The sequence below is a fragment of the Salvelinus fontinalis genome, chromosome 9 (genome assembly GCF_029448725.1).
Source record: "Salvelinus fontinalis isolate EN_2023a chromosome 9, ASM2944872v1, whole genome shotgun sequence".
NCBI lineage: Eukaryota > Metazoa > Chordata > Actinopteri > Salmoniformes > Salmonidae > Salvelinus > Salvelinus fontinalis.
The window spans coordinates 61624651-61696739 of NC_074673.1; the positions used below are offsets into that span (position 1 = coordinate 61624651).

Below are 72089 nucleotides of genomic sequence, written 5' to 3' on the forward strand. Positions count from 1 at the left end.
ATAGCTTTGACAACTCAGCAAAGCACCCCCACACCATCACACCTCCTTCTCCGTGCTTCATGGTGGAAACTACACATGCGGAGATCATCCCTTCACCTACTCTGCATCTCACAACGACACGGAGGTTGGAACCAAAAATCTCACATTTGCACTCATCAGACCAAAGGACAGATTTCCACCATGTCCATTGCTCATGTTTCTTGGCCCAAGCAAGTATCTTCTTCTTATTGGTGACCTTTAGTAGTGGTTTCTTTGCAGCAATTCAACCATGAAGACCTGAATCACGCAGTCTCTTCTGAACAGTTGATGTAGATACTGTATGTGTCTGTTACCTGAACTCTGTGAAGTATTTATTTGGGATGGTAACTCTAACGAATTTATCCCTTGCAGCAGAGGTAACTCTGGGTCTTCCTTTCCTGTGGCGGTCCTCATGAGAGCCAGTTTCATCATAGCGCTTGATTGTCTTTGCGACAGCACTTGAAGAATCTTTCAAAGTTCTTGAAATGTTCCGTATTGACTTAACGTAATGATGGACTGTTGTTTCTCTTTGCTTATTTGAGCTGTTCTTGTCATAATTTGGATTAGTCTTTTACCAAATAGGGCTATCTTCTGAATACCACCCCTACATTGTCACAACACAACTGATTGGCTCAAACACATTAAGAAGGAAAGAAATTAGACAAATTAACTTTTAAGAAGGCACACCTGTTAATTGAAATGCATTCCAGGTGACTACCTCATGAAGCTGGTTGAGAGAATGCCAAGAGTGTGAAAAGCTGTCATCAAGGCAAACGGTAGCTATTTGAAGACAACTTTTTTGGTTACTACATGATTCCATATGTGTTTTTTCATAGTTTTGATGTCTTCACTGTTATTCCACAAGGTAGAAAATAGGAAAAATAAAGAATAACCCTGGAATGAGTCGGTGTTCTAAAACTTTTGACCCGTACTGTATGTACACACACTACATGTTAATGTTTTTTAAATGTCTGTAAATTGTAAAGTCTTTTGTTTGCAATGTATTTTTTGTTATGTGTCGACCCCAGTAAGAGTAGCTGTCGCCATTGGCGTCTGCTAATGTGGATCCTAATGAATCAAATCAAGATATTCAAACTGTTAAGTGGGTAGTGCATCTTATTACAGATTTCAAGCCAGACCTCCTCAAGTTCCTTACCTAAATCGTTTTCTCACATCCTTTGAAGAGGGATAAAAGTGGATTCACATTGTCTTAATGTCAGGTACATCTTAGCAAATCATTCCTTTGATAGGTATAGATGTGTTTATTAAATCTTCAACTTCTGATAACTGAGATCTCAGCATTTCAGATTGAAGATATCTAAAACAAATCTGTACCAGGGATGTTGTATTCAGTACTGTCACGCCCTGACCTTAGAGATCCTTTTTATGTCTCTATTTTGGTTTGGTCAGGGCTTGAGTTGGGGTGGGCATTCTATGTTTTGTGTTTCTATGATTTTCTATTTCTATGTTTTCTTTTTCTTTGTGTTTGGCCTGGTGTGGTTCTCAATCAGAGGCAGCTGTCTATCGTTGTCTCTGATTGAGAACCATACTTAAGTAGCTATTTTTTTCCACCTGTGTTTGTGGGAAGTTGACTTTGTTTAGGGCACTTAGCCTTTGAGCTTCACGGTTTGTTTGTAGTGTTTATTGTTTTGTTTGGCGTCTTGTTTAATCAAGGAACATGTACGCTCACCACGCTGCACCTTGGTCCTCTTATTTAAACAGCAGTGACAAGTACGGATTTTGATAAATTACTTAATTGTATTCGATCCACTATGGAACAGGTCAGCAAACCTCCTAAGACCCAGCAAGCACCATCTATAGAGGTCGTCATTGGGCAGGTCAGGATTACAAGAGATAGGTACAAGTAAAGAATACATGTTTGAAATACCTAAGTGCTTTCTACATTTTGCCCATGTCATTAATGTGTTGTACATACTAAAAGGTCTTATTGTAATCACATATGTTGACACAGATTCAAAAACATAAGATTCTTTAGAGGAAAAAGGTGGCTAAATTGAGCTTCAATCTCAACCCATAGTGAGTCCTGTCTGTCCAACACAGCAAATTACGAGTTTGTGCTGACCAATAATAAAATTGGAAATTGAGCAGACCCCCCATATATATTCTTGTTTGACAAGAGTAGAAAACTGAATTCTCGTTTTTTCTACACCATATAAACCTTGCTACATTTTTTTAAAGGCTAGTGTCTACTTAATTGACAATGCCTGAAAAGCCGGTGTTTGTTATATATATTGGCACGGGTGTTGTTAGGCCCGAGATAAAGTTAATATATTCAACAAACACCGGCTTCGAGGGCATTATCATTTTTGTACAACGGGTTACCAACATATTCAAATAATGAGTGACAAATTTTCATTACAAACTATCATGACACTAGGCGAGACCCAGATGCAGACACAGGAGGCAGAAGGTTGGAGTCTTACAATGTTTATTAATCCAAAAAGAGTAGGCAAGAGAATGGTCGTGAACAGGCAAAAAGGTCAAAACCAGATCAGAGTCCAGGAGGTACAAAGTGGCAGACAGGCTCGTGGTCAAGGCAGGCAGAATGGTCAGGCAGGCGGGTACAGAGTCCAGAAACAGGCAAGGGTCAAAACCGCGAGGACTAGAAAAAGGGGAATAGCAAAAAGCAGGACAAACTGGCACAGAGAGACAGGAAACACAGGGATAAATACACTGGGTAAAATCAGCGACACCTGGAGGGGGTGGAGACAATCACAAGGACAGGTGAAACAGATCAGGGCGTGAAAACAAACATTGTTTTGATGAATTTATTCGTAGTATTTCATCCTTCCATAAGATATAGTCCTGACACAAATCTAGGGATGCTAGAGACGCGACCAAGTCGTTCGTTATTTTGTTCTGTATCTATATTTACATTTACATTTAAGTCATTTAGCAGACGCTCTTATCCAGAGCGACTTACAAATTGGTGCATTCACCTTATGATATCCAGTGGAACAACCACTTTACAATAGTGCATCTAAATCTTTTAAGGGGGGGGGGGGGGTTAGAAGGATTACTTTATCCTATCCTAGGTATTCCTTAAAGAGGTGGGGTTTCAGGTGTCTCCGGAAGGTGGTGATTGACTCCGCTGACCTGGCGTCGTGAGGGAGTTTGTTCCACCATTGGGGTGCCAGAGCAGCGAACAGTTTTGACTGGGCTGAGCGGGAACTGTACTTCCTCAGAGGTAGGGAGGCGAGCAGGCCAGAAGTGGATGAACGCAGTGCCCTTGTTTGGGTGTAGGGCCTGATCAGAGCCTGAAGGTACGGAGGTGCCGTTCCCCTCACAGCTCCGTAGGCAAGCACCATGGTCTTGTAGCGGATGCGAGCTTCAACTGGAAGCCAGTGGAGAGAGCGGAGGAGCGGGGTGATGTGAGAGAACTTGGGAAAGTTGAACACCAGACGGGCTGCGGCGTTCTGGATGAGTTGTAGGGGTTTAATGGCACAGGCAGGGAGCCCAGCCAACAACGAGTTGCAGTAATCCAGACGGGAGATGACAAGTGCCTGGATTAGGACCTGCGCCGCTTCCTGCGTGAGGCAGGGTCGTACTCTGCGAATGTTGTAGAGCATGAACCTACAGGAACGGGTCACCGCCTTGATGTTAGTTGAGAACGACAGGGTGTTGTCCAGGATCACGCCAAGGTTCTTAGCACTCTGGGAGGAGGACACAATGGAGTTGTCAACCGTGATGGCGAGATCATGGAACGGGCAGTCCTTCCCCGGGAGGAAGAGCAGCTCCGTCTTGCCGAGGTTCAGCTTGAGGTGGTGATCCGTCATCCACACTGATATGTCTGCCAGACATGCAGAGATGCGATTCACCACCTGGTTATCAGAGGGGGGAAAGGAGAAGATTAATTGTGTGTCGTCTGCATAGCAATGATAGGAGAGACCATGTGAGGATATGACAGAGCCAAGTGACTTGGTGTATAGCGAGAATAGGAGAGGGCCTAGAACAGAGCCCTGGGGGACACCAGTGGTGAGAGCACGTGGTGCGGAGACAGATTCTCGCCACGCCACCTGGTAGGAGCGACCTGTCAGGTAGGACGCAATCCAAGCGTGGGCCGCGCCGGAGATGCCCAGCTCGGAGAGGGTGGAGAGGAGGATCTGATGGTTCACAGTATCAAAGGCAGCCGATAGGTCTAGAAGGATGAGAGCAGAGGAGAGAGAGTTAGCTTTAGCAGTGCGGAGCGCCTCCGTGACACAGAGAAGAGCAGTCTCAGTTGAATAACTAGTCTTGAAACCTGACTGATTTGGATCAAGAAGGTCATTCTGAGAGAGATAGCAGGAGAGCTGGCCAAGGACGGCACAATCAAGAGTTTTGGAGAGAAAAGAAAGAAGGGATACTGGTCTGTAGTTGTTGACATCAGAGGGATCGAGTGTAGGTTTTTTCAGAAGGGGTGCAACTCTCGCTCTCTTGAAGACGGAAGGGACGTAGCCAGCGGTCAAGGATGAGTTGATGAGCGAGGTGAGGTAAGGGAGAAGGTCTCCGGAAATGGTCTGGAGAAGAGAGGAGGGGATAGGGTCAAGCGGGCAGGTTGTTGGGCGGCCGGCCGTCACAAGACGCGAGATTTCATCTGGAGAGAGAGGGGAGAAAGAGGTCAAAGCACAGGGTAGGGCAGTGTGAGCAGAACCAGCGGTGTCGTTTGACTTAGCAAACGAGGATCGGATGTCGTCGACCTTCTTTTCAAAAGGGTTGACGAAGTCATCAGCAGAGAGGGAGGAGGGGGGAGGAGGGGGAGGAGGATTCAGGAGGGAGGAGAAGGTGGCAAAGAGCTTCCTAGGGTTAGAGGCAGATGCTTGGAATTTAGAGTGGTAGAAATTGGCTTTAGCAGCAGAGACAGAAGAGGAGAATGTAGAGAGGAGGGAGTGAAAGGATGCCAGGTCCGCAGGGAGGCGAGTTTTCCTCCATTTCCGCTCGGCTGCCCGGAGCCCTGTTCTGTGAGCTCGCAATGAGTCGTCGAGCCACGGAGCAGGAGGGGAGGACCGAGCCGGCCTGGAGGATAGGGGACATAGAGAGTCAAAGGATGCAGAAAGGAAGGAGAGGAGGGTTGAGGAGGCAGAATCAGGAGATAGGTTGGAGAAGGTTTGAGCAGAGGGAAGAGATGATAGGATGGAAGAGGAGAGAGTAGCGGGGGAGAGAGAGCGAAGGTTGGGACGGCGCGATACCATCCGAGTAGGGGCAGTGTGGGAAGTGTTGGATGAGAGCGAGAGGGAAAAGGATACAAGGTAGTGGTCGGAGACTTGGAGGGGAGTTGCAATGAGATTAGTGGAAGAACAGCATCTAGTAAAGACGAGGTCAAGCGTATTGCCTGCCTTGTGAGTAGGGGGGGAAGGTGAGAGGGTGAGGTCAAAAGAGGAGAGGAGTGGAAAGAAGGAGGCAGAGAGGAATGAGTCAAAGGTAGACGTGGGGAGGTTAAAGTCACCCAGAACTGTGAGAGGTGAGCCATCCTCAGGAAAGGAACTTATCAGGGCGTCAAGCTCATTGATGAACTCTCCAAGGGAACCTGGAGGGCGATAAATGATAAGGATGTTAAGCTTGAAAGGGCTGGTAACTGTGACAGCATGGAATTCAAAGGAGGCTATAGACAGATGGGTCAGGGGAGAAAGAGAGAATGTCCACTTGGGAGAGATGAGGATCCCAGTGCCACCATCCCGCTGACCAGAAGCTCTCGGGGTGTGCGAGAACACGTGGGCAGACGAGGAGAGAGCAGTAGGAGTAGCAGTGTTATCAGTGGTAATCCATGTTTCCGTCAGTGCCAAGAAGTCGAGGGACTGGAGGGAAGCATAGGCTAAGATGAACTCTGCCTTGTTGGCCGCAGATCGGCAGTTCCAGAGGCTGCCTGAGACCTGGAACTCCACGTGGGTCGTGCGCGCTGGGACCACCAGGTTAGAGTAGCAGCGGCCACGCGGTGTGAAGCGTTTGTATGGTCTGTGCAGAGAGGAGAGAACAGGGATAGACAGACACATAGTTGACAGACTACAGAAGAGGCTACGCTAATGCAAAGGAGATTGGAATGACAAGTGGACTACACGTCTCGAATGTTCAGAAAGTTAAGCTTACGTTGCAAAAAATCTTATTGACTAAAATGATATAGTACTGCTGGCTGGTGAAATAGGCTAGCTAGCAGTGGCTGCGTTGTTGACTTTGTTTGAAAGTGTAGCTGGCTAGGTAACCTCTAACTGGCTAGGTAACCTCGACAATTACTCTAGACTACACAATTATCTTGGATACAAAGACGGCTATGTAGCCAGCTAAGATCAAACAAATCAAACTGTTGTACTGTAATGAAATGAAATGTAATACTACCTGTGGAGCAAAGCGGAATGCAACTACTCACTCCAACCCGGAAGTGCGTATCGTAGAGGGAGAGGCAATAGAAGTGTTGTTTCTTGTATTATTCTCTTTTGTGTCTTTAGAGGACTGCTTCACCTTAATGTCCCTTTTCCCCCCTTTCCCTTTTCTTCTGTCCTTATTTTGTCCCACTTTGTCCCTTCTTTGTCCCTTCTTCTCTTCTGCCAACTAGACACTCCTTGTTAGCTAGCTAGCTTCTTCCAGGAATGTCCCTAGCAACTGCCTAGCAACAGGTAAACAACTTAGCTAGCTAAGAAAACGGTATAATTTTATGAAAAAATTGTTACTTTTTCAAAAGCCTTTCTTCTTTGTTTGCTGCTTGTTTGGTCTCCTATTCAGTTTGCAGTTTTCTTTTGATTTTTTTCGATGTACTTTACTCTAAAAAAACATTTAAATTTCAATATTTGTAGGAGCTCATCTTTTCAGCTGCTGCTGCTTAATTTGGAACACACACAGATATATCAAATCAAATGTATTTATATTGCCCTTCTTACATCAGCTGATATCTCAAAGTGCTGTACAGACAGGGCGAGCGACACAACCGAGTCGTTTGTTCTAAATGTTCCATTGCCATACTGACTGGCAACGTTCTCATCCCTTGCTTGCTTGCTAACTACGGCTAATTTACAGTCACTTCAAAACTGCTGCCAGAATAATAGCAAAGTAGCTTCATTTGCATTTGTTTAAGCTGTTTTCCAGTTAAGATTTATTTGAATACATCCATAGCAATGAGCTTATGATGTGTGACTTTGCCTGGCAGGAAAAAAATTGGTCTCGTCTCTCAATCAAGAAAACATACTCCTGACTCGTTTATTCCACCTTTCCGCTTTAGAGTGACACCAAATTACTTGATCCGCTCACACAATTTATTCAAACCATTCTTGGTTTATTGATAAATTCTCAACTTAAAATGTAAGATGCTTCCGTGTTTAAATCCCCTGATTTTTCATTCTTCAGCTTTTGAACTGTTATTGGATCATTCACAGACATGAAATACAACTACTCCCTATTTTCTTATTTCACTGTGGTGTGTAGGTAGGTTATTGAGAAATTAATGAATATGTCCCCAACAAGTGCCCCATGAACCCTGTGATGTGTGTCGTTGATGAAGGAATTTGTTTCCTATATGTTCATTAACCAATTTAATTATACAAAGCAAACACTCTGTCCTTTTCTAAGAATATGTAAGATCCTTATTTGCATAAAATAGACATAGACCCGTGTCCAAATTAATCAATAGTGTTTATTCTCGAGAGATCTCTGACGTGCATATACAAAACTGTTATTTTTATCCCTTCTATTACTAACGCACATACATACACACTAATCTGGATTATCTCCTGAAGCCTTTTACCACAGTTTATTACCACTTAGCTGACAGTTCCAGCAAAATTACCTCCAGCAGGCCACAAATGTGCATGTGTCTGCTCATACGGTCAGAAACAGACTCCATGAGGGTGGTATGAGGGCCCGACGTCCACAGGTGGGGGTTGTGCTTACAGCCCAACACCGTGCAGGACGTTTGGCATTTGCCAGAGAACACCAAGATTGTTGGTGTTCACCAAGACCTCTTGGTGAACACCAAGAGGTCATTTTGCAGGGCTCTGGCAGTGCACCTCCTTGCACAAAGGCGGAGGTAGCAGTCCTGCTTCTGGGTTGTTGCCCTCCTACGGCCTCCTCCACGTCTCCTGATGTACTGGCCTGTCTCCTGGTAGCGCCTCCATGCTCTGGACACTACGCTGACAGACACAGCAAACCTTCTTGCCACAGCTCGCATTGATGTGCCATCCTGGATGAGCTGCACTACCTGAGCCACTTGTGTGGGTTGTAGACTCCGTCTCATGCTACCACTAGAGTGAAAGCACCGCCAGCATTCAAAAGTGACCAAAACACCAGCCAGGAAGCATAGGAACTGAGAAGTGGTCTGTGGTCACCACCTGCAGAACCACTCCTTTATTGGGGGTGTCTTGCTAATTGCCTATAATTTCCACCTTTTGTCTATTCCATTTGCACAACAGCATGTGAAATTTATTGTCAATCAGTGTTGTTTCCTAAGTGGACAGTTTGATTTCACAGAAGTGTGATTGACTTGGAGTTACATTGTGTTGTTTAAGTGTTCCCTTTATTTTTTTGAGCAGTGTATATCGATCTGCCCAGGAACTACAGTTGAAAACTAGCCAGAAGTTGAAATCTGGCACATTTACAGAAATGTTGATTGATTTGCATTCCCAGAAAACCGGGAACAGTCCCAGAACATTAGTTGTGACATTAGGAAAATGTTTTTGATAACAAAACATTGTTGTTTTTCAGAAAATGTTTCAATTAAATATATTTGGGAATATTCTCCTAAAATTCACTCAAATGTTGTGATAACCACCACAGATGTTGTCATTGGGTTTCCAGGTAATGTTATAACACCAGTAATGCTTTTAGAACATACTGCCACTACAAAACGTGAGAGCAACGTTCTGGGAACGTTCTTGCAACATCAGGCAAACAGATTTTGTGTTATGAGAACTATTTTCTGGGAACTTTCACAGAACCAATTTTGGTTTGCTGGGTTGTCCCTGTCAAATTAATAAATAAAATGAATATATTGTATATAATATACCATTCATGCTCTTGTTTATAACACTGCAAACTCTGCTCAGAGATGTTTACATCACATTTATTTACTGTATCTAGAGGTACTGTACTGTATCTTGAGAATCTGTGCAGACAGGTCACATAACTTTGACTTTCAACTTCAGCTACAAATACAGATACACTATACACGCATGTGCGCATGCACACGCAGACACAAAAAATAATTTTTTCAAATAATTATTAAACAAATTCACAGAAAACTTTATTTATTTTTGGTTCACCCAGACTGGCAATAGAATGGTCAAAAACATGACATATTTATCAGTTAATTTTCTAAATCATGTTACATGAATGAATCACAAAATCTGTAGAACTTGTTTCACTGACGTGGTCATTCCAGTTGATCCATTTTATCTTACTGGGGGAACATGACACCTGTATGCCGCTTAACACACTGGAATGTGTTTCTGATAGAAAGAGAGAAGGAGGGAAACGTGAGAGCCCGAGATGGATGTGTCGGGACAGTGGGAGAGAGTGAGAGGGAGGGAGAGGCAGAGAGAGAGAGAGAGGAGGAACGGAGAGATGTGGGAAAGACAAAAAAAGAGAGTAAGAGGAACTCAGATAATACAGACGTGCAAAGAATGAAAGAGAAAGAAAGAGGGAAAAAAGTATCCAAAATATTTGCTACATATGAATCCTTTTGCAATACGTTTCATAACAAAGAAACGTCTGAACATTCTCAAAGTGATTTTCTAAATTACCTGAAAGGAAAACCCTGAAGCCCTGAACTAGCCCCAATGTCATAGTGCTGATAATAACACAGTAGTAACATTTACAGAACCTAACACAAATGTTGTGTGAAAACAAAGACTGACTGCACAGGTCTGCTGGTATGGTAGCGTTGTAAAATGTTTGTTTTTCTCCCATGATGACAATGGATAAACTAAGGTGTTGTGCTTTAAATGATTGCTAAGGTACAGTGCAAAATACTTGATATACAGTACCAGTCAAACGTTTGGACACACCTACTCATTCAAGGGTTTTTCTTTTACTATTTTCTACATTGTAGAATAATAGTGAAGACATCAAAACTATGAAATAACACATATGGAATCATGTAGTAACCAAAAAAGTGTTAATCAAATCAAAATATATTTTTGATTCTTCAAAGTAGCCACCCTTTGCCTTGATGACAGCTTCGCACACTCTTAGCATTCTCTCAACCAGCTTCACCTGAAATGCTTTTCCAACAGTCTTGAAGGAGATCCAACACATGCTGAGCACTTGTTGGCTGCTTTTCCTTCACTCTGCGGTCCAACTCATCCCAAACCATCTCAATTGTTTTGAGGTCGGGTGATTGTGGAGGCCAGGTCATCTGATGCAGCACTCGATCTCTCTCCTTCTTGGTCAAATAGCCCTTACAAAGCCTGTAGGTGTGTTGGGTCATTGTTGTGTTGAAAAACAAATGATAGTCCCACTAAGCGCAAACCAGATGGGATGGCGTATTGCTGAAGAATGTTGTGGTAGCCATGCTGGTTATGTGTGCCTTGACTTCTATATAAATCACAGACAGTGTCACCAGCAAAGCACCCCCACACCATCTCACCTCCTCCTCCATGCTTCACGGTGGGAAGCACACATGCAGTGATAATCTGTTCACCTGCTCTGCGTCTCACAAAAACATGGCGGTTGGAACCAAAAATCTGAAATTTGGACTCATCAGACCAAAGGACAGATTTCCATCGGTCTAATGTCCATTGCTCGTGTTTCTTGGCGCAAGCAAGTCTATTCTTCTTACTTAGGTACTACATGATTCCATGTGTGTTATTTAATAGTTTTGATGTCTTCGCTAATATTACACAATGTAGAAAATAGTAAAAATACTGGAAAACCCTGGAATGAGTAGGTGTGTCCAATCTTTTGGGTGGTACTGTACATATGGTAAATATAATAATTGTCTTTTGAATGGATACACTACCAATCTATTGGCTATTTTATATAGTGACTTCAGAAAGTGTTCATACCCCTAGTCTTATTCCACATTTTGTTGAGTTTCAGCCTGAATTCAAAATGGATTCAATATTTTTTTCTCTCACCCATCTACACACAATACCCGATAATGACAAAGGGAAAACATGTTTTTAGAAATGTTTGCAAATTTATTGAAAAAGAAAAACAGAAATATCTAATTTACATAAGTATTCACACCACTTAGTCAATACATGTTAGAATCACCTGTGGCAGTGATTACAACTCTATCTTTCTAGTTAAGTCTCTAAGAGCTCTGCACTCCTCGATTGTAAAATATTTGCACAAATTATTCAAGCTCTGTCAAGTTGGTTGATGATCATTGCTACATAGCCATTTTCAAGTCGATTTAAGTCAAAAATATAACTAGGCCACTCTGGAACATTCAATGTCGTCTTGGTAAGCAACTCAAGTATATATTTCACCTTGTGTTTTAGGTTATTGTCCTGCTGAAAGCTGAATTCATCTCCCAGTGTCTGGAGGAAAGCAGACCGAAACAGGTTTTCCTCTAGGATTTTGACTGTTCTTTTTAATCATGAAAAACTCCCCAGTCCTAATGATTACAAGTATACCCATAACATGATACCGCCACCCCTATCCATGAAAATATGGAGTGGTACTCAGTAATGTGTTGTATTGAATTTGCCCCAAACATAACGCTTTGTATTCATGACAAAAAGTTAATTGCGTTGCCACATTTTTTGCAGAATTACTTTAGTGCCTTGTTGCAAACAAGATGCATCTTTTGGAATATTTATATTCTGTACAGGCTTCCTTCTTTTTACTCTGTCAATTAGGTTAGTATTGTGTAGTAACTACAATGTTGTTGACGCATCCTCCATTTTCTCCTATCACAGCCATTAAACTCTGTAACTGTTTTAAAATCACCATTGGCCTAATGCGGAAATCCCGGAGCGGTTTCTATCCTCTCCGGCAACTGAGTTAGGAAGGGAGCCTGTATCTTTGTAGTGGCTGGGTGTATTGATACATGGGTGGCAGGTAGCCTAGTGGTTAGAGTGTTGGACTAACAACTGGAAGGTTGTAAGATCAAATCACACAAGCTGACAAGGTTAAAAAAATAAAATCTGTCATTCTGAACCTGATCAAGTCAGTTTACCCATTGTTCCTGGGCTGTCATTGAAAATAAGAATTTGCTCTTAACTGACTTGCCTTGTTAAATAAAGGTTAAAAAATACACCATCTGAAGTGTAATTAATAACTTCACCATGCTCAAATGAATATTCAATATCTGCTTTTTGTATTTTTTAATCAATCTACCAATAGGTGCCCTTATTTGCGAGACATTGGAAAACCTCCCTGGTCTTTGTGGTTGAAATTCACTGCTCGACTGAGGGACCTTACAGATAATTGTATGTGTGGGGTACAGAGATGAGGTAGTCATTCAAAAATAATGTTAAATATTAGTATTGCACAAAGAGTCCATGCAACTAATGTGACTTGTTAAGACATTTTTTACTCCTGAACACATTTGGGCTTGCCATAACAAAAGGGTTATTCATTTGTAAAAATTTCTAAAAACATAATTCCACTTTGACATTATGGGGTATTGTGTGTAGGCCAGTGACACAAAATCTAAATGTAATCAATTTAAAATTTAGGCTGTAACACAACAAAATGTGGAAAAGGTCAAGGGTTGTGAAAACTTTCTAAAGGCACTTTAACAAATTAAATTAACTAGTTTTAACTGTATTTGGAAAGTCCTCTGTCCATCAAGTTCCATACAAATTCCCTATTGTTGATAAACATAAAATATAAAGTGAAATGTAGATGTATATTTACCTGTGATTTACCATGACATGTGATGTCAAATCTATGTATATCTACCAGTCATATGATATTATGCAGTATAACTGAGTTATTGTGATGGACGAAGAGTATAACTGAAAAACCTTTCAAAATCAGTTAACTCATTTTATAAAGTTTTAGACTCACATGTTGTACACACTGACAGACACATATATTCATGCACGCGTGCGCGCACACACAGTCACAGCAAACATACAGACTTGTACACACAGTCACACACACACAGAATAAATATACAGAGACGTTTAATATACACACACACATTTCTTGTCTAGCCTCTACTGGTCCTATACAGAAACTTGCTGGTCTTATTGCCTCTGTCGTTTTGTGTGTGTTTGTGCATGTGTTCCCAGGCTCTGACAGACAAGCTACACACACACACACACACAGCAACTGGGTTCGAGTTGGGTCTGTTCAGGGGTGTTTCTGTGGCTTTTCCATAGGGCTGAGAGGGAGGATGAGAGCATGGGATCAGTGGGTTGTTAACAGTGCCACTGAGAAACATGGTCCCTCTGTCTGTCTGTCTGCAGAAGCCTGGTTGGTCCTCCATCCTCTATGGGCCGCCACTGTAGGAGTAGTCTGCCTTGTTGTGCATCACCAGCTTGTTGTCCACAAAGTAGAAACTGTCGGACTGTGTCTTGTACGGGTGCAGGATCATCTCTCGCACTGCAGGGAGCGACAGAGACACAACACATTATATATATTCGTTTTTTTTCAATTGCTAACAAGCATCGGTCAACACTGAAGCCACTTTTTTCAAAACTCTTCACACAGTCTGCATTACCAACATGCATCTTGGCCAAACAGTTAATCTCACCTCTAAAACTCACTCAAACCAACAAAACACTTCATACTGTACATGTCTCAAAATAAGCTCCTTCGACCATAACACTGGCAACAATTCTGACTCAGAAAGCATACATTGTCACTCATAACACACTGACCTACAAAACACTAACAACAGGGAGCAATACATAAATGATTAACTTTTCTCTTTGAAGTGTGAATGATTTTTTTCACATAAATCAGTATTTCATTATAGAATAAGAATAACACCTTTTCCCTTTATTATCTGTACTAAAGTACAGTACCGTTCAAAAGTTTGGGATTACCTAGAAATGTCCTTGTTTTTGAAAGAAAAGTAAATGTTTTCCCATTAAAATAACATCAAATTGATCAGAAATACAGTGTAGACATTGTTAATGTTGTAAATGACTATTGTAGCTGGAAACAGCAGATTTGTGTATGGAATATCTACATAGGCGTACAGAGGCCCATTATCAGCAACCATCACTCCTGTGTTCACTGGTCTGATGGACCAACAACATTATTGGGTTTTTAATTACCAAACAGATAAAAATCACCACATAACAACACTGTGGCTGAGTCCGAATACTCATACTAGCGTACTACATACTTAAACTGCATAATTTGTACTCATCGTTGCATACTATATCGCATATACTGTTCAATAAAAAGCATGCAGCATACCATGCCCACAATGGACTAGCGGATCCTGACTGGCTGAGAAGGTGGGGCGGGGCCGAGTGAGGGTGTTTTTTTTTAAATTCAACAGACATACATCTCATTAACCAGCCTGGATTATAGCTAATATCCAATTAGATTTTCTCTCTAAACTCTGAATAGAATAGGAATAGAGTTATACAGTGCCTTCAGAAAGTATTCACACCCCTTTACTTTTTCCATGTTTTGTTGTGTTACAGCCTGAATTTAACATGTATTCAAGTTAGATCGTGTTCCAATGGCCTACACACAGTACCCCTCAATGTCCAAGTGGAATTATGTTATTAGACATGTTTCCAAAATAATAAAAAATGAAAAGCTGAAATGTCTTGTGTCAATAAGTATTCAACCCTTTTGTTTTGGAAACCCTAAATAAGTTCAGGAAGAAAACTGTGCTTAAGAAGTAACGTAATAAGTTGCATGGACTCACTGTGTGCAATAATAGAGTTTAACATGATTTTTTGAATGACTACCTCATCTCTGTACCCCAAACATACAATTATCTATAAGGTCCCTCAGTCGAGCAGTGAATTTAAAACACAGATTCAACCACAAAGACCAAGGAGGTTTTACAATGTCTCACAAAGATGGGCACCTATTGGCAGATTGGTTAAACATATATATAAAACAGACATTGAATATCCCTTTGAACATGTGAAGTTATTCATTACACTATGGATGGTGTATCAATACACCCAGTCACTACAAAGACACAGGCATCCTTCCTAATCCAGTTGCCGGAGAGGAAGGCGAGATGGCGTAGCAGTCAGACGTCTTTGTCCTCGTCTTGTCCCGTGTACATATCTTTTACATCCTCGCATATCTTTCTTATATTTTTCCTAAACCTCAACTTCAATATACTCTCCTGCAACCCGCCTCACCCAATGTGGTATGGATCTGCTACTTTCTAGTATTTTTCTTTACTTTCGAACCAGAATCCCCCAACAGAAGCTAGCCAGCTAACTAGTTACTAGCTAGTAGTCAACTAACCACTGCTAGCGGTCATCAGCTAACCTCTAGCTCGGAAATTTCTCGCCAGTTTCCACAAAGCAATTCAAACCAGAGCATACCGGACTTATTTTCTCTCCATATCCCCGGATTCCTACCGCAAGCTCTGAACCTTTTCACCTGGATCATCGCAGCTAGCTAGCTGCAATCCGAGTTGCTAACATCTCTGTCCCGCAGCAAGCACCAATTAGCCTGGAGCTAGCCCATGCTCATCTCCCAGCTAGCTGAAGAGGTCCATCAGCCACTCCTTGGGCTACAATACCTTTTTTGCCAATTGGCCTGGACCCCTTTTACTACACGAAGCCCTGCTAATCCATCACGACTGGACTACTGACGTAATCTGCCCGAGGGTTCTTTTTGCAACAGGCCCCTCCTTAACGACTTCCCCTGAATGCCCATCTGCTAGCCGCGGCCCGCTAGCTGTCTATAACATATCGGACTGTTAGCTGTATTGGTCTATCGGACAATTTCTTGGGCCACTATGCCTATTTTGCCAATTGGACTGGGCACCTTAACTACACGGAACCCTACTAATCCATCACGGTTGGTCTGCCGACGGAACTGCACGAGGAGGCTACAACAGACTTCTTCCGTTGCGACGTACCTCTAAGGCCCTTCTGCTAGCTTGCTAGCCTTGGCCCGCTAGCTGTCTGATTCGCCGTGTCTCCAGCCAGCTTAACTGCTCACTGGACCCCTATGATCACTCGGCTCCATATGCTTCTCCCTAAGGTCAATATTCCTTGTTCATTGCTGTTCTGGTTAGTGATTATTGTCTTTTTTCACTGTAGAGCCTCTAGCCCTGCTCATTATACCTTATTCAACCTTTCAGTTCCACCACCCACACATGCGATGACATCACCTGGTTCCAATGATGTTTCTAGAGACAATATCTCTCTCATCGTCACTCTATGCCTAGGTTTACCTCCACTGTATTCACATCCTACCATACCTTTGTCTGGACATTATACCTTGAATCTATTCTATCGCGCCCAGAAACCTGCTCCTTTTGCTCTCTGTTCCGAACATACTAGATCACCAGTTCTTATAGCCTTTAGCAGTACCCTTATCCTACTCCTCCTTAGTTCCTCTGGTGATGTAGAGGTTAATCCAGGCCTAGCCGCGCCTAGCTTTGGTGACTTCTGTAACTGTAAAAGCTTTGGTTTCATGCATGTTAACATTAGAAGCCTCCTCCCCAAGTTTGTTTTATTCACTGCCTTAGCACACTCTGCCAACCCGGATGCCCTAGCCGTGTCTGAATCCTGGTTTAGGAAGACCACCAAAAACCCAGAAATTTCCATCCCTAACTATAACCTTTTCCGACAAGATATAACTGCCAAAGGGGCGGAGTGGTAATCTACTGCAGAGATAGCCTGCAGAGTTCTGTCATAGTATCCAGGTCTGTGCCCAAACAATTCGAGCTTCTACTTTTAAAAATACACCTTTCCAGAAACAAGTCTCTCACCGTTGCCGCTTGCTATAGACCACCCTCTGCCCCCAGCTGTGCCTTGGACACCATATGTGAATTGATTGCCCCCCATCTATCTTCAGAGCTCGTGCTGCTAGGTGACCTAAACTGGGACATGCTTAAAACTTCTTGCGACTATAGGGGGTGCTGTTTCAAATTAGCATAATTGTCTCTACAGATGAAACGGCTTCCTACTCAATTCTTGATCGTACAATATGCATATTATTGTTATCATTGGATAGAAAACACTATCTAGTTTCTATAGCCGTTTGAATTATGTCTCTGAGTGGAACAGAACTCTTTCTACAGCGAAATCCATGACAGGTTTTGCGAAGGTCTGAGAGCGAAGCTCTGATCTCAGTTCAGTTTAAAGGGGTGTGTATATCCTATGGAACGACACGAACTGCACCCGCCTTCCTCTGGATGTCAGTAACCAATGAGAAGTGGAATGGGCTTCCTACGTAGCTGTCAGAGGTTATAAAAGACCAAGGAGTGAGGTACGCCTTCTTTTCGACGTTGAACTTTACGCAGAGAGAGACCTAGGGATGCCATTTTCGAACGCTAAGTAATGAACTTTAGATATATCAGTCTGTAATTTAATTTGATATAGGTGTTAGAAACATCATAACGAAGCTATTTGAAACCGAGTTATATCAGATTATGCGAGTATATTGCTATTTTTCGGAATTTCCTCAGTATTGCGTAATGAGGATTTGGACACGTTAGCTAATGTTAGCAATTGTTAGCTATAGTTAGCTGCTATATCAGAAGTTGAATGCAACATTTTACAACCAAGCAACGATTCTTTTGGACAAAAGTACCACTTGGCCAAGATTCCGATGGAAGCTCGTCGAAAAGTAAGAGCTATTTATGATGTTATTCCATTTTTATATGGAAAAATGTAAACTCAATAACAGTAAATAGTGACGCCGTTATTGCGGCACTAGTCTGTCTGTAACGCACACTGTATGTCTAGTAACGTTAATTTTAAAAATCTAACTTAGCGGTTGCATTAATAACTAATGCATCTTTCATTTCATGGCCAACCTGTATTTTTTTAGTCAAGTTTATGAATAGTTTTCGATAAAAATAGTTGTATTATCATGATGCTGCCGGGCAGATTGCTTGAGTAGTTGGACAGTATTTCCATTGTGTAAGCACGATTTGTGCCGCTAAATATGCACATTTTCGATCAAACTCTATATGGATTGTGTAATATGATGTTCTAGGAGTGTCATCGGAAGAATTCTGAGAAGGTTAGTGAAAAAATGAATATATTTTGGCAATGTTGACGTTATCGCTCTCTTTGGCTAGAATCTATGCTGGGGTAATGTTTGAACATGTGGTATGCTAATATAACGATTTATTGTGTTTTCGCTGTAAGACACTTAGAAAATCTGAAATATTGTCTGTATTCACAGGATCTGTGTCTTTCGATCAGTGTATGCTGTGTATTTTTACGAAATGTTTGATGATTAGTAATTAGGTAATACACGTTGCTCTATTTATTTATTCTAGTCCATTTGTGACGGTGGGTGCAATTGTAAACTATGAAATCTACCTGAAATATGCACATTTTTCTAACAAAACCTATCCTATACCATAAATATGTTATCAGACTGTCATCTGATTAGGTTTTTTCTTGGTTAGTGGCTATCAATATCTTAGTTTAGCCGAATTGGTGATAGCACCTGATGGAGTAAGAAACTGATGGAGTTAGAAAAGTGATGTCTTTTGCTAACGTGGTTAGCTAATAGATTTACATATTTTGTCTTCCCTGTAAAACATTTTGAAATGGTGGCTTTATTCACAGGATCTGTATCTTTTTAACACCCCGGCCATCCTACAATCTAAGCTTGATGCCCTCAATCTCAAACAAATTATCAATGAACCTACCAGGTACAACACCAAATCTGTAAACACGGGCACCCTCATAGATATCATCCTAACCAACTTGCCCTCCAAATACACCTCTGCTGTCTTCAACCAAGATCTCAGCGATCACTGCCTCATTGTCTGCATCCGTAATGAGTCTGCGGTCAAACGACCACACCTCATCACTGTCAAACACTCCCTAAAACACTTCAGTGAGCAGGCCTTTCTAATCGACCTGGCCCGGGTATCGTGGAAGGATATTGACCTCATCCCGTCAGCAGAGGATGCCTGGTTATTCTTTAAAAGTGCCTTCCTCGCCATCTTAAATAAGCATGCCCCATTAAAAAAAAAGCATGCCCCATTTAAAAAAAAAACCAAACTCTTAAGCCTTAGCCCCACCCATCTCTTTAAGGCCATGTGCTGAACAGAGTAGGATGATGCAGTAAAAAAAATAAGATTTCAAGACTAAAAGTGGCGAAAGCAGTAGCCTACAATAAGCAAAAACTCCAGGTAAAAATACACTTTATCTAGTCCTTGGCCTATATCATAATCTGACTTTGGTGCAAGTCATGTTGTTCTTCACATTACTGTCTCTGGTAAACACACACTATATCAAATCTAAGTTTAATGTCACAGGATACAGAAGGTAGAAACGGTACACTGAAATTATTATCTGAATAGTAGCAATATAAAAATAGAAAGTGTCTAGATGACCATATTTGATCCCGTTTTAAATTACGTTCAGCTTATAAAGGCTTCATAATGCGTTCATAAGTACGACATGTGATACAAAACATCTATAACTGTATGTCATGCTTTAGGAAGGGTTCATAAATGTGGCATAACTGTGTGACATAATCACCAACGTCAAATGTGACATACCTCACTTATGTCAAATATGATATAAGCAAATGTCCTTAATAAAAGGGTGACATGTTGTGCTGAAGGATGGCACACGCTCTAAAGTGAAGTCATGCTAGTCACATTACACCTAATCTCATTCTCAGACACCTTTGGTCATTCATAACACATACAAGCTTAATGATACATACACAAATGTTTTAACACTTAGAGAATTATCACTATCAGCTAAAACAAATATACATGAAAGACATGTTTAAACCATACATTTCCTTTTATAAATGTTTTTATATTTATTTTACAATACATTTAGTTTCAAGAAGTCCAGCAATGCAATTCCATTGAACATTACACAGGGGTGTTAAAAGTGTAGCTTGTCCCTGAGCTGGCGGACTAATCATTCTTGCCTCTCTGCCTGCTGGAGGTAGTGCATGTTGATTCCAACCTTAACATTAACAAATAAAGTTGGCAGGTCTTTTAGGAAATGCCTTTGTCACACCATCTGTGCTGCACCAGAAATACTCCAAATGGGGAGATGAGAAACTCCATTCGATTCTTATTATTATATTCCTCTTTTATTTACAAATCTCATGACATGACTATGAGAAGTGGCTGTATCTAGAGGGATTTTTATTTCGCTGAGCCTGCTAGCTAGCAATTGCTGTGATGTCACAGAAATAATATGAAATAATGATTGAGGTAACTATGTAATCTAACAACACTTAAACCACTAGAGTTGATTAACACACTGTCAATCTAAGTAACTTAACAAAAATCACCATCAATATCTGTTATCAATATGTTAGTTTAACCTCTCTAGGATCGTTCGGGACGTGAGCGTCCCACCACGCCAACAGCCAGTGAAATTGCAGGGCGCCAAATTCAAACAACAGAAATCTCATAATTAAAATTCCTCAAACATACAAGTATTATACACCATTTTAAAGATAAACTTCTCGTTAATCCAACCACAGTGTCCGATTTCAAAAAGGCTTTACGGCTAAAGCACACCATGCAATTATGTTAGGACAGCGCATAGTCACAGAAAGAATACAGCCATTTTCCAACCAAAGAGAGGTGTCACAAAAAGCAGAAATAGAGATAAAATGAATCACTTTTACGATCTTCATCAGATGACACTCCCAAGACTCCATGTTATACAATACATGTATGTTTTGTTCGATAAAGTTCATATTTATATCCAAAAACCTCAGTTTACATTGGCGCCATGTTCAGAAATGCCTCCAAAACATCCGGAGAAATTGCAGAGAGCCACATCAAATAACAGAAATACTCATCATAAACTTTGATAAAAGATACATGTGTTTAACATAGAATTAAAGATAAACTTGTTCTTAATGCAACCGCTGTGTCAGATTTCAAAAAAGCTTTACGGCGAAAGCATATTATTCAATAATCTGAGTACAGTGTTCAGCCACCAAAGCAAGCAATACAGTTACCCGCCAAGTTGTGGAGTCAACAAAAGTCAGAAATAGCATTATAAATCTTCACTTACCTTTGCTGATCTTCGTCGGAATGCAGTCCCAGGACTCCTACTTCCACAAGAAATGTTATTTTTGTTCGATAAAGTCCATATATGTCCAAATACCTCCGTTTTGTTTGCGCGTTTAGTTCACTATTCCAAAGGCACAATGTGCGAGCGCACAATCCAGACGAAAGGTCAAAAGAGTTCCATTACAGTTCGTAGAAACATGTCAAACGATGTTTACAATCAATCCTTAGGGTCTTTTTTTAATCATAAATCTTCAATAATATTCCAACCGGACAATAGCGTATTCATTACAGAGTAAAAAGAAGGAACGGCACGCGCGCGTGACTGCGCCGTAAACAACTCATTGGCCTCAGCCTAGTCCACTTGTTAAAACAGCTCTTATTCGACCCCCTTCCACAATAGAAGCCTCAAACAACTTTCTAAAGACTGTTGACATCTGCTGGAAGCCTTGGGAAGTGCAATCTGGCCCCAAAGACACAACATATTGGATAGGCAATCACTTAAATGAAACTACAAACCTCAGATTTCCCACTTCCTGGTTGGATTTGTCTCATCTTTTTGCCTGCCATATGAGTTCTGTTATACTCACAGACATTACTTTAACAGTTTTGGAAACTTTCGAGTGTTTTCTATCCAAATCGACTACTTATATGCATATCATAGCTTCTGGGCCTGAGTAACAGGCAGTTTACTCTGGGCACCTTATTCATCCAAGCTACTCAATACTGCCCCCCTTTCCCAAAGAAGTTTAAGCTAGAGATATCCATTTTTTTGCTAGTGTCGCACTTCTGCATCTGTGGTGAAAGGTGGCGGAGCTAGACCGGTTTTGTCAGACCATGAGACATCCCGAAAATCTGTCTGCTCACGTAAACATCTGTAGCGTTCGAACAGTTTCACCTACTATTATGACTCTCACGAACCCAAGGGGAGACTCTCACAAACACAATGGTGTTCACCGTTTTGCTCTTTCAGGAGACTCGTCTGAAGTCGGAACCGTCAATGTGCCAACTTCTGTTTGGCAGCGTCCGAACCATTTGGCCTACAAACTAATGGGACCCCACTGTGAAAAGGGGAGACTCTAATGAACACGATGGTGTTCTCATCTAAAGGTTACCGGTACTGGTTAAAAACAATGAATTCTTTCTCTTTTTTTTTTACATCTCCTACATTTCGGACAGACACTTCAAAACGTGTTTCTTATGATGTATTTTTTGACTGTCCTTTTTTGCCATTTATGAATGTGTTATTCAATGCGTTTCTAAGGGTGTTAGTATTAAAGGCCAAAATCAATATTTTATAAAATAATTTTTCTATATATCCTAAGATCCTAACATTCCAAAATCAAATAGCTAAATAATCCATAGTATGGCCATCTTAAAACAATTCCATATGTCAGTTTAGCACCTCCCCCCAACATATTCGACTCAAGAAAATTAACAACTACAAAAAAATTATATTACAATAAATAAAAGTGACCATTTGATTTGCAAACTCATCAGATGTGCGCTTTACTGCGCTACAGAAACAGCTAACCAAACAACAGCGCAGGGCATGCACATTAAATTAAGGGCAAGTACACTCAAAAACGTACGTTTCTTAGATTTTCCCCAGACATCAAAAGTTATCCCCTGATGTGGTTTATGCATTTTTGTGAACACAGACACACTTGTCTAAATTGATGGGGCATGTGAAAGAAATGCTTTAACCACCCCCCAGCCACTTAGCTAAGTGGATGGGTCACTATTTTTTATACATGTACAATCGTGCCCAAAAGTTTTGAGAATGACACAAATATTAATTTTCACAATGTCTGCTGCCTCAGTTTGTATGATGTCAATTTGCATATACTCCAGAATGTTATGAAGAGTGATCAGATGAATTGCAGTTAATTGCAAAGTCCCTCTTTGCCATGGAAATGAACTGAATCCCCCAAAAACACTGCATTTCAGCCCTGCCACAAAAGGACCAGCTGACATCATGTCAGTGATTCTCTCGTTAACACAGGTGTGAGTGTTGACGAGGACAAGGCTGGAGATCACTCTGTCATGCTGATTGAGTTCAAATAACAGACTGGAAGCTTAAAAAGGAGGGTGGTGCTTGGAATCATTGTTCTTCCTCTGTCAACCATGGTTACCTGCAAGGAAACACATACCGTCATCATTGCTTTGCACAAAAAGGGCTTCACAGGCAAGGATATTGCTGCCAGTAAGATTGCACCTAAATCAACCATTCATCGGATCATCAAGAACTTCAAGGAGAGCGGTTCAATTGTTGTGAAGAAGGCTTCAGGGCGCCCAAGAAAGTACAGCAAGCGCCAGGACCGTCTCCTAAAGTTGATTCAGCTGCGGGATCGGGGCACCACCAGTACAGAGCTTGCTCAGGAATGGCAGCAGGCAGGTGTGAGTGCATCTGCACGCACAGTGAGGTGAAGACTTTTGGAGGATGGCCTGGCAGCAAAGAAGCCACTTCTCTCCAGGAAAAACATCAGGGACAGACTGATATTCTGCAAAAGGTACAGGGGTTGGACTGCTGAGGACTGGGGTAAAGTAATTGTCTCTGATGAATCCCCTTTCCGATTGTTTGGGGCACCCAGAAAAAAGCTTGTAAAAAGCTTGTCCGGAGACGACAATGTGAGCGCTACCATCAGTCCTGTGTCATGACAACAGTAAAGAATACTGAAACCATTCATGTGTGGGGTTGCTGGGGTTGCTTCTCAGCCAAGGGAGTGGGTTCACTCACAATTTTGCCTAAGAACACAGCTATGAATAAAGAATGGTACCAACACATCCTCCGAGAGCAACTTCTCCCAACCATCCAGGAACAGTTTGGTGATGAACAATGCCTTTTCCAGCATGATGGAGCACCTTGCCATAAGGCAAAAGTGATAACCAAGTGGCTCGGGGAACAAAACATCGATATTTTGGGTCCATGGCCAGGAAACTCCCCAGACCTTAATCCCATTGAGAAGTTGTGGTCAATCCTCAAGAGGCGGGTGGACAAACAAAAACCCACAAATTCTGACAAACTCCAAGCATTGATTATTCTAGAATGTGCTTCCATCAGTCAGGATGTTGCCCAGAAGTTAATTGACAGCATGCAAAGGCAGATTGCATAGGTCTTGAAAAAGAAGGGTCAACACTGCAAATATTGACTCTTTGCATCAACTTCATGTAATTGTCAATTAAAGCCTTTGACACTTATGAAATGATTGTAATTATACTTCATTATTCCATAGTAACATCTGACAAAAATATCTAAAGACACTGAAGCAGCAAACTTTGTGATAATTAATATTTGTGTCATTCTCAAAACTTTTGGTCACAACTGTACACCTGGCTAACTTTTAAAACAATTAACCATAATCCTCATACAGTAGCAATAGCCAGCAGCATACCACTCTGCATATCACTGCTGGCTTGCTTCTGAAGTTAATCAGGGTTGGTCCTGGTCAGTCCCTGGATGGGAGACCAGATGCTGCTGAGGGCCAGCAGGAGGCACTCTTTCCTCTGGTTGAAAAAATATCCAAATGCCCTGTGTAGGGTGCTGTCTTTCGGATGGGACGTTAAACAGGTGTCCTGACTCTCTGAGGTCATTAAATATCCCATGGCACTTCTAGTAAGAGTAGGGGTGTTAACCCCGGTGTCCTGGCTAAATTCCTGATCTGGCTCACAAAACATCACGATCACCTAATAATCCCCAGTTTACGATTGGCTCATTCACCCCCCTCCTCTCTCCTGTAACTATTCCCCAGGTCGTGGCTGTGAATGTGTTCTCAGTCAACTTACCTGGTAAAATAATGGATAAATAAATAGAAACTAATTGTCATAGCTATACACCATGCATGATGTAGTATGAATCTGCAGGTAGCTAAAGCTATCCAACTAGGTTCAATGCTAGCTAACAGTATGCTTTAACTTGCAATGAAAACAACTTTCTGACAAAATGAGAAACTTCTAATATCTGAAAATGCAGCTGGACTCTTACCCGTATACATGGATGAATGCTTCGCGGCAGACTGCAACCCCTTTCTTTAAATAAGACGTCCTCTGTCATTTCCGTTTTGTTTGTACAGCTTGCTTGGCCCGTTGTGTCAAGTCACTCTGGTTCACATTGACCATGTGCAATGCCATAAGAATCATCAGATCTTTCTCCCTCTCTGTCATGGATGGTTGCCCTTAGTTTGAAGATGTAATCCGGAGACTACACAGCCTTCTGTGTTCTATTTTCGACTCCCTCTGCATTTGCAATCAAACGTCTGAATTTTAACACCCCTGAGTCAATACTTTGTAGAAGCACCTTTGGCAGTGATTACAGTCTTTCTGGGTACATTTCTAAGAGCTTTCCACACCTGGATTGTGCAACATTTTCCCATTATTATTTAAACAATTCTTCAAGCTCTGTCAAATCGGTTGTTGATCATTGCTAGAAAGGTCTTGCTATAGATTTTCAAGTAGATTTAAGTCAAAACTGTAACACGGCCACTCAGGAGCGTTCACTGTCTTCTTAGTAAGCAACTCCAGTGTAGATTTGGCCTTGTTTTAGGTTATTGTCCAGCTGAACGGTGAATTCATCTCCCAGTGTGGTGAAAAGCAGACTAAACCAGGTTTCCTCTTGGATTATTTTTATCTTGAAAAACATTACATACCCATTATAACATGATGCAGTCACCACTATGCTTGAAAATATGGAGAGTGATACTCAGTAATGTGTTGTATTGGATCACAGCCAAGTCACCATTGACATCATGGTGAAAACCCTGAGCGGTTTCCTTCCTCTCCGGCAACTTAGTTAGGAAGGACACCAATATCTTTGTAGTGACTGGGTATATTGAAAAACCATCTAAAGTGTAATTAATAACTTCAATGTCAGATTTTTTAATTTTTACCCATCTACCAATAGGTGCCCTTATTTGTGAGGCATTGGGAAACCTCCCTGGTCTTTGTGCTTGAACCTGTGCTTAAAATTCACTGCTTGACTGAGGGACCTTACAGATAATTGTATGTGTGGGGTACATAGATGAGGTAGTCATTCAAAAATCATGTTAAACACTATTTTTGCACATAGAGGGAGTCCATGAAACTTATTACGTGACTTGTTATGCACAGTTTTACTCCTGGACTTATTTAGGCTTTCCATAACAAAGAGCTTGAATACTTACTTACTGACTCAAGACATTTCAGCCTTTCATTTGTAATTCATTTGTAAAAATGTTTAAACTACTTTGACATTATGGGGTATTGTGTGTAAACACTGACCAAAACAATCTTCATTTAATCTATTTGAAGCTCTGACGAAGGCCAAGAAAACCAGAAACACTTTTCAATGAGAAAACAGAAATCCACTTTGGGTAAAAAAAAAATATATAGACTTCTGTTTTCAAGTAGGCTACGATGCAATACTTGTTGTCACGTCTGCTCCCGCTCCCCCCCCCCCCCCCCCTGGCGCTTGAGGGCGCCAGAATGCCTTGCATCACTCACTCCTGCCATCCATCACGTACACCTGCCTTTCCTCGTCACGCGCATCAGCGTTATTGGACTCACCTGGAGTCTCTTATCACCTGTTCATTTCCTCCCCTATATGTGTCAGTTCCCCAGCTCTGTTCCCCGCTTCTGCATTGATTGTTTTCTGTTTGCTAACGCTGTTTATGTCTCGTTCCATGTCCGTTATTTATTAAATGTTACTCCCCGTACCTGCTTCGTCTCTCCAGCGTCATCATTGTGACACTTGTGATCATGTTAAGGAGAACAAAACTACTTAGTCTACATTTGAACACCCGTGCAGAAGCTTTGCTATTTGGCCTCTTCCCAATTATGTAGCCTAGTTTTGTTGTTTGGCTACTTGAAGAGAACTATGTCCTATCACTCGCAGCCCACCTCTTCCAGTGTATTGTGGGAAAGTGTGCATCGAATTCTACTAGACGAGATCCAAAATCAGCATGACATCCTGGCGTTTTTGAAAATGTACATACTATAACTATACTTCTATTTTCGCATTACTGAGAATGCGTCATGTGCAATTGCATTGTTTCCTGCTATTCATTGATTTCGGTAGCACATCCTCATATCTAATTGATCAGCTGTTGTCAAAGCCGAAATGAATGACATCCAGGTTTTGGAAACGTTGCATACTATTAAACATAATTTTTTCGTATACTCAAATGGCCTACTATTTAGGACGCAAGTATGGGTGTTCGGACACAGCTACTGTCTGTCAGCACATTTCCCAGGCCTCTCTTTGTGTGTGTGTGTGTGTGTGTGTGTGTGTGTGTGTGTGTGTGTGTGTGTGTGTGTGTACTCACTGACATCCTCAGACAGAGGGGGGAACTCATAGATGTGTTCGCAAGTGTTCTTGCTACTGGGCATACAGAAGCCAAACTCAAAGTCAAAGCTTTTGAGCAGCTTCTCTCTGAAGTAGTGCCTCTCAATCATCCGGAAGTTCTCTATGGGCATGTCTCCTACGGTGAACTCAACACTGAGAGAGGGGAAGGATGGTGAGATAAAGGCAGAAAGAGAGAGGGGGGGGGAAGAGGCAATTTCCTTGGGATTAAAATGCGTCTCTCTTTGTAGGTTAGAGTTAGACTTATGTGTAAATTGAAGGTTAGGTTTAGACTTATGTGTAAATTTGGGGTTAGGGTTACAGACTTTTGTGTAGATTGGGGGGATAGGGTTAGACTTCTGTGTAAAATGGGGATTAGGGTTACAGACGTCCTTGTGAGTTAATGGGTTAGACTTACGTGGCGCCAACTTGTCTTAGCCGGAGGAAGGCAGGGGTGAACTGGTAGCGGACAAACCTCCCGGCATTTCGATCAGTGAAGCTTGTATCTCCTGCTTTATCAACAGACAGACAGACAGACAGACAGGCAGACAGGCAGACAGGCAGACAGACAGACAGACAGACAGACAGACAGAGACAGACAGACAGACAGGAGATAACACTCAAAGGCAACACTCGTCATAATAGGCCAATCAGACCCCTGTGTGTGTGTGTGTGTGTCTCACCTGTATGAGGAGGTTTGGTGATTTCGAACAGCACTGTGCCTGTCTCCATGTCTCTGATCTTGAACCTGGTGAAGTCAATGCTGTACACATTCTCACCTGGCCCACATAAGTAGTCTGATAGAGGGAGAGAGAGGGGGTGTTGAGGGAGGGAAAAGGAGAGAAAGAGAGGATGTTAATATACACACAATTATATACTATTTATTTTTTTCTATATAGAAGAAAGGAAGTCTTCGTCTACTGATCCTCTGTTTCTGTAAAGTCTTTAAATAAATGGTTGCCAATGCTGAGTGCATAACAATAACCCTGAGGATCACACATACAGTGTAAATAGGTTAGGTTACTAGGAATACACAGGCAGGAGATTACCAAAGCAATATTCTATCTTTATTTCCATCTTATTTAAACAGGGACATCCTATTGAGACCAAGGCTTCTTTTACAAGGCAGCCCGGCACACAATCATATAAATTCACAATATCAAAGTAAAGAAAAACAATATTTACAAGAAATGTAAGAAAAGTAACTTACAAAATCCAATCATGAAAAACAAACACATTCCTCAACCAGCCGTCTGAACTGCCCCTAGTGGCACCAAAACAATCAACTTTAGAGAGTTCTGGAGATCATTCCACAAGTAAGGGGCAAAACAACGAAACCTAACTCTGTGGAGACCGAAGGGATCTCCAAAGTTAGCCATGCCTGTGATCGCGTCTGGTGACTCAAATGGCAGTCATTCAATAATGAGGTAAGGATTTTAGAAACAAAAGAGAGCAGCGCATTGATCTGTGAGTTTTAAGAGAGGTCCAGCCTACACTTTCTGATACAGAATTCAGTGATGTGTACGGAACCTATCACCCGCAATAAAGGATAGTGCATTATGATAAACTGTGTCCAATGGCTTAAATACAGTGACAGCTGCATTCATATAGATGATATCGCCATAATCTGAAGCCGGAATGAATGTCGACTGAATTATTTGTTTTCTGCTATTTTACGAAAGGCATGTCCTATTCCTATAAACGAGGCCCATTTTAATTCGTTAACCTATTCCAAATAGGTTAACCTATTCATCAATATGCTTTCTGAAAGATAGCTTTTCATCAATCCAGATAGCCAGATATTTACCCTGAGTCCACAAAAAATTAACAACACCTTTCTAATATTGAGTTGCGCATTGGTTCCCCTCAAATTAGGGACTGATTTAGACCTGGGACACCAAGTGTGTGCAATTAATTATGAGATAGAAAAGAAAACCAGCCGTCTCTGGATCTCGTATGGTAAGAGTTGAGTACCCATGATGACATGCTGTGTTCAAAACAACTGGGAAGTCGGAACTTGTAAATCTCCGACTTCCGACTTCAGTGTGTTCAAGACAACTCAGAACTGGAAAAAGTTGTTTTAACCGGTCATCCAACTCGGGAATTCCAGGTGGGGAACTCGAGCCTATTTCTAGAGCTCTGACTTTCTGACCTGATTATCTCTGACTTTATGATTTGATCTATTTCTTTCCCCCAGTTGTCCCAGAGTTCCCAGTTGTCTTGAAAGCACAATTATTCGGAATTTCTATGGACAAAGGAGCAAGATTATTCGTATTCGTCAAATGGTAGCTAAGTATCGATTATCATGTCACCAGAATAAGATTTCCTTTATTGGAAAGGACCATCAAGCTCATCACATTGGACTTTCACCATACTGTGAAGTTCATCATTACTTATTTCATCTGTAGCCTAATAAACTGCATGCTTTCCCGATGAGTCGTAGTGGGAGGAGCACACAACAATATTTGCGCATAAAAGAGTTTCCACTGACATTTCTCGCATAATTAATTTTACCGACACAAAAGGATCCCACCATGTATTTTGTTTTGTCGACATTCGTACAGGTTTTCTGTTTCCATCAGGCCTGTCATATTTTGTTTCCGACATGTAATATACTTGCATAAAAAGGTTGGATGGAAACCTGGTTAGCGATAATAAAAAGTACGGGGCCCAAACTCGACCCTTGGTGGACACCTTTGGGAATATCTTGCAAACGTGATTTAACACCATCAGAAGAACCACATTGTGTCCTGTCTGTCAGCTAGTTTTAAAACAAATTGCAGGCTGCAAATCAGACAGTCTACGAATTAAAGGCTCAGTGCAGTCAAAAAATGTGATTTTCCTGTGTTTTATATACATTTTCAAACTATGAGGTTGATAATACTGTGAAAGGGATGATAATTCCCTTTTAGTGTAAGAGCTGTTTGAATGGAGTTTTGGTCACACCAGGCAGTAAATGAATTAATAGACCAACAAGAAGCATCTCTGCCAAAAACAGCTAGTTTTCAGTTTTCCCACCTCTAACCCCACCACTCACAGACCGTTCTAGCCACATTCTTGCTTGAGAAATAGTTTTTTGCTAAAAAGCTATTTTGATTTTTCACAATTTTAATTGAAAACAGTCAATCAGTAAGGTACTTAAATGAGAATTCCTCGATTTGTATTAATCAGTATTTTTGATGTACATGGCATGTTATAGAAGGTTAGACAGTTTTCTTACAATCTCACTTGTTTTTGAGAAACTTACCCCACCAGCAATTGACCTCCTTAGCCTCCTTCTGGAGTTCCAGGCCATCCAAAAAACATAAATAAAGGCTCCAAAAACACCCAAATACGTCCTTTTACAAACAACAAAGTTCTCAGTATCGTGACCCAGGACTTCAGATCTTGGACACATGAAATTGTGTCATACCGAACGTTATAATCCATTTAGTTGAACTTAAGTGATCATTTGTAAATAAGGGGTATGCTACCGGCACAGGTACTAGGTAGCTAGCTAGCTAGTAACGTTGTCATTCACTCACTTACAAGATCAGCCAGGCAATGACAAGGGGACTGAAGTCATTTTTGATGAATATTGTGGAAATTGGTTCACCGATATGTAATCCCAACATCGGACAATGCAATGATAAAACCTAGCTAGTCCGATAACTTTTCACAGACTTCCTTTGGATGACCCAGATTTACTGAAGGTTTGGCTAGTTGTTCTGCAAAGATGCATAAACACTCCCATCCACAGACTTTGTGTGTTGGATCTATGGGTTTGTAGTGAGCATTTCGCCGTTGACGACTTCTGATAATGACAACAAGAAAAATCCTTGGTAAAAAAAACATATTTGAAGAAAACAGCTACACCAACTGTTGAAGAATGTCCCGTGCCTGTCTAGGACCAGCAGAAATTCTAATTGAGCTAAGAGATTTGTTATAAAGTTAGCTAGCTACCTACCTAGCTAGCTAATAAAGTAACATCACTGATGAAAAGGGGGACCACTGAGTCTGTGTGGTTTAGCTTATGTTAGCTAAAAGTTTGCTTGCTACATAGCCAGCCTCGCAAGTGTGTGTTTTGGGATAGTGTAGCTAGCTATTTTCAGGTTGTTTTGTGCTTCGCTATTGTTATATAATTTTGCCAAACATGTAATTTGCTAACGTTAGGTGACCTAGGGCGCCTTCACATATTCCCTGTATGATTTGGATCCTGTAGCTTTTATTTGGTTACCCTGATCGGCTTTCGTTCTATTACAACAATTTATTTTAAATACAAAATGTTACATTTTTGGGACTGTGAAAAGTGCTTTATAAATTATATACAGTTATTAAGTAATGAGTCATTAGTCCATGTCCTTAGTAGAGTGACCTTCAAATGTCATATTTTACACTTGTTCTGTGTATTAACTCGACCCAAATGTGACCGGCTCAAATCAGTCTTATGTAGCAAAGTTTGAAATTGTGTTTTTTACATTGGATAAAAGTAGAGACTCAGAGCTACAAAATTGTATCATACAATACAGTTGAGGAACAATGGGAAAGTAATTTAGCTTTGAAAGCTGATAAACTTGTAAACTCACCTTTGAGAATGAATATTATTTTTTTCACCTTTAGTTAACCAGGTAGGCCAGTTGAGAATAAGTTTCGAATCCCACAGCTTTAACTTCCTGACTGATGTCTTGAGATGTTGCTTCAATATAGCCACAGAATTGTCCTGCCTCATGATGCCATCTATTTTGTGAAGTGCACCAGTCCCTCCTGCAGCAAAGCACCCCCACAACATGATGCTGCCACCCCCGTGCTTCACGGTTGGGATAGTGTTCTTCGGCTTGCAAGCGTACCCCTTTTTCCTCCAAACATAACGATGGTCATCATGGCCAAACAGTTCTATTTTTGTTTCATCAGACCAGAGGACATTTCTCCAAAAAGTACAATCTTTGTCCTCATGTGCAGTTGCAAACCGTAGTCTGGCTTTTTTATGGCGGTTTTAGAGCAGTGGCTTCTTCCTCGCTGAGCGGCCTTTCAGGTTATGTCGATATAGAACTCCTTTTCCTGTGGATACAGATACTTTTGTACCTGTTTCCTCCAGCATCTTCACAAGGTCCATTGCTGTTGTTCGGATTTGCACTTCTCGCACCAAAGTACATTCATCTCTGGGAGACAGAAAGCATCTCCTTCCTGAGCGGTATGACAGCTGCGTGGTCCCATGGTGTTTATACTTGCGTACTATTGTTTGTACAGATGAACGTGGTACCTTCAGGTGTTTGGAAATTGCTCCCAAGGATGAACCAGACTTGTGGAGGTCTACAATATTTTTCTGAGGTCTTGGCTGATTTCTTTCGATTTTCCCATGATGTCAAGCAAAGAGGCTCTGAGTTTGAAGGTAGGCCTTGAAATACATCCACACCTCTAATTTTTATTTTATTTAGCTAGGCAAGTCAGTTAAGAACAAATTCTTATTTTCATTGACGGAACAGTGGGTTAACTGCATTGTTCAGGGGCAGAAAAGTGGATTTTTACCTTGTGAGCTCGGGGATTTGATCTTGCAACCTTTCGGTTCCTTGTCCAACGCTTTAACTACTAGGCTACCTCCCACAATTGACTCAAAAGATGTCAATTAGCCTATCAGTAGATTCTAATGCCATGACATCATTATCTGGAATTTTACAAGCGTCACGCCCTGACCATAAAGAGCCCTTGGATTGTCCATAGTGGTTTAAGTCAGGGTGTGACTAGGGGGGTGTTCTAGAATGTGTATTTCTATGTTGGTGGTTTTGTATGGTTCCCAATTAGAGTCAGCTGGTAATCGTTGCCTCTAATTGGGGATCATATTTAGGAAGCCCTATCGCCCACCTGCTTTGTGGGATATTGTTTGTGTTAGTGTGTTTGGGCATGATAATGTCACGGTCTTTTTAAGTTGTGTTATTTTGTTTCTAGTTTCACTTTGTAGTAAACTGATGTGGAACTCAATGCACGATGTGCCTTGGTCCGCTCATTTTGAAGTTCGTGACAACAAGTTGTTTAAAGGCACAGTCAACTTAGTGTATGTAAACTTCTGACCCACTGGACTTGTGATACAGTGAAATAATCTGTCTAAACAATAGTTGGAAAAATTACTTGTCTCATGCACAAAGTAGATGTCCTAACCGACTTGACAAAACTACAGTTCGTTAATGAGAAATTTGCTCTGGCAGTGCTCCTCCTGCTCAAAGGCGGAGGTAGCAGTCCTGCTGCTGGGTTGTTGCCCTCCTACGGCCTCCTCCACGTCTCTGATGTACTGGCCTGTCTCCTGGTAGCGCCTCCATGCTCTGGACACTACGCTGACAGACACAGCAAACCTTCTTGCCACAGCTCGCATTGATGTTCCATCCTGGATGAGCTGCACTACCTGAGCCACTTGTGTGGGTTGTAGACTCCGTCTCATGCTACCACTGGAGTGAGAGCACTGCCAGAATTCAAAAGTGACCAAAACATCAGCCAGGAAGCATAGGAACTGAGAAGTGGTCTGTGGTCACCACCTGCAAAATCACTCCTTTTTTGGGGGTGTCTTGCTAATTGCCTATAATTTCCACCTTTTGTCTATTCCATTTGCACAACAGCATGTGAAATTTATTGTCAATCAGTGTTGCTTCCTAAGTGGACAGTTTGATTTCACAGAAGTGTGATTGACTTGGAGTTACATTGTGTTGTTTAAGTGTTCCCTTTATTTTTTTGAGCAGTGTATATCACAGACAATGTCACCAGCAAAGCACCCTCACACCATCACACCTCCTCCTCCATGCTTCACGGTGGGAACCACACATGCGGAGATCATCTGTTCACCTATTCTGCACAGCGATTGGAACCACAAATCTTAAATTTGGACTTATCAGACCAAAAAGCAGATTTCCACCGGTCTAATGTCCATTACTCACGTCTCTTGGCCCAAGCAAGTCTCTAATTCTCATTGGTGTCCTTTAGTTGTGGTTTCTTTACAGCAATTCTACGATGAAGGCCTGATTCACACAGTCTCCTCTGAACAGTTGATGTTGAGATCTGTCTGTTACTTGAACTCTTTGATGTGCAATCTGAGGTGCAGATAAATGCTGATTTCTGAGGCTGGTAACTCTAATGAACTTCCTTTCCTGTGGCGGTCTTCATGAGAGCCAGTTTCATCATAGCACTTGATGATTTTTGTGACTGAACTTGAAGAAACTTTCAAAGTTCTTGACATTTTCCGGATTGACGGACCTTCATGTCTTAAAGTAATGATGGACTGTCATTTCTCTTTGCTTATTTGAGCTGTTCATGCCATAATATGTGGCCCATTTCAAGAAACTAGGCGTGTGTCAGGAGTGCCGTTTCAACGTAAACTTTCTTTTAAATCAAAATGCGTTAATTGGCAGAAATGCCTTCTCGAACATGTGATCTTCATGTGCCTTAATAACAAACTTGTATGTCATCTGTAAATATTAATAAAATTGTTAAATTACGAGCCTAGTTGGTTTAGCCACAGAAAAAGACAGGAACCTTTCTGCTAGCCATGATTGTCTGAGATAATGAGTGGGCTGGACTTGCTGAGAGAGGAGTTTGGATTTGCCTACTATATTGCACGGTTCTGTCTATTTGAGCTGGTCAGTTTGTGTAGGATATCCTGTCTAACACTTATTTTGTGTTAATGTATCGTGTAGTAAAACTGCATAAGTGTTGCTCTCCACTTTCTGGAGGACCTAGTTTTGAAATCAGTGGAATTCGAGTATGATAGCTAAGGAGATAGCGAAAACACCTGTCTCCGGATTACATCTTCAAACTAAGTGAAACCATGGCATCCGTGACAGGAGACGTGTCCATCCATGATGAATAAAGGTAAGATAGTCTAGCTAGCTCCATTTTCAGACATTACACATTTCTAATTTTGAAAGTGGTTTCATTTCAAGTTAAAGTGTACTGTTAGCTAGCGAACATTAGCTGGCTGGCTCACTAGCTAACGTTACGTGTATGATCTTATTACTCGTATCTCAGAGCCATTTGCATTGCTAGTTATAGCCTAATGTTAGCTAGCTAATATTGAACCTGGTAGGTTAGCTACCTGCAGATACAAGCAGGGTAGTAACGTCATGAGTTGAGATTATGGTTCATTGTTTACCTAGCTAGCTAGCTAAATGTCTTAACAAAAGACTCCACTGTGCAAGTAACCATTTCGGGTTGGTTCGTAAATTCAGTCTGGCCATCTACTCCGATTTCAGAGCACTCTCATCTGAGTGTGCCAAAGCTCAGAATAACGGATGAATTTATGAACACTAAACACCCATGGCCGGTGTCAGTAAACGTCGGCAAAAAAGCGCAATAAATTGTTGTAAGCAGCACAGTTAGTCACCAAAGCTCTGGATAACATGAAAACAGCCTAACCATCTCTGCTAGGGCGAGTAAAATGGTTAGAGTTTGGGTGGGGGCTAAAGTCTAAGAGGGTGTGAACGATGCGGAATGACAAAGAAGAGCTCTCCAGTAGGTACCAAAACATTCTATTTTGGCCTCAAAAGTGAGGTTACAAGTTTATCAACTTTCAAAGCAGAATTACTTTCCCATTGTTCCTCAAATGCAGTGTATGATATATCATTTTGTTGCTCTGTGTCTGTTATCCAATGTAAATAACACAATTTCGAATTTTGCTACATAAGACGGAATCAAGGCATTCGGTCACATATGGACTTGGTCTTTTACCAAATAGGCCTATCTTCTGTATACCACCCGTAACTTGTCACAACACAAGTGATTGGCTCAAACACATTAATAAATAAATAAATTCCACAATTTAACAAGGCACACTTGTTAGTTGAAATGTATTCCAGGTGACTACCTCATGATGCTGGTTGAGAGAATGCCAAGAGTGTGCAAAGTTGTCATCAAGGCAAAGGGTGGCTACTTTGAAGAATCTCAAATAAACCTGTCAACTGTGGGACCTTATATAGACAGGTGTGTGCCTTTCCAAATCATGTCCAATCAATTCAATTTACCACAGATGGACTCCAATAAAGTTGTAGAAACATCTCAAGGATGATCACTGGAAACAGGATGTACCCGAGTTCAATTTTGTGTGTCATAGCAAATGGTTTGAACATATGTAAATAACGTATTTCTGAAAATGTAAAAAAAAAAAGGTTTTTACTTTGTCATTTCAGGGTATTGTTTTTAGATTGCTGAGGATTTATTTTTATTTAATACATTTTTTAATAAGACTAATGTAACATAATGTGGAAAAAGTCAAGGGGTCTGAATACTTTCCGAATGCACTGTAAATGAGATATTTCTGTATTTCATTTTCAATACATTTGCAAACATTTCCAAAAACATGGGTATTTGTGTGTAAAAGAAAATCAAGCTGTAACAAGAAAATGTGGCATAAGTCAAGGGGTATGAATAATTACTGAAGGCAGTGTAAACCAGCTACTGTACATTAAATATCTACCCTGAATCTATAGTGTACAACCTCTCACTCAACGTCAACAAAACAAAGGAGTTGATTGTGAACTTCAGGAAACAGCAGAGGGAGCACCCCCCTATACACATCGAAGGGACAGTAGTGGAGAGGGTGGAAAGTTTTAAGTTCCTCGGCGTACACATCACAGACAAACTGAAATGGTCCACCGACACAAACAGTGTGGTGAAGAAGGTGCAACAGCGCCTCTTCAACCTCAGGAGGCTGAAGAAATATGGCTTGTCACCCAAAACCCTCACTAACTTTGGAGAGCATCCTGTCGGGCTGTATCACAGCCTGGTACGGCAACCGCACCACTCTCAAACGCAAGGCTCTCCAGAGGGTGGTGCGGTCTGCACAACGCATCACCGGGGGCAAACTACCTGCCCTCCATGACACCTACAGCACCGATGTCACAGGAAGGCCAAAAAGATCATCAAGATCATCAACCAAGATCATCAACCACCCGAGCCACTGCCTGTTCACACCACTACCATCCAGAAGGCGAGGTCAGTACAGGTGCATCAAAGCTGGGACCGAGAGACTGAAAAACAGCATCTATCTCAAGGCCATCAGACTGTTAAACAGCAATCACTAACACAGAGAGGCTGCTGCCTACATTGAGACCCAATCACTGACCACTTTAATAAATGAATCACTAGTCACTTTAAACAATGCCACTTTAAATAATGCCACTTTAATAATGTTTACATTTCTTACATTTCTTACATCACTCATGTCACATGTATATACTGTATTTTATACCATCTACTGCACCTTGCCTATGCCGCTTGGCCACCGCTCATCCAAATATTTAAATGTACATATTCTCATTCACCCCTTTAGATTTGTTTGTAAGCCAGAGGATGAGTCGTATTTCAATGCTAGTCTTACACAAATAATTGTTAGTTATAATACTAACGATTGTTTATTTTTTATTAAAAGTATTGCTTAGCCTCCCGAGTGGCGCTGTGGTCTAAGACACTGAATCGCAGTGCTAGCTGTGCCACTCGAGATCCTGGGTTCAAGTCCAGGCTCTGTCGCAGTGCATTTACCTTTCACATATTCAACAATTCAACAGCTTGAGCTGCCACTTTGTGGGGTTAACTAAGGGATGGGCTCAAATCCTCTGAACAGACTGACAGTCTATGAGTTTGGCATGGTGGACCAATGGGGTGGCACACATTTGGCCCAGCATCGTCTGGGATAGGGGAGGGTTTGGCCGGCAGGGATGTTCTTGTCCCGCCACACACAAGTGTGGCTGGCTGGGCACAGTGCTGGCTGGCTAGGCACAGTGCACGGTTGCCAGGTGTACGGTGTTTCCTCTGACACATTGGTGCGGGTGGCTTCCAGGTTAAGTGGGCGTTGGGTTGGGTTTTGGAGGATGCACGGCTCCTGACCTTTAGCCTCTCCCGAATCTCTAAGGGAGTTGCGGCGATGAAACAAGGCAGTTGGATGCCACAAAAATGTATATATTTTTTAAGTATTTCTGATAGGTCTACTATTGCTTCATGTGTTGTATGCCTACTGTGAAGGTCACCCTGATATTTGCTAGGTACTTCCCATTCCATTGCCAGACAGTAGTGCTTGTCAAGTGGGAACAAAAAGCACCGTGTCCTGGTATTGTTGCCGTTCATGCCCTCGCCATTGGGTAGTAGACTGTATGAATCAGGTTGACATCTACACTGAACAACGATTCTCCACTGTGCCAGTGGCCATGGAATGTGAGCATTAGCCCACTGAAGAAGTCGGTTACGACGCCGAACTGCAATGAGGTTAAGACCCTGGTGAGGACGACGAGCACGCTGATGAGCTTCCCAGAGATGGTTTCTGACAGTTTTTTCAGACGTTCTTCAGTTGTGCAAACCCACAGTTTCATCAGCTGTCTGGGTGGCTCGTCTTAGACCATCCCGCAGGTAAATAAGCCAGATGTGGAGGTTCTGCGCTGGCGCGGGTACACGTGGTCTGTGAGGCCATTTGGACGTACTACCAAATTCTCTAAAACAACATTGGAGGTGGCTTATGGTAGAGAAATTAACATTAAATGATCTGATGGACATTCCTGTAGTCAGCATGCCAATTGCATGCTCCCTCAAAACTCGAGACATCTGTGGCACATTTTAGAGTGGCCTTTTATTGTCCCCGGCAATTGTAAACAAATGTGTGCACAACATTTTAGAGAAATCACCTTTTTGTGCATACGGAAATCTTTTATTCAGCTCATGAAACATGGACCAACACATGTTGCATTTATATATATATTTTTTTTCAGTATAAATGGTCAAGTTATTTCAAAAAAATTAAATAGAATGAGAGAAAAAAATGACTACATTCAGGGCATTCGGAAAGGATTCAGACCCCTAGACTTTTACCACATTGTCAAGTTGTGCGTACTGGTAGCGAAGTCAGGTGCAGGAGGGCAGAGAGTTGTGAACAGGCGCACACTTTATTTAGGCAGGAGCAAACAGCAGACAAACGCAGCTGCGTAAAAACCTCCAGCACAAATAGGCAAAAGTGCAAGGCGCAGAACAGTCACAAATGCTAATGTTTACAAAGAAACATACTACGTGGCATAGCCACGGTACATAGAAACCCAGCCTGGCGTGTCACATAGAACACGTAACACAAAACAATTTCACACAAAGACATGGAGGGGAACAGAGGCATAAATGCATGCAGTGTGATTAGGGAATGAAAACCAGGTGTGCAGGGAACAAGACAAAACAAATGGAACAATGGAAAAATGGAGCGGCGATGGCTAGAAAGCCGGTGACGTCGACCGCCGAACGCCGCCCGAACAAGGAGAGGAGCAGACTTCGGCAGAAGTCGTGACACACATTTTGTTATGTTACAGCTTTATTCTAACAATGATTAAATTGTTTATTTCTCATCAATCTACACACAATACCCCATAATGACAAAGCAAAAACAGGTTTTTAGAAATATTTGCAAATGTATTAAAAATTAAAAACAGAAATATCACATTTACGTAAGTACTCAGACTCTGTACTCAGTACTTTGTTGAAGCACCTTTTGGCAGCGATTACAGCCTTGAGTGTTCTTGGGTATGACGCTACAAGTTTGGCACACCTGTATTTGGGGAGTTTCTCCCATTCTTCTCTGCAGATCTTCTCAAACTCTGTCAGCTTGGATGGGGAGTGTTGCTGCACAGCTATTTTCAGGTCTCTCCGGAGATTTTTGATCGGGTTCAAGTCCGGCTTCCAGCTGGGCCACTCAAGGACATTCAGAGACTTGTCCCGAAGCCACTACTGCGTTGTCTTGAATGTGTGCTTTGGGTCGTTGTCCTGTTGGAAGGTGAACCTTCGCCCCAGTCTGAGGTCCTGAGCGCTCAGGAGCAGGTTTTCATCAAGGATGTCTATGTACTTTGCCCCGTTCATCTTTCCCTCGATCCTGACTAGTCACCCAGTCCCTGCCTCTGAAAAACACCCCACAGCATGATGCTACCACCACCATGCTTCACCGTAGGGATGGTGCCAGGTTTCCTCCAGACGTGACGCTTGGCATACAGGCCAAAGAGTTCAATCTTGGTTTCATCAGACCAGAGAATCTTGTTTCTCAAGGTCTGAGAGTCCTTTAGTTGCCTTTTGGCAAACTCCAAGCAGGCTGTCATGTGCCTTTTACTGAGGAGCTGGGTCAGATTGGGGGGGGGGGGGGGGGGGGTCAAATTGGGAATTTAGCCAGGACACCAGGGTTAACACCCCTACTCTTACTCTAAGTGCCATGATCACAGAGAGTCAATACACCTGTTTAACGTGCCTCGTACTGGCACACCAACATCACTTTTACCAATATCTGGTCTCCCATACAGGGACCGACCAGGACCAACCTTGTTTAGCTTCAGAGGCAAGCCAGCAGTGGGATGCCTGGGTCATGTGGGTGATGTCATGTGACAGTGGTATATGTGGACAGAAAGCTGAGGGACGACGGCGCCTTTATTTAGACACTAATCCTCGATTAGCCTCCTGGGGATTAGTAGGGTGTGTGTGTGCGTGTGTGTGTGTGTGTGTGTGTGTGTGTGTGTGTGTGTGTGTGTGTGTGTGTGTGTGTGTGTGTGTGTGTGTGTGTGTGTGTGTGTGTGTGTGTGTGTGTGTGTGTGTGAGAGAACTACATTGCTGCCTGCCATAAGTTGAGGGACAGTCAACCTGCACATGTACTCTACTGTATGCTTATTGTTGAATGTATGGTTATTTTGACCCTTGGTTATTGTTGTTACTGCTGTCCCGTTGACAATTTTGATTCTCATTTTTTGTAAACATTTTTTATTTGTTTTTATATTGTAGAGAGAGAGAAGCAGATGGGAACCGAAAAAGAGCTAGAGAGCAGAACATAGCAGAGAAGACAGGTTCTGTACCAAAGCAAGCCAACACAACAGCAGTTGAAATGACATTTACTCTCATTGCCATTCAACAGCCACAAATGTGCACCTAACACCTAACAAAACGCTTGTGTAGAAGGCTGATATTTTAAATCACCATCAGTCCATTCACTAAGTAAGCTATAGGCTTCATACAATAACAATAGGAGACCCAATTATCCATACAGCCCACATAGCTGTACATGACCCCAAACTGTAGGTACATTTGACCCAGTCCTCATCAGCTGGACTGTATAATTAATCACCATGACAACCCTGAAAAAGCCAACTGACTCTCACAGTGATGGGTTGCTTTCTAATCACTAAAATCTGGCATCAGCGTTACCATGGAAACCTAAGTGTCTGTCCCCTGCCCTCGAATCACTTGCTCACACTGGCCACCTCTCTCTATCCAACCCACCCACCTGGAGATGTAAAGTATGATGATGATTATGATACCATTAACTGACATCATCACCCTGACATCATCACAGTTGTCCCGGCCTTTGACCAATGAGGGCTAGTTCTTTCTCCACTGAGCCAGTCAGGATGCGAATCAGGATGTGGCTGTAAATACATACAGTAGGGATGACATAAAACAGAGTTGTGACATGAACGTCAAAGCAGAGTCTGTGTCACTGTAACCACAGCGTTTGGCTTTTAGTTGTGTATGGATATAATAAAACAGACATGCACTGTCTGAAGGCTACATACATCTAGCATGCCTCATAAAGGAAACAGTGGGGGTTTGAACTGGAGTTGTGGGGAGTGAAGCTTTTAGTGTTCTCTTTTCAAATGTAGGCTACAGTTTGGAGCTTGACATATAACAAAGCTGTATTTCTCAAAACTAACATCACATTAAGCTTAGTTTGAATGGAGAATAGCCTGTCTTTTCCTTAACACTCAATAGATGACCATGAGGATCATGATGACCATGTTATGTGTCACTCTCTAGCCATCAAAGGAGAATAAAACAGGATTATAAAAGAATACGTGTGCAGCCAGAGTGACCACTCAGGTCTGTTTGAACAGCCAATCAGGGACGAGCAGGAAGCCACTGCACACAGCTCAACGGGACTAATCCGCTTTAGTGACTCGCAAGGAAGCACATCCATTTTATCACTCACTGGAGAGTGGGGGGAGAGAGGGAGGCAGGGGAGAAGGTTTAGGACCAGAGGCGCAGGGGGGGACAGTATGGTTAGCAGAGGGAGGGAGCAGGTGAGGTAGGTAGGCAGGGTTGGAGAGATCTGAGTGACGAGGGAGGGAAGGAGGGTACAGTATGGTGGTCTGCCGCCAACATATTTTGTGCTGGCCCAGAGGGGATGTGATGGGGCTGGCTATGGGGCTGGCTATGGGGCTGTGCTGCAGGTGAAAGACAGGTGCCGAGTTCCAAAATCAGGCCCTACCCTAACATCTACCCCAAGACACCACTTAATGGCCCGTTGCAGATCTGAATCTTCATAACAGGGCATTACTATTTTGACATGTTCGTAACAGGGAATTACTATTTTGACACGTTCGTAACAGGGAATTACTATTTTGACACGTTCGTAACAGGAAATTACTATTTTGACACGTTCGTAACAGGGAATTACTATTTTGACATGTTCGTAACAGTGGCACGTAGTATATGTCCAGCCCTGCCTCTGAACACTAACTCCCCAGGGCTTGGTGATCCATGATGTTGTCATGGTGTGACCATGTAGTCCTCTCCAATCAGAGGATGGGTCACTTCATTCCACCGCAACACTACACAGACAGATGGACGGACAAGCAGGCTGGCAGGCAGACAGATGGAAGCAGGGGAAAGAGAGAGAGAACCCCCACAGAACCAAGGCAGAGTGTAGTAATTTGGCCAGCATCTTAGAGACTTGACACCTGAGTCTAAAGCAGAGGTTGTTATTGGGAGTGTTTGTTCAGTTCCATTTCAGTCGGTCAACCAGGTACGACACAGCTTTGGGGAGTTTGCGCTAGCGTCCTCTACTGAATAACATTTGAATCCCGCCTGACAAGGCCAATGAACACTGTGCCTCACCGGAAGCCCCGCCTTCCACAGGTGATAACAGAGGCACAGATACATTCCTTAAACTCTTCCGCTATTCACCTCGAGCTGAGCAGAACAATTTCACACATTTTTTTTAAGTAAACATGTAAACGTGAAATCTATCAGCCTTTACTCCAACTTAGCTGTCCCACTTAAAGACAGCGTGCTCATCCTTCTGGTTAACTCTTGGTAACTGGTTTTGTGAGTTTCCTGCTGAATCTGTTAGTTATTCTTAGGCCTGGCTAACTGGCTAAGATGGCTAACGCAACCAAAACGACGAACGCTAACAAGCCGGGCTCGGGTTCAAGACCATGCCCAAATAAATGAAAAGATGTTCTTGATGTATGGTCTGTCTCGGCACGGTGCATGCTCCGGCTGCCCCCCGCTCGTGTAAGCTTGTGTGCGGGCTGAAAACGTAACAGTGGCTTGACCACGCCTGGCATGTTCCCCTACTGCCACTGGCGATTCCTGCCTCCCGAGGTGGAATCACCTCCTTGTTTGTGTAACTCTCTTGTTTGGCATCAATTTCTCTCAGCCAATCATCAGTTATTTGTGTAAGTGCTGTGCTTGTTTACTGTAAAATGTGATTTTTTTCCCGAGAATGCTGTTCATTGACTACAGCTCAGCGTTTAACACCATCGTGCCCTCCAAGCTTATCACTAAGCTAAGGACACTGGGATTGAATACCTCCCTCTGCAACTGGATCCTGACTTTCTGATGGGCCGCCCCAGGTGGTGAGGGTAGACAACAACACATCCACCAGGATGACCGCAACACAGGGCCCCTCAGTGGTGCATGCTTAGTCCCCCCCTCCTGTACTCCCTGTTCACCCACGACTGGTGGCTGCGCACGACTCCAACACCATCATTAAGTTCGCTGACGACCTAGGCCTGATCACAGAGGGCGCATGAGACTGCCTATAGGGAGGAGGTCAGAGATCTGGCAGTGTGGTGCCATGACAACAATTTCTCCCTCAATGTCAAGAAGACAATGGAGCTGATCGTGGACTACAGGAAACGGAGGGCAGAGCGAGCCCCCATTCACATCGACGGAACTGTTGTGGAGCGGGTTGTCCACATCACTAAGGATCTATCATGGTCTACACACCAACACAGTTGTGAAGAGGGCACGACAACGCCTCTTCCCCCTAGGAAACGGAATAGATTCGGCATGGGCCCTCAGATCCTCAAAAAGTTCTACAGCTGCACCATTGAGAGCATCTTGACTTGGTATGTCAACTGCTTGGCATCCGACTGCAAGGCGCTACAGAGGGTAGGGTGAAGGAGTAGCTCATGAGGGGCGCAGCGGTCTAAGGCACTGCATCTTAGTGCTAGATGAGTCACTACAGACCCTGGTTCGATCCCGGGCTGTATCACAACCGGCCGTGATCGGGAGTTGCATAGGGCGGAGCACAATTGGTCCTGCGTCGTCCAGGTTAGAGGAGAGTTTGGCCGGGGAAGGCCGTCATTGAAAATACAAATTTGTTCTTAACTGACTTGCCTGGTTAAATAAAAAAAGTGTTAATATAATATATATATATTATATTTGAGATTCTTCAAAGTACCCACCCTTTGACTTGCTGACAGCTTTGCACACACTTGGCATTCTCTCAAACAGCTTCATGAGGTAGTCACCTGGAATGCATTTCAATTGCCTTGTTTAAAGTTAATTTGTGGAATTTAATGCATTTGAGCCAATCAGTTATGTTTCAGTTTGAGTTTATTTTATTTTTACAGGGACAGTGCACATTAATCAACATTTCAGTAAAAGTGACGGTTTTAGCCTGCCGGCTAATTTTCAACCGCAGTCCCTGGGCAAGTTATTAAAAATAATTACAATATAGACAATCATTGAGCAGTGAGCACACGCAGAGCAACATAGGACAAGCAAGACGTAGCATACAGACAGAGCAACATAGAACAAGACGTAGCATACAGACAGAGCAACATAGGACAAGCAAGACGTAGCATACAGACAGAGCAACATAGAACAAGACGTAGCATACAGACAGAGCAACATAGGACAAGCAAGACGTAGCATACAGACAGAGCAACATAGAACAAGACGTAGCATACAGACAGAGCAACATAGGACAAGCAAGACGTAGCATACAGACAGAGCAACATAGAACAAAAAGCAGCAAGACAAAATTCATAAAAGCAACAAAGTGCTTCCACACCTCACAAGCTACAGACAACAGACAACATGGAAAGCGGCAATACACAGCTAGGGATTATGTTCACAAATCTGATTGACCTTTAGCCATGTCTTCATGCATTTTGTGAAAGTGTGATATGTGGTGTAGTCATGTGTGTCTGATGGCAGTGTATTCCAGACATGGGAAGCTCTCACAGAGAAAGCGGATTTACTAAAGGTGATTTTCCTTAAGGGAACTATACAGTCACCTCTCATGGCAGACCTTGTGGTTCTGCTGCCATATGTTTGGGATTTCTGTTTAGCAAAAATACTGAGTGGAGGGGGAGCCAGGCCATTTAGGATCTTGAATACAAGACATGCGTCGGTGTATTGCACAAGATTTTCCCAACTCAGGAGCTCATGCTTTCTGAGGATGTAACAGGGATAATGGCTATTGGGCTTCCTATCAAGCACTTTGAGAGCCTGTTTGTAGACAGACTGAATAGGTTTTAATGTTGTACAGCAAGCTTGGGCCCAGCTAGTCAAGCAGTATGTTAAGTGGGGGAGTATCATAGATTTGAAGTACAGTTTTGCTACCTCTGTAGTCAAACAATTTCGTATAAATCGGAAATTAGCTAGTTTGAATTTGGTTATTTGAATGACCTTTTTCACATGCTTTTTAAAAGAGAGGTTGGAATCAAGTATGATGCCAAGATACTTAAAATCAGATACCACCTGGAGCTTCTCCCCTGACACATAGACATCTGACTCAGTAGCATCTGTTGCCCTCTTTGTGAAGAACATGCAAACAGTTTTTTTCACATTGAGATGCAAACACGAGTCACTGAGCCACTTTGTAACCTGGACCATTACAGTAGTGAGTTCTTGTGCAGCTTGTTGTTTGCTCTTTGCATGCACATATATCACTGTATCATCTGCATACATTTGAACTTCAGACCCAGTACAGACAGAAGGCAGAACATTAATGTACAGGCTGAACAGGAGGGGCCCCAGTATTGACCCTTGGGGCATGCCCACATCATAGCTAAGAGTGGGCGACAGCTCATTGCTCACTCTGACACACTGAGTTCTGTCTTCAAGGTATGATTTCATCCATCTCAAGGCATCGGGGGAAAAGTTGAACTTGGACAATTTTGTGATGAGAATCTCATGGTTAACAGTATCAAAAGCCTTTCTTAGGTCCAGAAACACAGCCCCAACAATGCCCCCTTTGTCCATCTTGGATTTCACATTTTCCAGAAGAAAGCAGTTGGCCGTTTCTGTAGAGTGTTTCTCTCTGAAGCCAAACTGCATGGAGTGTAATGTGAAGGGGCTGTTGTTGAGGTGGGTAATCAGTTGTTCTGCTAAACACTTTTCAACAACCTTTGACACCACAGGTAGTATACTAATGGGCCTGTAGTTACTCACGTCAGCAGGGTCGCCCGATTTAAAGATGGCCGTTATTATGGCCGACTCCCATACCCTTGGAAACACCCCCAGACCAAAAGATGTGTTGGTGACCTTAGTAATGGGGCCAATCAGTGACTCTTTGTAGTTTTTAAGAAAGGTAGTGTAACGCTCGTCGTTAGGAGAGAGGAGGACCAAACTGCAGTGTGGTGAGTATTCATATTCCTTTTAATGCAAACCGAAATACTCTAACAAAACAACAAAATAACGATAAACGAGAATAAACCGAAACGAAACAGTCCTGTCTGGTGACATACACAAAGACACAGGAAACAAACACCCACAACCCAAAAGTGAAACCCAGGCTACCTAAGTATGATTCTCAATCAGGGACAACGACTGACAGCTGCCTCTGATTGAGAATCATACCAGGCCGAACACAAAACCCCAACATAGAAAAACACACATAGACTGCCCACCCCAACTCACGCCCTGACCATACTAAATAAAGACAAAACAAAGGAAACAAAGGTCAGAACATGACAAGTAGAGTCCAGCCCAAACACATCTTTGGCTTTAGAGTTCTTTAGTGAGCTAATCACCTTGTTCACCTTTGACTCAGAAACCTCCCTTATGATGAAGACAGGTTGAGCGTCATTCAGTAGCACTGAGCCCAAGAAACCAGTGGAGGGGTTCTGTGTCAGTACCCTGACAGAGTCAATAAAGTAGGAATTGAAGGCTATTGCTATTTCGACTGCATCCTGTGTTAGATTGTTATTCACCATGATTTCTAGTCTTTTTGCACTGTTACTATGGTCTTTCCCTGTTAGCTTTTTTGATTCCCCCAGATCAATTTAGAATTTCCCTTTACTTCACCAATTATGCTAAGAAAAACGTTTGCCTTGGCCTGTCTGATTTCTTTCATCACCTTATTTCTCAACATGGTAAACCTAAGTCTGTCATGCTCTAATTTGGATTTTAGGGCATAATCTCGTTCTTTCATCAAATTCCAGATTTCTCCATTTAGCCAAGGAAGAGTGCTCTTTTGGCCAGGTTTGGATTTGATTTTCTTTAGGAAACCATTTATTGTAGTCTGGATTGTGGATAGAAAAACCTGAATATCAGCTTCCATGTCTGTATAAGACAAGAGATCATTCCAGTTAATTCCCTTAATTGCGTTTTCAAAATAGTTTAATTCACTCTTAGGTATTCTTAGTTGATCCGGCTTTCTAACAATAGAGAGGTTAAACCTGCTCTTAGACAGCTTTCTGGCTATAAGTGTCAGATTATGATCAGATGGCCCAGTAACCATATTGAATGATTTAGTCACACTCACTGGTTTATTACTGAACACCAAATCAATCTGTGTTTTAGAGCAACAAGTCACCCTGGTTGTGTAACGGCTTTCTTCCTGGGGTGAAGGAGAGGACCAAAATGCAGCGCGGCTAGTGTTCAACATGATTTAATAAAGAGACAATAACGTGAACACTATACAAAATAACAAATGTGAAAACCGAGACAGTCCTATCTGATGCAGAACACAAAGACAGAAGACAACCACCCACAATCCCCAACACAAAACAAGCCACCTATATATGATTCTCAATCAGGGACAACGATTGACAGCTGCCTCTGATTGAGAACTATATCAGGCTGAACACAGAAACAGACAAACTAGACACACAACATAGAATGCCCACCCAGCTCACGTCCTGACCAACTCTAAAACAAGCAACACACATAAGAACTATGGTCAGGACGTGACAGGTTGGTCCTTTAACTAGCTGTGTAAGGTCAAAGGTATTAGTGATCCGTTTGAGTGTTTTCCTTCAAGACTTGTCTTCATAATTCATATTAAAATCTCCCATTAAGATGACCTCTTTCCCAAAATCACATTCCCTAAGCATGTTATTGAACTGATCAAAAAACACACTTTTGGTGGAAGGTGGTCTATACATTCCAATAAGGGTAAATGACATTTGGGGAGACAGTGTAACGTTCAGGCCAATACATTCTAGTTCATTATCACTTGTGACAAGGTAGGGGTAGTACACAGAAAATAGCCCTATGAAGGAAAAGACTAAGTCCATATTATGGCAACAACAGCTCAAATAAGCAAAGAGAAACGACAGTCCATCATTACTTTAAGACATGATGGTCAGTCAATACGGAAAATTTCAAGAACTTTGAAAGTTTCTTCAAGTGCAGTCGGCAGAAACCATCAAGAGCTATTATGAAACTGACTCTCATGAGGACAGCCACAGGAAAGTAAGACTCATAGTTACCTCTGCTGCAGGAGATAGGATGTTTAAAGTTACCAGCCTCAGATTGCAGCCCAAATAAATGCTTCACAGAGTTCACGTAACAGACACATTTCAACATGAACTGTTCAGAGGAGACTGAGTGAATCAGGCCTTCATGGTTGAATTGCTGTAAAGAAACCACTAAAAAGAGGAGACTTGCTTGGTCCAAGAAACACGAGCAATGGACATGAGACCAAAATCTGTCCTTTGGTCTGATGAGTCCAAATTTAAGATTTTTGGTTCGAACCAGTGTGTCTTTGTGAGACACAGAGCAGGTGAGTGGATGCTCTCCGCATGTGTGGTTCCCACCGTGAAGCATAGAGGAGGAGGTGGGATGGTGTGGGGGTGCTTTGCTGGTAATACTGTCTGTGATGCATTTAGAATTCAAGGCACACTTAACCAACATGGTTACCACAGCATTCTGTTTTTCAACAGGACAGTGACCCAACACACCTCCAGGCGGTGTAAGGGCTATTGACCAAGAAGGAGAGTGATGGAGTTCCGCATCAGATAACGAGGCCTCCACCCTCATCCGACCTCAACCCAATTGAGATGGTTTGGGATGAGTTGGACCGCAGAGTGAAGAAAAAGCAGCAAACAAGTGCTCAGCATACAGCTGAAGTTGGAAATACACATATACTTAGGTTGGAGTCATTAAAACTCGTTTTTCAACCACTCCACAAATTTCTTGTTAATTAACAAACTATAGTTTTGGCAAGTCGGTTAGGACATCTACTTTGTGCATGACACAAGTAATTTTTCCAACAATTCTTTACAGACAGATTATTTCACTTATAATTCACTGTATCACAATTCCAGTGGGTCAGAAGTTTACATACACTAAGTTGACTGTGCCTTTAAACAGCTTGGAAAATTCCAGAAAATAATGTCTTGGCTTTAGAAGCTTCTGAAAGGCTAATTGACATAATTTGATTCAATTGGAAGTGTACTTGTGGATGTATTTCAAGGCCTACCTTCAAACTCAGTGCCTTTTTGCTTGACATCATGGTAAAATCAAAAGAAATCAGCCAAGACCTCAAAAAATATCTCCACAAGTCTGGTTCATCCTTGGTAGCAATTTCCAAATACCCGAAGGTACCATGTTCAACTGTACAAACAATAGTACGCAAGTATAAACACCATGGGACCATGTAGCCGTCATACCACTCAGAAAGGAGACGAGTTCCGTCTCCTAGAGATGAACGTACTTGCGAAAAGTGCAAATCAATCCCAGAACAACTGCAAAGGACCTTGTGAAGATTTTGGAGGAAACGGGTACAAAAGTATCTATAGCCACAGTAAAGCGAGTCCTACATCGACAAATCCTGAAAGGCCTCTCAGCAAGGAAGAAGCCACTGCTCCAAAACCGCCATAGAAAATGCCAGACTACGGTTTGCAACTGCAAATGGGAACAAAGATTGTACTTTTTGGAGAAATGTCCACTGGTCTGATGAAACAAAAATAGAACTGTTTGGCCATAGTTATGTTTGGAGGAGAAAGGGGGACGCTTGCAAGCCGAAGAACACCATCCCAACCGTGTAGCTCGGGGGTGGCAGCATCATGTTGTGGGTGTGTGCTTTGCTGCAGGAGGGACTGGTGCACATCACAAAATAGTTGGCATCATGAGCAAGGACAATTATGTGGATATATTGATGCAACATCGCAAGACGCCAGTCAGGAAGTTAAAGCTTGGTTGCAAATGCGTTTTCCAAATGGACAATGACCCCAAGCATACTTCCAAAGTTGTGGCAAAATGGCTTAAGGACAACAAAATCAAGGTATTGGAGTGGCCTTCACAAAGCCCTGACCTCAATCCCATAGAAAATGTGTGGGCAGAACTGAAAAAGCATGTGCGAGCAAGGAGGCCTACAAACCTTACTCAGTTACACCAGCTCTGTCAGGAGGAATGGCCCAAAATTCTCCCAACTTATTGTGGAAAGCTTGTGGAAAGCTACACGGAACGTTAGACCCAAGTTAAACAATTTAAAGGCAATGCTGCCAAATACTAATTGAGTGTATGTAAACTTCTGACCCACTGGGAATGTGATGAAAGAAATAAAAGCTGAAATAAATAATTCTCTCTACTATAATTCTGACATTTCACATTCTAAATATATAATGGTGATCCTACCTGACCTAAGACAGGGCATTTTTTACGAGGATTAAATGTCAGGAATTGTGAAAAACTGTGTTTAAATGTATTTGGCTAAGGTGACCCAGACATTTTTGGGGAATTTTTCCTAGCCACCGTGCTTCTTCACCTGCATTGCTTGCTGTTTGGGGTTTTAGGCTGGGTTTCTGTACAGCACTTTGAGATATCAGCTGATGTAAGAAGGGCTATATAAATACATTTGATTTGATTTGTGGAGAAGCTTGGTCATGGTCAGTCCAACGGGCAGGTGGAGAGGATGAACCAGGAGCTGGGGAGGTTCCTGAGGAGTCACTTTCAGGACTGGCAGGGAGAGTGGGCTCGATACCGTCCATGGGCAGAGTACGCCAGAATTCGCTGTGACACTCCTCCATTGGGTTGACTCCCTGCCAGTGTGTTCTGGGTTTTCAGCCGGCCCTGGCTCCAAAGACCCCGGGCCAGACTGAAGCTCCTGCGGTTGATGAGTGGTTCAGGTGCGCAGAAGAAGTGTGGCGCTATGCTCACATGAGATTCCAGCGTGCCATTCACCGTCAGAAGGAGCAGGAAGAATGCCACCGCAGTGCTGCCCCCCCACCACACTGGGGATTGTCTGGCTCTCTACCAGGAACCTCCCACTCCGCCTGGCCAGCAAGAAGCTTAGCCATCGGTTTATGGGGCCATTCAAGTTTATCCGGAGGGTGAACGAGGTGATGTATAGGCTACAGATTCCCAGTGACTATCGTATCTCGACTTTTCACGTCTCCCTTCTCAGGCCGGTGGTTCCTGGTCCCCTGATGCTGTCCCCCCTGGACATCGAGGGGTGGTCCGGCCTATGCCGCCAGTTCTCTACTGGACTCCCGACGTCTTGGGGGATGGCTCCAGTACATGGTGGACTGGGAGGGGTATGGCCCAGAGGAGCGGTGTTGGGTTCAGGTGGAGGAAATTCTGGATCCCAACACCATCTGTGATTGGTTATCAGGGCTACACTGATAACTCGAGCTTGGTTTCTAAACCATACCAAACCATCTTTATAAAGATATAACCAGCTTTATAAATACATTTGATTTGATTTGATTAAGTAAAATAACAACCAGCATTTTGTAGGCTACGTGTGAGGGGAGGGAGGGTGTTTGGATGGGCATCAAATGGCACCCTATTCCCTACATATATAAGGAATAGGGTGCCATTTGGGACATCACCTGTTGTGTAAGAAGGTATTACTTAAAGTAGTCAAGGGCCCTACTAGCCACCTGTTATCTAACTTCCTGTACATGGAGGTTAGTGAGGTTTGGGCGTCAGAGATGGATAGATATAGCTGCTAAACCATTCTCTCTCTCTCTCTCTCTCTACCATGCATTCGAAAAGTATTCAGAAACCTTGACCTTTTCCACAGGGGTCACTACAGTGTGACGGGACAAGGACATTCCGGCCAGCCAAACCCTCCACTAACTCAGACGATGCTGGGCCAATTGTGGGTGGCCTCATTGGCCTCTCCCGGTCGCGGCCGGCAGGGGTCTCGAACCAGCATATGTAACAGTTTGCACTGCCGATGCAGTGTCTTAGACCGCTGCGCCACTCAGGAGGCTCCATCCACACAGGTTGTAATACTTATCAATTGCCTTGCACAAAGTTTCATATAGTAAAACACTACACAGGACTCTTAATAAAGAATTTCATTTAAATATTACATGTCTTTTTGGATCACAGAAACAATGAGAAAATATGGCCAAATAAATAATGAAATGTTCATTGTATAAAGCAGCCCGTGTAATCATCTCCCAGAGTAGACCCAATCGGCCCGAGCCCCAAGTAATACATTTGGGCCAGATAACTCACACCGGAATCGGCCCGAGCTCAATCCCTGCATCCTAGTCATAAGTAATACTGCCGAAGGCGGCCCAGACTCGGGCCACATGACGTCGGCAGAGTCTGACTCTCAGCCGAGTGCCCCAACTCTCAGCTGGAATCGGCCCAGATCCACTGTGCTAGCTGGGCAGTTTCCCGTAAAATGCAGCTGTTGACAATGTATTGATTGACCAGAGAAGATAGAACGTGGTTACATTGTTGCAATGAATGCATGAACAGCGTGGAAGGAAAGGAAGCTGTTTAATATAAAAAAACACCCTCTCTGCAACACTTTGCTTAGGCGCCTTCACACTTCATTCCCTGAATGAATGGGGTGTTATGCGTGTCTTATTATTAGGCTACCCAGAGCAGCCAGTCAATCGGTAAGCCTGGTGTGGTATTTGGACTATCGAACTTACTCTCGGTGATCTTCTGCAAGCCCAATACGTCCTCGGGAGTGATCGCAGTGTTCCCGAGCAGTTCCTCTTCCGTGGTCGCCGGGACCCCCACATCCATTGAGTTGCAGCCTTTTTTGACTTTCATTACTGCTGTTGGGTTTTGGTTCGCGTTTGGGGTTCGGGCTCGCCTGGCCGTTGATGTTGTTACTGCTGCTTCCTCCTGTATCTCCTCCGCCACGGCAACTGCCAGGATTATTACCAGTGGACTTCTTAGCGCTTGACGGGTCCCTGCTGTTGCGTCTGCTGGTGCAAGAATAGCTCATTCTCTGTCCCTCCTCCCCCTTCTCCGAGCCCGTGCCTGCAAGATACAAAACAGTCGTCCTCCCTCCCTCCCTCTCCAAAGGCTGCACAGCTGCTGTCTGTAGCTGCTTGGTGCTTAATTCAAAGCCCTTCTTCTTTCTGACTTGAAGTCTGCCGTCTGCAGGAGATGATACCGCTATAGAGTCGCTCTCTCTCCTCCTAACATCGAACAAATCCACCAACAGCGCACTGTATCCTATGACTGAAACGGTCAAGGCAAAGTGAGCGTTGTGCCTTTTTGTCCTAATTGAAAAAAGGGAAGTGGGACTGGTTGAGATCCAAATGCCCAAACAGCAGCTTGTCCACTAACATTTCTACCTTTAAATGATTTAACTGGGCAAGTCAGTTAAGAACAAATTCTTATTTTCAATGACGGCCTAGGAACAGTGGGTTAACTGCCTTGTTCAGGGGCAGAACGACAGATTTGTACCTTGTCAGCCCGGGGATGTCGCATTTATAAACAATGCAAGGATTTAGACATCTGATATAATATTTTACTTGATCCCTATTGGGCGCTGCCCCTATCTCTCAATTAGGTATGGTCCGTTTGGATGTCACTCCGAAAATGTTTTGCCATGTCAGCTGAAATGATACTGCCTGCTGATTTTCACCAAGAGAAGTCAATTAGGCCTATTGGTTTGTCAGAGGACCAAGCAGATAGGTTAATAATGTGGGGTCGGCCTACAAACCTTTATAGCCTGAATTTCTCCAGATTGTTCCATTATTTGCAGCAGGCGCGTCAGGAAGTGCAATTGACTAATAGGTCAGAACCACAACACTGATTGCCTTTAGTAGCATTTCATTTGTCTCTCTAGACATACTGGTTACCTCACACAATGTACCAATATTCCAGCTTGCCTAAACGGAGTCCCCACTTCCATTTTACAGGGGAAATGGAAGTTAGGTTGAAAATACTATACCCTTGAAAAGCAAAAGCATCCACTTTCTGCCGACTCTGTGGAGAATGGGTTTGACTTCCCGAGACTGGTATTTCATTGGATACCACAGCCTATTAGTACCCTACCCTGTACTGACCAGACCGTGTAGTGTCACTGGACTAGACGGCAGTCTATACATCATTTGGGGTTATTTCATATATGGTCATAGGTTGCGTATTAATAAAGTGGCCTTCTCTCCTTGCCTCTGCAATAAAGCAAATTCCAAAAGGTTTGCATAAAGGTTTGCATTCACCTGGCTGGCCTGTTCTTTCAGATGGGTGCATGTGGAGATGGTAACTTTAGGTTATTGAAATGTACCACATGGTAAAACGGACAGGCCTACGTCGGTATGGCCAATGACATACAGTCTAGTCCATGAGATTCCCAGTGAATATCCCAGACATTCTGGAAGGTCAAACAGACTCTGGAAGGTCACAGCTGTTCCAAAATGCCACAACAGTTCTACAAGTTCTCACTCATCCACGAGGAAGTGCTGCATCCTAGAGGCCAGCTGCCTCTACCGCAGAGCCAGTCACAGTGGACATTTCAGGATGGGTTTGTCATGGTTTGGTTGGTCATCAAGGCTGAAAAGGAGCATTTTCACATTTTTCCTGAAGTCCATTTGTAAAAAAAAAAGACATTGCTGAGTTTGTTTACTAGAATACATTTCCATAAAAGGTGCAACAACGGAACGAGAACAACGCAAAAGATAAGGGCGGACTCTATGATTGTGGAGAATTATGAGCAGTCTTTTCTTTGTGGATTATGTTTAGCTTTTTCACCCCCCCCAAAAAAAATGTTTGCAGCAAGAGAAGAATCTGTTACAAAACAGGATTCATTCATTCATCCTAAACGAACAGCAACCTGTGTACATGTTCATCTGATACGATGATTATGTTTCTTAGCACAGGTCTAAGGAGTGTGTGTGTTTGTGCGCCTGCGTGTGTGTTGAATGGCTGATGTCTGTATACGGTAGAGTACATATGGTCACAGAGAGCTCCTCCCATAGGCTTGCTGACAGTGCTTGTCTCTTTGTCACTTCTGGGCTGCTGCTAACATCAGCAGAAACACTCACAGACACACACACAGAGGAATACATGCTAAGGGTGTCACACGGACGCACACACACACTCACACAGAGACACACACAGAGACACACACAGACACACACACATTGATATGCTTTATACACATACTAGCAACAAAGCCGCTGCACATCAAAACATCCAAAACATGTGCATAGACCAACATTCACTGAGAAACACACACACACACACACACACACACACACACACACACACACACACACACACACACACACACACACACACACACACACACACACACACACACACACACACACACACACACACACACACACACACACACACACACACACACACACACACACATAGAGAGAGAGGTCTGGGCAATGTGCTGACCTCAGTAAGCTGTTCCCAACGAGTTCATTGTTTGGTGAGAGGAGTGGATGGATGGATGCTGTAGCCTCTGTTAGATGCATTCTACAGTCCCACCAGTCTCTCGCTATACTGTTTTGTCCCATCTCTGCTTGTTTGCTTTGGCAGCACAATGACATACAGGGGAGAGAGGCATAGAGCCATAGAGATTTAGAATAGGCTATAGCATTTTACTATAGCTCTGTCCTGTCTGATCTCCCATTGTACCAGACAGAGCGTGCCTGCTTTGCCTTAAGTATGGGTGTACAGTAAAAGTACACCGTACTGTACATGGAAATAATGACAGCTCCACAATTCATGTTCATTTAGGTTGATTGTAAAAAAGAAAAGGAAAAGGGAGGTGAAATGGAAAATTGCGCTGCCTCCAGCATATTGGTAAATGCATGCTTTACCAGAAACTAGTCCAAGACACAGTTTGTCACTGCTTTCAGCACATCGGTGTATTTACTTAGGACAGACAAGTGTACATACGCAAGCATATAGACACAAACAAAATAAATCTAGGAAGAATCTTGAATACGACTGAAATATTGATGGTTAACGTAAATAATTAACAATGAACAAATGAACAATGCTTGTGTGAACAGTGAGTAACATTGACAAACAACTCTTCTGAATCTCATCCAAAAATTACAACATTCTCCAGAGAAGAACAAATCTATTTCTCTCTCTGTATCCATGGCAAGAAGAGCTCTTCTTTTTCTCTCTGTATCCATGGCAAGAAGAGCTCTTCTTTTTCCCTCTGTATCCATGGCAAGAAGAGCTCTTCTTTTTCCCTCTGTATCCATGGCAAGAAGAGCTCTTCTTTTTCTCTCTGTATCCATGGCAAGAAGAGCTCTTCTTTTTCCCTCTGTATCCATGGCAAGAAGAGCTCTTTTTTTTCCCTCTGTATCCATGGCAAGAAGAGCTCTTCTTTTTTCTTTCTGTATCCATGGCAAGAAGAGCTCTTCTTTTTCTCTCTGTATCCATGGCAAGAAGAGCTCTTCTTTTTCTCTCTGTATCCATGGCAAGAAGAGCTCTTCTTTTTCCCTCTGTATCCATGGCAAGAAGAGCTCTTCTTTTTCTCTCTGTATCCATGGCAAGAAGAGCTCTTCTTTTTCCCTCTGTATCCATGGCGAGAAGAGCTCTTCTTTTTCCCTCTGTATCCATGGCAAGAAGAGCTCTTCTTTTTCTCTCTGTATCCATGGCAAGAAGAGCTCTTCTTTTTCTCTCTGTATCCATGGCGAGAAGAGCTCTTCTTTTTCCCTCTGTATCCATGGCAAGAAGAGCTCTTCTTTTTCCCTCTGTATCCATGGCAAGAAGAGCTCCTCTTTTTCTCTCTGTATCCATGGCGAGAAGAGCTCTTCTTTTTCCCTCTGTATCCATGGCAAGAAGAGCTCTTCTTTTTCTCTCTGTATCCATGGCAAGAAGAGCTCTTCTTTTTCCCTCTGTATCCATGGCAAGAAGAGCTCTTCTTTTTCCCTCTGTATCCATGGCAAGAAGAGCTCCTCTTTTTCTCTCTGTATCCATGGCGAGAAGAGCTCTTCTTTTTCCCTCTGTATCCATGGCAAGAAGAGCTCTTCTTTTTCCCTCTGTATCCATGGCGAGAAGAGCTCTTCTTTTTCCCTCTGTATCCATGGCAAGAAGAGCTCTTCTTTTTCCCTCTGTATCCATGGCAAGAAGAGCTCCTCTTTTTCTCTCTGTATCCATGGCGAGAAGAGCTCTTCTTTTTCCCTCTGTATCCATGGCAAGAAGAGCTCCTCTTTTTCCCTCTGTATCCATGGCAAGAAGAGCTCTTCTTTTTCTCTCTGTATCCATGGCAAGAAGAGCTCTTCTTTTTCTCTCTGTATCCATGGCAAGAAGAGCTCTTCTTTTTCCCTCTGTATCCATGGCAAGAAGAGCTCTTCTTTTTCCCTCTGTATCCATGGCAAGAAGAGCTCTTCTTTTTCTCTCTGTATCCATGGCAAGAAGAGCTCTTCTTTTTCCCTCTGTATCCATGGCAAGAAGAGCTCTTTTTTTTCCCTCTGTATCCATGGCAAGAAGAGCTCTTCCTTTTCTCTCTGTATCCATGGCAAGAAGAGCTCTTCCTTTTCTCTCTGTTTCCATGGCAAGAAGAGCTCTTCCTTTTCTCTCTGTTTCCATGGCAAGAAGAGCTCTTCTTTTTCTCTCTGTATCCATGGCGAGAAGGGCTCTTCTTTTTCTCTCTCTTTCTCTTTTTTCCTTTCTCGCTCTTTTATACCACCCCCACATCTGATATTTTATTAAATCATGGTCCATTCACACTAGAGATCAGAAATAACCAGCCAGTACATATAAACTGTACCAGACTTTACCAGTGCATAGATCTACCCAACTACCACTCTATCCTCCATGGCAGAGACCAGGGTTATATTGCCCCCTCATTACCCCCCTGGCATTGTACCACTGCCGCCTCATCCTAACAAATGTCCTTCTACTACAGTAATCCCTCGTTTATCGCGGGGGTTACGTTCCGAAAATGACCCGCGATAAGTGAAATCCGCGAAATAGAAAACTTTTTTTTTTTTACAATTAGCAACTATTACATGTATACAAATACAGTGACTCACGTGTAGGCCGTTTCACTGCTCTTCAGAGCGTTTCGTCGACATTATGGGTTTAGGAGATGTTCGAAATTACAAGATAATTTGGCCAACTTAATGTAAATTTGCCAAGCTGTTTTATGTACGTACACATAACTGCACGAGACGACAAAATGATAGCACAATTCGTAGCATGTTTTGATACAAGAAGCGGGAGTGAGTTTTTAGCGAATCAGAATGCAGAGCACAATGCACCAAAAAAAAAAAAAAAATGCATTCTGAAAATCCGCGAAATAGCGAATCCGCGATAAGTGAACCGCGAAGTGGCGAGGGATCACTGTATTCCCAAAATGCTGATCAGTTATGTCATTCACAAATGACCCGTAAAGTGTATTTTTGACCAACACTGTTACACTGAGCTACAAATGCACAGTAAGTAAAGTTATATTACACTGTTATCATAATAAAGAGTTAGTGGTACTTAAGCAATAAGGCCCGAGGGGGTGTGGTATATTGACCAATATACCACGGCTAAGGGCTGTATCCAGGCACTTCGCGTTGCGTCGTGCCAAAAAACAGCCCTTAGCCGTGGTATATTGGCCAATATACCACAAACCCCCAAGGTGCATTATTGCTATTATAAACTGGTTACCAATGTAATTAGAGCAGTAAAAATAAATGTTTTGTCATACCCGTGGTTTACGGTCTGATATACCACGGCTGTCAACCAATCAGCATTCAGGGCTCGAACCACCCAGTTTATAAAGGCCAATATACCAAGGCTAAGGGCTGTTCTTATGCACGACGCAAAGACTTTTGCTATTATAAATTGGTTACCAACATCAATAGAACAGTAAACAAGTATTATTTGTTTCATACCCATGGTCTATTGTCTGATATACACACAGCTGAAATGCTGTTTCAATCAATCAGCATCCAGGACCCAAGCTAGGGTCTAGTTTTTATACACTGAGTATACCAAACATTAGCAGCATCTTCCTAATATTGAGTTGCCCCCCCTCCCCGCCATCTGTATCTACAGTGGTGTGACTGTATGTGTCTGTAAGTCTGTGCTCCTGCGTGAACAGTAAGTGTGTCTCTGTGAGCAAATGTGTGTGTGTGCATGTCCGTTTACTGAATACACAATTAATCCATATATGTACACTCTTAAGGTATGAAGACCTGCCTTAATTATTTGTGTGTGTGTGTCTGCGTACGCCCATGTATGCATATGTATGTGTGTTAACCCCACCTCAGTCAGGTTCAGGCTCAGTAACAATGGATCCCAAAGCAAAGTGCTGACACTGAATCGGGTGTGGCCGACCCCCTAGCCCCAGGCCCCGGGATGTATATATACCCACACACACACCTCTCTGGCAGACCGCTCAGTGGAACCCTGTGACACACAGCTTACGTTTTAGGTAGGTCTGCTAGCACATAGCTTCGTGTTTATCTAACAGACTTATCTGTTTGGATAGGTCTGATCTGATGGGCTTTGACACATAGCTTTTAAAAACAAATATTAACTATAAAGCTGTTTTATCGGAGATTCTCCGTTGACCATGTTTTTTAGTTCAGGACATGAGGCTTCAGGCTTGATCTGTGTCCCGGAAGCCGACCCATAGACTTCTATTTGTCTGTGTGATAGAGCTTCGCAGGGCTGTTAGAACGGGACTAGAGGGTAGTGTTTCCCAAACGATGTATCTGGAACCAGTGGCAGGTGGTGACTGGGAGTTCTCCCTGAAGACTTGTTAGTATTACGATACATTTAGTTTTGTTTTATCTTATTTGGAGGATTACAATATTATTCTTTGAAAGCCTTCAGTTTAGGTAGATCATAGTATAAAATAGTCTGACAACCGTTGAGGCTCTGATGACAGGGAGCTTCAGTGGAGAGGTATGAATAACTGGTCATCATGCATAGGTCACTCTGTTTGTTTAAAAGAGCTGGTCGGGCATCCGTCTAAGGCTTTACCTCATGATTCAATGAACTGTGTTGTTCTGTAGCTACAGGTCAGAGGACCAGAGGCCATGGGTCATTCACTGCGAGCCTCGAGACAGGGTGGGATTTCTTGTTGTAGACGTCCTAAAAAGACATTTTGTCAAGAATTCACTGAATTGTTCATATGTCTATCAGACTATTTCCGTGAGAGCTTCTATGTGTTTATACAGTGATGATTGTCTATGTGCAGAGACATGCTTGGAGAAGAATGTCAGTAGGGATGATTGCATGTTTCTTTGTTTTAACTCACCTCCCCGTCTCCCTCCCTCCCCTCTCTCTCCAGGTCAAGCACTGAGACAGAAGGACATAATGGCTCTGACCAAACCTGTGAACCTCATGCCCATGGGCCCATGGAAGATCACTGTGTACGACCAGGAGTACTTCCAGGGGAAGCGTGTGGAGTTCACCGCCTGCTGCCAGAACATCATGGAGTGTGGCATGGAGAACATCCGATCCCTGAAGGTTGAGTGTGGAGCGTAAGTAGTCCAAAAACTTTTTTACATTGGCCACTAACTAATCACTCTCTCTCTCCTTATTCATCTCTTCTTTCAATTCTCTCTCCGTCCATCACTGTCTTTCCTTCCTTGATTTCAATCTCACTATCTCCCTGTCTTTTCTCTTTTACCTCCCTCTCCCTTACCTTCCTTTGTCTCCCGACATCGCCCTCGCTCTCATTCCATCTCCCTCCATCACTATCTCCCTCTTTCCAACTCCCTTTCTCTCCCTCCCGCTAGTTGGGTGGGTTATGAGCACTCCAGTTTCAGTGGCCAGCAGTTTGTCCTGGAGAAGGGAGACTACCCCCGTTTCGAGGCCTACAGCGGCAGCAACTCCTACCGCATCGAGAGGATGATCTCCTTCAGACCCATCTGCTCCGCTGTGAGTCACTCCACATTATCACAGATCATCACATTATCATGGCAACATTACCAACAGTATCTACAATACATGAAATCCCCCTGCAATATCTTTACTTTATTACATAATGAACATAACATCGCATCATATTACCATGCCAATGTTACCAGATTATATTTGCATTGTATAACCTTATGATATATTCAATTATCAATGACAATATAGGAAATACTATAAGAATGTCAACTGTGTGTTAAAATGTCTCTCTCTTTTCATCGCATCATCTCTCTATCGCGCATCGCTCTCACCCTCCCTCCTTTCTCTATCTATCTCCCTCTCTCCATCTCGATCAGAGCCACAAGGAGTCCCGCATAACCATCTATGAGAAGGAGAACATGATTGGTCGCCAGTTTGAGATGTGTGATGACTACCCCTCCCTGCAGGCCATGGGCTGGTTCAACAACGAGGTTGGATCCATGCACATCCAGAGCGGAGCGTAAGTATACTAATGCCATGACAGGGACACTGCCACTTCACACTAAATATACTACCACTGCTACTTCTGTACACAATTGCCGCCGACTGCTACTACTCTACTACTACTTGTACTACCACTAGTTGTACACTACCGGCCCGGACCAATATCTACTGCTAATAATGACTGCTTCTACAACTCGTGCTACTACTACTGTACATTTATAGCACAGATCAATCTCTACTACCAATAATAACTGCTACTTATACTTCTACCACAACAACAACAACACCACCACAAAGACCAACCTCTATCTTTGCGAATCTGAAGCTGCTACTCTAACACTATACTACTGTAGTGATTTTTGCACTTATATTGCCTGCACTACGCTGTCCTATTGCCAAGTTGATCCTCACCCTCATTTCCATTGGCCCACTGTGACTCACCTCACAGTAACAGTGTATCTGATTGGCCTTGCTCTCTTCTCTCCCTGTAGCTTCGTGTGCTACCAGTTCCCCGGCTACCGTGGCCACCAGTACATCATGGAGTGTGACTGCCACGGAGGAGAGTACAAGTGTTACCGTGAGTTTGGCTCCCACGCCCAGACCCCTCAGATCCAGTCCATCAGGAGGATTCAGCACTGAGCAGGAACCACTTTCATCCCTCCTCCTCCACTCCTCCTCTCCTTCTTCTTCCTCTTGTTCTACTTCCTACTCCTCTTCCCACTCTTCTCTCCCCTCTCCTACACCTCCTCTCTCTTGCCCCTCCCAGTTCCACTAATCAGGCTAGTCCTGGCAGGATTGTGGGCCGGGCCTCAGGTGCTTACTGGCGACGTTACATGTTCATGGCACAAAAAAAAAAAAACAGACAAAAAACAAAGACCAAATTGAAAGAAAGAAAGACAGATAGAGGGAATAACAGAACTGAGAGAAACGGTAACATGGAAGAATACAATCCGTGACTCCTCCCAGAGGCTGGTCGCAGAACCACGAAGACACCTCAGGACCTTTTGCTCTTCTTCATCCACATCATCATCAGCTTCTTTTTCTTCACCTTCATCTCTACTGCCTGTCACTGTGGTTGTCATGGTAAACATTGTATGAGATTGATGAATAAAGAGATGGAGCAAAAGAAAGCGAGAAACAAGACAATGACTGGCATGTAACTCACACTGTGTTCGTCCTGTCCCTCCCTCCCTCCCTCACACACACGCACACACACACACACACACACACACACACACACACACACACACACACACACACACACACACACACACACACACACACACACACACACACACACACACACACACACACACACACACACACACACACACACCTCAAATATTGGGGAGAGGGGGGATACAGATGAGGCTTGGCTTGGGAATATTGTACTGCATAGTGTCTTGGTTGAAAGGGGTGGAGCGGAAGGATTTATGAAGGGGGCGTGGCAGGAGGTAATACAATTTGGTTATAAAATGTTATAACTGTGGGGTCGCCATGATATGATTACTTTGATCCGAACATGCTCTGACCTTTTTATTTTTTTTATCCACTTTGGCTATATATACGTCACAAAACGTAGGGTTATTTGTTCAGACATGTCTGAGTGAAACAAGATATACCCAGTCAAACAGCCATGGAGCTTGGTCAGGTACCCACCATGTAGATTAAAACACCCGAGAAATCTATCAAGGGGTCTAGTCTACTAAGGCCACCAAGAGGGTCCATCCGGATAACGAAGACGCAATGACTGTGTCAGCGCCCAAGAAACCAATGCCTAGTTGGACACAAACTCTTCAATTACATCCAGACACGTTGGGGCATGAGTGGAAATGTTCAGATGGTCGTTATGGTTGGTGTTTTCATGCCTTCACAACCTATGCTTACATTTTACTCAATGAAATCAAGGCAAGGAATTTTGTGAGACACAAGGTAGATTTTACCTCAAGTGAACGGAATGTTTTCCAGAATGCGTTTTGTGTGTCTCAGTCAAAAGATATTCCTAATAGAATAGAAATGTATTGAAGGGTTGAAACAGTGTGAGGCTGTCAGATCAGAGTTAATCCCGTCGGGTGTTGAAGATCAATTAGAGTGTGACTGTGGGTGGTAGCACTGACGTGCTATGCCCCTGCATCTATCTACCAGAACAACAGGTTAGAAAGAGGGAAGACAACCAATCGACACGAGTTGCTGACAGCAACTGAGGAGTATGTCTCAAGATGATCCACATTGTGACCTCCAAGACCGTGGATCTATTGACTGGTGTTGTGAGGCCTTGGATGACAACGCAGAGACCGGCTATTCTGACTCATACCTTTACCAAAAACATGCAACTCTCGATTCTTTTCTGCAAATGAACTACCACTGGCTTGATCAGATTGCTTCAGAAATAGGACCTCTGAATCTAACATACCTACAAAACAATGTGGACAGTTGTCTCACCACCCCCTTTGTAAAGATCATCAAGGCAACGTTGGCTCTTATTCTGGAACATAGCATTGCGATCGAGCTAAAGAAATCATGCATAGGGTGTAAGGTGGCCATCCAAGCCAGCGAGGACATTCTTGCTTGTTCAAACTAGAAGCTTATTATTTTGAGCGCTACAGTACTTTGAGGAGATCGCACAATAACTTTTTACAACAAGACTGAAACACGCCTTGGCCAGGGTTCTGAAAGCTTTTGGTTTTCCACCACTGTCCAAGGGGCATCTGAAAAAATTGTGTGTGATCTCAAGGAAGAATCATACATTGTACAAAGGTGAAGAGAAATCGGGGAAAACTCCTCGATCAAAAGAGTGAGCAAACTGTTTTACGAAGTGGATGTTCGGTTGGTGAATCTGAATCAAAAGCCACTTATTCAACTTTGTTGGAAATCTGACCAAAGTTTTTTGGCTTTAGAGATGAAGGCTATGTTTCACAAAGCTATTGGTTTTCGAGTTGGTGATACAGAATTGCTTTCTAATTACCACTATGTGTAACGATGACGCTGGGAGTCAGGAAGGAGGTAGTGAGTTTTATGATAACAAGAAAGCGCCTGGATATGAACACATAAACAATACTGCCTGAAGAGTGATGCTAGGGAGTGTTAGATAAAGGGGGAATAATCAGAGTAGTGATGAAGTCCAGATGTGCCTCATGATGGGTTGCCAGGACCGGTGGTTAGTAAACTGGCGACATTGAGTGCCAGATCGGGACAGTAGCCCCCCCACCCACCCAGCCCCTATGCGTGGCTCCAGCTGCAGGACAACGCTGGCCAGGACGACGACCCCGGGGCCGAAGACGGCGAAGGTGGAAGGTGGACTGCGAAGGTGGAAATCTCAGATGATTTTGGGATCTAGAATGTAGTCCACCAGAACCCAACACCGCTACTCTGGACCGTACCCCTCCAAGTCCACCAGGTACAGGAACCGACCCCACAACATCGGGAGTCCAAGAGGGATCTGACAGCATAGGCAGGGCATCGTGTGGGACGGCTTCAGCCAGGGGACCAGGACCCACAGGCCTGAGGATGGAAACATGAAAAGAGGGTGAGATCCGGTAGTTGGTGGGGAGCTGTACTCTATGAAACCTAGCTGGGCCCCCACAAACTGGGGGCTCAGCTTCTTACAGGGTAGGCAGAGTTGGAGGTTCCTGGAAGAGAGCCAGACGCGATCACCAGGCTAGAACACAGGAGCCTCATTGCGTTGGCGATCCACCTGCTCCTTCTGGCAGCAGACAGCGTACTGGAGCCTCACGTGGGCCTTGTTCCAAACCTCTTCTGTGCGCCTGAACCACTCAACCACCGCAGGATCTTCGGTCTGGCTCAGGGTCCACGGAGCCAGGGCTGGCTGATAACCCAAAACACACTAGAAGGGAGTCAGCCCGGTGGAGGAGTGACGGAATGAATTCTGAGCTTACTCCGCCCAGGGAAGGAATCGGGCCCACTCCCCCTGCCGGTCCTGGCAGTGACTCCTCAGGAACCTCCGCAGATCCTGGTTCATCCTCTCCACCTGCCCGTTAGACTGAGGCTGGTACCCGGAAGTGAGGCTGACCGTGACCCCCAGCTTCTCCATGAAGGCTTTCCATACCCGTGAGGTGATTTGCATGCCACGGTCGGAGACAATGTCATCCGGAAGGCCATAGTGCCAGAATACCTGATGGAACAATGCCTCAGCAACCTGGAGAGTGGTAACAAAGCTAAATTAACAAAGCTAATTTGAGAACAAGGCTACCTAAATTCTATCAGCATATCGATTGCAGTGCACCAGCGAGTAACACATTTGACCATTGCTACTCTAACTTCCGCGAAGCATACAAGGCTCTCCCCCGCCCTACTTTTGGCAAATATGACTATGATTCCATCTTGTTGCTCCCCTCCTATAAGTAGAAACTAAAACAGGAAGCCCCTGTGCTTAGGTCTATCCAACTCTGGTCTGAACAATCGGATTCCACGCTTCAAGATTTCTTCGATCACGTGGACTGGGTCACGTGGACTCGGATTTGTTCCGGGTAGCCTCAGAGAATAACATTGACGTATACGCTGAATCGGTGAGTGAGTTTATAAGGAAGTGTATAGGAGCTGTTGTACTCACTGTGACTATTAAATCCTTCCCTAACCAGAAACTGTGGATTGATGAAATATTAGCGGAAAACTAAAAGCACCTACCACCGCATTTAATCATGGCAAGGCAACTGGATACATGGCCCAATACAAACAGTGTAGTTATTCCCTCCGTAAGGCAATCAAACAAGCAAAACATCAGTATAGAGACAAAGTGTAATCGCAATTCAACGGCTCAAACACGAGACGTATATGGCAGGGTCTACAGACAATCACGGATTACAAAAAGAAAACCAGCCACGCGGACACCGACGTCTCGCTCCCAGACAAATTAAACAACTTCTTTGCGCGCTTTGAGGACAATACAGTGCCACCGACGCGACCCGCGACCAAAGACTGTGGGCTCTCCATCTCCATGGCCATTGTGAGAGAAAAAAATTAACGGGTTAACCCTCACAAGGCTGCCGGCCAAGACGGCATCCCTAGTTGCTTCCTCAGAGCATGTGCAGACCAGCTGGCTGGTGTGATTACGGACATATTCAATCAATCAATCCCAAATTCAGGAAACAGCAAATGGTGCACGCCCCTATCCACATCGACGAGACAGCAGTGGAGAAGGTGGAACGTTTTAAGTTCCTCGGTGGACATTTCACCGACAAACTGAAATGGTCCACGCACACGGACAGTGTGGTGAAGAAGGTGCAATTCCATAAAGTGAGTGTGGAAGAGGTGAAGAGGTCTATCAACAAAGACAAGCCACCGTGGTCTGATAACTTGAATTGAAAATTACTGAGGATAATAGAGGACGATATTGCCACTCCTATTTGCCATATCGCTAATTTAAGGCTACTAGAAAGTGGGAAGCAAAAATAATTCCGCTACCTAAGAATAGTAAAGCCCCCTTTACTGGCTCAAATAGCCAACCAATCAGCCTGTTACCAACCAATAGCAAACTTTTGGAAAAATTGTGTTTGACCAGATACAATGCTATTTTTACAGTAAACAAATTGACAAACTTTCAGCATGCTTATAGAGAAGGACATTCAACAAGCACAGCACTTACACAAATGACTGATGATTGGCTGACAGAAATTTATAAAAATATTGTGGGGGCTTTTTTGTTACACTTCAGTGCGGCTTTTGACATTATAGATCATAGTCTGCTGCTGGAAAAATGTGTTATGGCTTTACACCCCCTGCTATACTGTGGATGAAGAGTTTCATGTCTAACAGAACACAGAGGGTGTTCATTAATGGAAGCCTCTCCAACATAATCCAGGTAGAGTCACGAATTCCCCAGGGCGGCTGTTTAGGCCCCTTACTTTTTTAAATCTTTACTAACGGCATGCCACTTTGAGTAAAGCCAGTGTGTCTATGTATGCGGATGACTTAACACTCTACACTTCCGCTACTAGAGCGACTTAACACTTAACAAAGAGCTGCTGTTAGTTTCAGAATGGGTGGCAAGGAATAAGTTAATCCTAAATATTTCAAAAACTAAAACCATTGTATTTGGGACAAATCATTCGCTAAACCCTAAACCTAAACCAGGTCCTACAGGCCCTCGTTTTGTCGCACCCGGACTACTGTTCAGTCGTGTGGTCAGGTGCCACAAAGAGGGACTTAGGAAAATTACAATTGGCTCAGAACAGGGCAGCACGGCTGGCCCTTAAATGTACACAGAGAGCTAACATTAGTGATAGGCATGTCAATCTCTCCTGGCTCAAAGTGGAGGAGAGATTGACTTCATCACTACAGTGATCCCTCGCCACTTCGCGGTTCACTTATCGCGGATTCGCTATTTCGCGGATTTTCATAATGCATTTTTTTTTTTTTTTTGGTGCATTGTGCTCTGCATTCTGATTCGCTAAAAACTCACTCCCGCTTCTTGTATCAAAACATGCTACGAATTGTGCTATCATTTTGTCGTCTCGTGCAGTTATGTGTACGTACATAAAACAGCTTGGCAAATTTACATTAAGTTGGCCAAATTATCTTGTAATTTCGAACATCTCCTAAACCCATAATGGCCACTGAACTTAAGCGAGTAGCTGAGGAATGGGACCCTTTGATGAGCCGTTCATTACAGTTCTCCAACGTAATCGATGGTGGCATGTCGGTGTACAAGGATCTTTTTGCAAAGAAGAAAAAAGAGCGACAACAGCTGCCTATCACTATGTTCTTCTCCCGAACAAACACACCTGCACCGCGCGCGGGCTTCAGAAGAAGAGAACACTGCAGAGCGCAGTCAGGATGCAGCGGCCCAGTCTGAAGAGCAGTGAAACGGCCTACACGTGAGTCACTGTATTTGTATACATGTAATAGTTGCTAATTGTAAAAAAAAAAAAAGTTTTCTATTTCGCGGATTTCACTTATCGCGGGTCATTTTCGGAACGTAACCCCCGCGATAAACGAGGGATTACTGTACTTGTTTTTTGTAAGAAGTGTTGACATGCTGAATGCACTGAGCTGTCTGCTTAATGTACTGGCACACAGCTTGTACACCCATGCATACTCCACAAGACATGCCACCAGAGGTCTCTTCACAATCCCCATGTCCAAAACAGACTATGGGAGGCGGACAGTACTACATAGAGCCATGACTCCATGGAACTGATGCGTGCAGTGGAAACCAATTAAGAAAACGGATAGAAATACACCTATGAAACAACGAGGACTGTGAAGAGACAGGCACACAAACACTAATATATACACACGTACAGTGTAATATTGGTGTATGGTGGAATTATACATTTTGTTTTGTAGTGGTGTAATAATGTTATATGATGTACTGTTTTATATGTTGTTTCATATGTAATATATTAAGTGACTTAATGTGTTTGAACCCCAGCAGCTAATGGGGATCCCTAATACATACAAATACAAACACTGCCTGGAAATAACCGGATTTTGCATGGACATTGCCATTGATGACTTCCACCATTTTAAAGTAGTCAACTAGGTGGGACTTCCTATGGTTTTACGAAGGATCACACAATTACACCCAGGTCATCAGGAGGAATCTGCCAAGGAATTATACTTGTGAGCAAATAGTCCATAACTGCAGGTGAAAGTAAATCGGCAACCTTGGCTTCATACCTGTTCAAACAACACACTCCAGGTGGCAGTATGCACCCTTTAAGTGTGTTTACCAACTCAAGTAGTATAATAAGAAAATTGACTTCTTCAAAATGGAGATGGCCTCAATGGCACTGCCCAATGGGATACAAAGACGTGATGTTCAACTAAGTCCATGTGAGGAAGACTCCATGTACAACACAGTGTCCTCCAGTGGTTGTTTACAAAACAACTTGCATGAAAGTAAAGCTTTGATTGCCACAGTTGGGTATCAACTCCTGCCTCCCAGTCTTAGTATAGTATAGCCCTACCCCTCAGACAAGCCTTGATGGCCCCTTGTAGAGCTGAAAACAACTGGATGGGTGTAAGCAATATGGCAAGCAACTCTGTCCAACCCACGAAAGCCTGCCTGCCTAACACATGACAGTTTCCACCATGGGGAGACAGTCAGACACACTGACACTTACCATTACAGACACACTGAACTGATTAACATGACACCCATGTTGAATCTATAACGCCTTGAAACACTAATGAAATATGTGCAGTGGTTTCCTTCTGTCTGTCTCACGGTGTAACCTGACTCCACTGCTCCAGAGACCCCCTTCACCCTGCGGACCAGAATGCAACCTGGCTATATTTAAACTGCCCTGGTCAATGTCGTAATGAATTTTCAGGACTGTAACGCATGCAGGGATGACTGACTGACTGACTGACTGACTGACTGACTGATGAGGTGACTGACTGGAATAGTTATTATAAAAGCTAAAAGCTGGACCTCAGCCTCAGAGGAGAGAGAGACAAGAAGAAAGACTCTTCAGCGTTGATACCCTGGTAAGACAACACTGTGTAAGATTAGTAACTCGACTGTTCTGAGCTTCTGGTTCTGGAGGGTTGCAGTCAAGGTAGAGATCAATTGCATTTCTATTCAGACAATTCAGAAAGTAAACTGAAATTCCATTTTTAACACACTGAGCACTGAGATTTTTTTTATTGGAGTTGTAATTTTGGTTTATTTCCTGAATTGACTGAATTGAATGGAATTGAGGTGGTGACACTACGAAGCAACACTCGTCGCTCAGTTCGCCACACTGATTTAAGACAATTCCCTAACCCTGGTTGCAGTATGAACAGGGTTCTGCCCTAGCCCAGCACTAACACATGATATTCAGCTAATCAAGGTCTTGATGAATTAGTTGATCATTTAAATCAGGTGTATTAGTGTTGGGTTGGGACAAAGACCTCCACACGCCGCAGCTCTCTTGGACCACAAGTGATATACTGTAAATTCTGGATTAGAGGTCAATTCTGGCTTGACTCCAAGCCACACAGACAGACTAGATAGACAATTGTGTGGCAAATTCACACTTTTATTGGACATTTCTGGCCATAGAGAAGCTACAACAGTCAAAAAACCTATTTGATTGAGTTGAAGTTGTAGTCTAGTTGAAGTTATCGTCTAGTTGAAGTTATAGTCTAGTGGAAGTCGTAGTCTAGTTGAAGTAATAGTCTAGTTGGAAGTTGTAGTCTAGTTGAAGTAATAGTCTAGTTGAAGTAATAGTCTAGTTGGAAGTTATAGTCTAGTTGAAGTTGTAGTCTAGTTGAAGTTGTAGTCTAGTTGAAGTTGTAGTCTAGTTGAAGTTATAGTCTAGTTGAAGTTGTAGTCTAGTGGAAGTCGTAGTCTAGTTGAAGTAATAGTCTAGTTGGAAGTAAGTTATAGTCTAGTTGAAGTAATAGTCTAGTTGGAAGTTATAGTCTAGTTGAAGTCGTAGTCTAGTTGAAGTTATAGTCTAGTAGAAGTCGTAGTCTAGTTGAAGTTATAGTCTAGTAGAAGTCGTAGTCTAGTTGAAGTAATAGTCTAGTTGGAAGTTGTAGTCTAGTTGAAGTAATAGTCTAGTTGGAAGTTATAGTCTAGTTGAAGTTGTAGTCTAGTTGAAGTTGTAGTCTAGTTGAAGTAATAGTCTAGTTGGAAGTTGTAGTCTAGTAGAAGTTGTAGTCTAGTTGAAGTTGTAGTCTAGTTGAAGTTATAGTCTAGTAGAAGTTATAGTCTAGTAGAAGTTGTAGTCTAGTTGAAGTTATAGTCTAGTTGGAAGTTATAGTCTAGTTGAAGTTGTAGTCTAGTTGAAGTTGTAGTCTAGTTGAAGTAATAGTCTAGTTGGAAGTTGTAGTCTAGTAGAAGTTGTAGTCTAGTTGAAGTTGTAGTCTAGTTGAAGTTATAGTCTAGTAGAAGTTATAGTCTAGTAGAAGTTATAGTCTAGTTGGAAGTTATAGTCTAGTTGAAGTCGTAGTCTAGTTGAAGTTATAGTCTAGTTGAAGTTATAGTCTAGTTGGAAGTTGTAGTCTAGTTGAAGT

The 72089-nt window shown here is 43.0% G+C and overlaps 1 protein-coding gene and 1 pseudogene across 1 annotated transcript; one reads left to right on the top strand and one right to left on the bottom strand.

Annotated features, from left to right (window-relative positions):
- Window positions 1-9042: 9042 nt before the first annotated feature.
- On the bottom strand, window positions 9043-54105 carry LOC129862922 (protein unc-119 homolog A-like; annotated as a pseudogene).
- Window positions 54106-59905: 5800 nt separating this feature from the next.
- LOC129861807 (beta-crystallin A1-like) lies at window positions 59906-63277 on the top strand. The gene is made up of 5 exons (XM_055932960.1): window positions 59906-60204; window positions 61069-61261; window positions 61520-61661; window positions 61994-62136; window positions 62612-63277. The coding sequence occupies exons 2-5, from the start codon at window positions 61095-61097 to the stop codon at window positions 62757-62759; spliced, it is 600 nt and encodes a 199-aa protein (XP_055788935.1). The 5' UTR covers window positions 59906-60204; window positions 61069-61094; the 3' UTR covers window positions 62760-63277.
- Window positions 63278-72089: the final 8812 nt, after the last annotated feature.

Coding starts and splice junctions, on each gene's coding strand:
- LOC129861807 (XM_055932960.1), top strand. CDS start 61,095: ATGGCTCTGACCAAACCTGTGAACCTCATGCCCATGGGCCCATGGAAG. Junction 61,262..61,519: donor CTGAAGGTTGAGTGTGGAGC/GTAAGTAGTCCA, acceptor CCCTCCCGCTAG/TTGGGTGGGTTATGAGCACT. Junction 62,137..62,611: donor ATGCACATCCAGAGCGGAGC/GTAAGTATACTA, acceptor CTCTCCCTGTAG/CTTCGTGTGCTACCAGTTCC.